Below are 72,089 nucleotides of genomic sequence, written 5' to 3'. Positions count from 1 at the left end.
ACTTTCTTTTTTTCCTGAATTTAGGAAAAAAGCATTTAGGCTCTCACCATTATGTGTGCCATTAGCTGTAGCATTTTTGTAGATGCATTTTATCAGGTTAGAGAAAAAAAAATTTTTTTTTTTTTTTTTTTAAATTCTGAAGCATTTATTGCCCTGATGGCACAGGGTTTTCACTGGGCAGCTTGGCTGCAGCCCAACTCCTCCCGTCTCCCCATGTGCTTTTACACACTTGTGTAAAGGAGACCCTTTTATTGCAAAGAGATTTTCAGTCTCTCAGGGAATAGGACTGGGGTTTTCTGTGGCCTCAGTCTTGGGCACTGGCTTTCAGAGTGGCTTTGTACTTCCCTGTCATTTCGTTGGGCAATGGCACCAGGCCTGGGCAGGGCACCTGCCCCTCCACCTCACAGATGCACTCCCACAGGCAATACTTCTGGGGGCCAAAGTGGGCTGAGTGAGAAAGCTGTTCTTCCTCCTGCTCCGCTTTCTCGAGGGTTTCCTCATTCTTCCCCAGAATCTTTTTGATGTGCTCCATGATCTCCTTATTGCCCTTGGTCTCCTACTTAGCAGAGAGTTTTTATCACAGAGGGATGTGGAATTGTGCCAAATACATTCTCTCTTTTGATTGAAATGTTCATATGATTTTTTTCCTTTATCTTATACATGTGATTTCTATTTTGTTTTTTTAAAGTTTTCACAAATTTTCATTCCTAAGAGGAACCCTACTTTTTCATGATGCATTATTCTTTTTGATATATATTATCATTTGTTTTGTTAATATTTTGTCGAAAATTTTTGTATTTATGTCTTTTGTAGATAATGTTCTGAATTCATCTTTATTCTTATGCTCTTGTCATCCGCTGGTATCAGTATGACATTGACCTTATATTATTATTTCTAACATGTTCCATCCCCTGTGTTTCTGTTTTGTCCTCCTCTGAATTTATTTAAGATTAGGGTCAGTGCTTTATTTTTCAAAAGACAGATTTTTTCAAATTAGATATCCATCAAATGCATATGATTGGATGAGTTTTATTATTCCTTGGTCAATACCATGCGTTAATATATCTTAAATAATTTCTTTCTAACTGATGGGTGAAAGATTAGACAACATATTTAAACATTTGCAAGATTAACACTTTTTATATATGTTTATTGTCTTTTGTGCTTCTATTTTACTCTTTTCAATCCTTTGCTTATTTTTATTGTGCTAATTGTGATTTTTATAATTGTAATATAGAAACTTTGTATTCATATAGCCATATCTCTTTTATCATGTGTCCTACTAATATTCTCCATAAATCTGTATGTAATATTTCACTTAATGCTATGTTTAGGAAAAAATAAATTTCAAATTTATTTATAGTCAAACATGTCACTGTTACTAAAATTATTTTTGTAAAATTTAAGTCCTTTTAAAAAGACTTTTAAAAAATTAATATTGTAATATTTAAATATTTCATTTATTTGTGCATTATAGATTTGCACTATACACATGTATTCATGTTTATATTGAATCTATTTACTTATGCTAAATATAAATATGTATTCATATTTATTTTGATTAATTTTAGAACTAGTGAGACTACTGACACCACTGAATATACTATAGAAATTTATAATTTTCACCTTAATTCCAAATACCTTAACTCTTGGCAAGTTTCTTATTCTTTTGTATTTTTCTGAGACTTGTATTCACTGTCTCTGATCCTAAGAGAAACAAATATTCTACTATTCTTTCATCAGAATAGGGACTGGATTATTGTTATTTTAGTGTCTTATTATTTCTAGGACATGTTCAGAAGACTAAATGCTTAGTAATTATTAGCTAAGCTGCTTGATTTTTCTTAGGGATAAATTTTTATCCCATACAGAGAATCAAAATTTATTTTATTTGGTGCAGGTCTCAATGGCATTTCTGACTAATCTAATAAAACTACATATTTTATGCTGAAGCATGTTCACTTTGTAAACTTAAGCACATTTAGTGAGACTCATTTTATGACATTTAATGAAGAAATCATTTTAAAATTTACCTTTAGAAAACTCATCTTATATAGTCTTGACCATTCTTACTTTCACTTCCCTCATTTCTTGGGAAGAGCATATCATACATAAGTAGATATACACACACAGACACCCCTACTAAGGAGAAAATATGTTGCAATTTTAAAACAAAACTTTGAAGATTATATTTAAAACTTTGAAATTATGGTACTCATTAAGGTCTGCTTTTGTAAAAAGGCAGAAAAGAATTTTTTTTTGCAAAAGGAGTTCAGTATACTGGACATTTTGTGAATTGATTAAAATATATGTGTGTGTGTGTATATTGTTTCTCATTATTTATTTATAACATTACTTGGAAATAAATTAAATTTGGGGAAGTTGTTGCAGGACAAGAATTTAGGGTTAGAAAATCTTTTATTTTTTTTTTTTTCAAGTTGGAGACAGAAGTATATGTTACAGATGTTTATAAAATTGAAGAAAATTGTATAATGTATGACAAAACAGTGTGAGTCTGCTTCATCTTTGCCAAGGACAAGACTTTCCCCAACAGACTAATTACTAGCTCAGGCTGGTTATTTCCTCTTCCAAGGTAATTAATATTGCCTCCGTTCTGTCATGACAATCCACTGCAGCCTACAAAGGAGCTGAGCATCTCTTCTCTGATATCCCTAGGATACACTTCAAAACTTTGGAGGAAATAATTTTTATTTTATCATTTTTCTTTTTGAATTATTATGTTTATATCTTTGAATAATCTCAGCTCATCCTCTTTACAGCTAACATCTCTAAGGGGTTTGAGTGTGTGTGTGAACCAAATTGGAGGATGGTATAAAACAACTCAAATAAGAATTATTTCAAATTTAAAGTTAATTAAATCTCTGCATTGAGAATAATCAAGAACTTCTGTTTCCATTGGATGGAACATTTTATTTGCACACTCTTTCCCAATATTCTGAGATTTTTCATTAGTCACAGAGCTAACATATCTGACAACCAAGTGACTGATATTTTTAAAATGATATTATAAAAGTGTTAAAGGAAACTTGGAAGAATCCCAAAGTCTAAACTTTTCCACAATGAACTGTATATCAAATAATGTTTAATTATCTCAGTTCTTATTATTTTAATTACTCTATTTTCTTTGTCACTGTTCTTAGTGACTACACCCTCTAGTGGAATATAGCTCTTAATAAGTAAACCTAAATCAATAGAAAAGACCAAGTACCACTGACATAAATCTACTAGTGGTGTTCCTGATATGTCTTCCTGGTTAATTAACAGACTCTAATACCAAATTTGTTTATAAGCATTCAAAAACAAAAAGAAAAAATATTAGTGAAATTAATGAAACCTGGTCAGTAAAATGAGTAAGGTATGTTTAATAAAACCGAAAAAATATCAAAGACTAATGAGTATAAGGCAATTATACTTCAATAAAGATGTTTAAAAAAAAAAAAAAACTGAAAAAAAAAAAGACTAATGAGTATATCACGAATTCAAAATCTAATTTATTTACTCATATAGAGTTCAATTGATACGTTGTGATTCTTCTAAATAGATAACATAACTAGCAAACTGTATGGCTGTATAACAACAGCTCAATATGATCAAACTTTAAAGATCGTAAGTAATAAACATATACTGCTTAATGGTACTTTGTATCAGCTTTTAGAATTAATTCTAATTCACATATGCATATTTAGAATAAGTATCATCAGTCAATAATATGTTTTAAAATATTAAAAACTACCAAATTTCAACATCAGAAGTGATACCTAGAAATCTTAAGGGCCAGAAGATAGGTTGTTAGAAATGACCTGGGTCAAGGTGCACATGCCAGGTGATTGTTCAATCGTTGTCAGTGTACTTGAGTACCAGTTGTGTGTATTTTTTTTAATGACTTACAAAAATTACATTCTTCCTGTTATCAACTAATATGGAACATACCTTTTAAAAAATATTTTTACAATAGATATATATTTTCCCTAAAAAACTATCTGCTTAGTCATAAGAGAAGAAAAAGTTTACAAAATAAAAATTGTATTACTTTAAATTTGTGATAACTAACATCATATAACTTCACAGAATAAAAAAAATATAAGAATGTTCACTTATTTTCTGAAATTAAAAAATACAAAAAATATTTCCCATGGCATTGTATGTTAAATGTCATAAATTTAGTTTTACACAAATTTTCTAACAAAAAATTAAAATATAGAGCTATCTCAACTTATAAAAGTACAAATAAAAACCTAACCTCAAATAAAGAAGAGACAGAGTTACAATATTAAAACACTTTAGCTTTCACTCAAAATCAAATGCACTATACCTCAAAGACTTAGAAAATACTGTGTGACTTAGAATTTCTAAGCCAAGAGTTATCTGTTCCTGTCTCAAACTTTCGTGACACTTTATTCTAGCATTCCTTATTCTACCATTGCATATAAGTTAAAAAATTATCCCTAACTTCTTCTTTCAGAATTTTGTTATAAAAGATGATATTATAACTTAAATTTACTCTACATTAAAACTGTTGAAATACTACCACAGGTCCTGAATAATGATTATTCCATCTGCCAACTGTCATTTTTCTTTTGATCTATGTGTTGTTATATACAATTGTGTTATAAATTTCCACACACTTGGAAATTTTCCAGCTATCTTGCTTTTATCTAGTCTCTAATTTTACTGTGGTCAGAAGAGATATACTCTATGTTCTAAATTATTTTAAATTCATGGAAACTTGTTTCCTTGGTTAGAATATGTTTTATCTTGTTGTGTCTTATGTGCATTTGAATGGGCTGTGTATTCCCTTGCTATTGAACAGAATGTTCTAAAAATGTCAATTAGGTTAAATTGATTGATAATTTGTGCTAGTATTCTATATGCTTACTGATTTTCTTATCTAATTGTTTTAATAAAAGCAGAGAGAAGAATGGAGAGATCTTCAACTATAATTGAGCATTTATCTATTGCTTTTTTCAGTTATACCAGATTTTGTTTTGTGTATTTTGAGATTGCAATTGGGAATTGGGTGCATATACATTTAGGACTGTAGTGCCTTCTTGATAACTTGATCTTTTATTACAGTGCAATGTCCCTCTTTATCCCTGCTATTATTCTTTGAGTTCTACTTTGTCTGATATTAACATAATTATTAAGGCTTTCTTTGTATTAGTGTTGCATAGGATATATTTTTTTCCTATTTTAACCTATCTGAATCTGTATATTTAAATTGTATTTCTGTAGACACCATATAGTAGCTTAGGCTTCCTTTTCAATCCAGTCTGACAGTCTGTTTTTTACTTGGGTTATTTGTATCATTTATATTAACTTCAATTTTTGGTGCATTTAAGTTCAGACTCATCATCTTAGTATGTTCTCTTTAAAATATTTTCCTTTTTTCCTGCCTCCTTTTGGATTAACTTTAAAAAAATAATTTGGTATTCCACTATATGTACATAATTGACTTCTTAGCTGTTCTTCATTGTTTGATCTTATTTTTCCTGTGGTGATGCTAGACTTTACAACATGTGTCTTTAATTTATTATAAAATACCTTCAAGTAACATTATACCTCTTTGTATAAATTGGAAAAATATGTGAATCCTTTTTTTTTCCTCCCATAAATTCACCAAAATCACAGGCAACAAAGGCAAGAATAGACAAATGAACTACATCAAACTTAAAGCTCTGAGCATCAAAGAAACAATCAACAGATTGAAAAAGTAACCTATGAAATGGAAGAAAATATTTTCAAATTATATATCTCATAAGGGGCTTTTATTCAAAATAGAGAAAAAACTCCTACAACTCAACAATGATAATAAGAGTAATAGTAATAATAATCCAATTTAAAATGGGCAAAGGACTTTGGCATGTCTCCCAAGAAGACAAACAAATGGAAAACAGGTATGTTAAAAGATGTTCAGCATCACTAACAATCAGTGAAATACAAGTCCAAAGCACAATGAGATATCATCTCACATCTGTTATGATAATGATTATTTAGGAAACAAAAAGGATAGCAAGTATTTGTAAGGATGTGGAGAAATTGGAATCTAAGTACTTCGCTGGTAGGAATGTGGAATGGTGAATCTGCAATGGAAAAGAGTATGGAGGTTCCTCAAAGAATTAAAAATAGAATTATCAAATGATCCAGCAATCCCACTTCTGGATATATATCCAAAAGAATTGAAATTAGGATCTCAGAGATATATTTGCACTCCCATGCTCATTGCAGCATCATGCACAAAAGCCAAGATATGAAAACAACTTTTAAACATCCATCCACATATAAATGGATAAAGAAAATGTGGTGTATACATACAATGGAATATTATTAAGCCTTTAAAAAAAGGAAATCCTGCCCTATGCAACAGTGTGGATGAACCTTGAGGGTATTAGGCTAAGTCAAAGAAGCCAGTTCCTGAAAGATGAATACTGTATGATTCCACTTATACTATCTAAAGTTCTCAAACTCACAGACACAGAAAGTAGGATGGTTGCCAGGGCCTGGGGAGAGAGGGAATGGAAAGTTGTTCAATGATTATGGAATTTCAGTTTTGCAAGATGAAAAGGTTCTAGAGATCTGCTGTATAACAATGTGAATATTGTTAACACTACTAAACTGTATACTTTAAAATTATTAACATGGTACATTTTATATTTTTTGCCACAATAAAAAATAATAATAGCAGAAACTCGGAATATATAGAATCTCTTTGTACTATCTTCTCAAAATTTCTGAGTCTAAATATACTCTAAAATAAATATTTAAAAGTTAAAAAATAAAAATTAAAATCTAGATTTGAAGGTAAGTGCAAAAGAAAATACAGACCTTTTTTTTTAAACAAATGTGGAAAAGCATTTTAAAAATGACTTCTTGTAAATGATTATCTAATCATTCTCTATAAGCATTTCAATAAAGCCATTCATATTTTTTTTAAGAGTTAATTTGGTAGCAGACATGGAAATGGTGTCTAGAGAAGGCAGAGGGGACCTGTATTGTTCAAAATAGGACAACACTGGTGCTCTGCATAGTAAATTAGTATGAGAGCAATGGAAGAGAACTGTGTGGAAGAAATAAGAGAAAGGAGTTGAGATGAGGAAGATGAAGTTAAAGGACCAAGTAGGGGTCATAGTGTGAATGGTTAAGAATGGCATGCTAAGTGTTTGGACTTTATTTTGTAGTATATGGGGCACTGTTAGGGAATATTTGTAGGAGACATTGTGTATAATCCCCAAAGTTCATTTCACCCTCCCCCATTGTGTAGCAATAAATATATCTGGGGAAAAAACCACCAGCTCCAGAAGTGGGTACCAATCAGCCTTCAGCAATCATGGTCATCCCATCTGTTTTACTCTTTTGATACAGAGATGGAAGAGCCCAAGCAAATTTGATTCTGTGAAAGGAAGAAGAGGTTTATCAGTGGCTTCAGGACGGAAAGCATACTTACTATTAAGATAGAACACTTTAGATGAATCAGGACTCTTGGAACCCTGGCTGGTACTGCAGCCATCTAAAACCACAAGGGGAAGAATCCAGACTAAGAAAATAGAGCCAAGAGAGCTACCGTGATGAAGTTGTACATGAATTCCAAACTACCACTGTACTTTCAGTGCTGTGAGCCAGTGGGATTCCTTATTGCCTGATCTAATATGAATCACATTTCTATTTCTTGGAGCTCAAAACACCCTACCTAATAAATGTTTTAGCAAGGAAAAAAAAAACAATAAATGATCATTTTTATAGAGTCAATCATCTTTTAAATACATTTTAAATTAGAAAATGAAGGTTATTATTATATTAGTATTCTATGTTGCATAACAAATTACCACAAACAGAAGTTTAAATAGCCTAAATTTATTATCTCACAGTTCTAAAGGTCGGAATTCTGGGCACAGCTTAACTGAGTTCTCTGCTTTAGAGGGCTCACAAATCCAGGTACATTCAACAACACAGACGACCTTACAAAGCAGTGCTGAGTAAAGGATGCAAAATAGTACCTATTGTACAATTCTATTAATATGAATTTCAAGAATAGTCAAAACTAATTGGTAGTGCTAGAAATTAGAACGTGACTCTTATCTAGTATGAAGATTGATGTGAAGCAGGGAGGCACGAAGGGAATTTTGCAGTGTCTGGATTTTTAAAAATTTAAAGTTGATAAGGTTTTGTTAATAATTTTTGCATGTCTGTTCATGAGAAATATTGGGATGTCACTTTATTTTCCAGTGATGACATTGTGAACTCTGGGTTTTGATGGTGGCATCAAAGGTATGTATGAATGTTTGTGTGAGAATATTTTCTCCTTCTCCAATGTTTGACAGACGTTACCAATAGTCATTAATAGCAAATCTGTTATCTTTAACAAAGAGCTATTTAAATTTTCCATCTGTGCGTGTGTATGGGTGTGTGTGTGTGTGTGTGTGTGTGTGTGTGTGTGTGTGTATGTGCCTTGTTTAAAGAGTAATGAGCAAGCTTTCATAACTTGTATTCATCTAATTCCAAACAGAATTTTACAAACATAATAAAATTTATAGGACTGACCCATACTTGTACTGTTCTATTTTGTTTATAGCAACCTTAGTAGATTAAAAACTGTATTCTAGATATAATACTACTACATCCTGTTTTTTTTTTTTAATTATTATTTAGGGAATGCAAGAGTGAAGTAATTGAGAAAAAATTTTGGAATTTTTCCTTCATTCCCATCCAAATGAATGCTAGGTGGTCACTAATGAATTTTATGAAATTCATGGTACTATTTACATATTTATTTTAAAGAAAAATGGAAAAATATATGACTTTGTCAAAATCATCCATTCTGTCTGGCTATGTAGAAGATGGTTGAACAAATACAGTGTCTTATATGCAGAAATTTACAGTAAACAAATTATTCCAAGAATCTTCTTAGCTAGATAAGATGATAAATATTAGAGTATAGTAATTTGCACAATTTTTTCAGTAATTTACCAAATGGGTGATGTAACAAAACCTACATTTTTACTATTCTATATGTAAATGTGTATAACATTGGGGCATGTCGGTGCCTGGTTTATTTTTGACAAGGACAGAGAATTCTCATTTCTAACTTCAGTGATAAAGCTGGACTTCACATATTAATTACTCAACAGTTTAGACTAACCCATTTTCTTTTAAAATATGTAACAAATATCTTTAAGAAATTTCCTTTGCACTATCTTTCCTGGCGTATTTGCCTTCATCAGCAACATTATAAGACAATGCTTTATTCCATAAAATATTCTAATACTGGAAATTTCAAATGCAGTGATATTTTTGATAAAGGAGTTTTTGGTGCTGCCTACCCCCCTGTAGCATCTCTTAATCCACATTAAAATATTCTGATTAAGAATAGAGTGGAGTCTGGTTTTCAACTATATCCTCTCTCCATTTGCAATATAAGGAGACAGGGAACATTCATAGATCAGTTCCTTGCTGTTAAAGAAAGGGACTGATAAAAATACTTGTTTTATATATAAAATTGCAGTAGAATCAACTAACGCAACCTTGTGCAAAATGTACGCTTGCCATTCATATAGAAAGTCCCTGAACTTGTGCAAAATGCTAGTTCTGAAATAAAAACAGCAAAACAACAAAAATACATTATGAAACATGACTTACTTTTGTGTTTGTTGCTTTATGATCAATTCAATCCTTACAGAAACTCTTTTAATATATCTTACCAAGTATTATTATTACCTTTGTAAAAGGACCTATCAAGCCTCACTTCCTTTTGCTCTTTTATTTTCATTAAAAATTAAGAATCTATCCTGAAAATAAGAATTGTTAGTTATTACTCATTGTTGGCTGAACACTCCAGCAATTTAAGAATCATAGAAAATTCTAAGCAATGATTCTTTGTTATAATAAAAAATAAACATAAATAGGGAAGAATTTGTATTGTCAAAGCGTATATTACTTTTTAGCACATCAACTACTCCATATGTTTGTCACAATTACGGCTTTTTGGCTTGTAATCCACAAACTAAAATTGCTGAAATTGGCCTTGACAGGCCCAGATAATTGGCTCCCAAGGAGCTGTTATGTTCTACCTGGTGAACAGTCCGTGAAGTACACAGCCACTTGTCCAAACAACGCACAGAACTAATTATAAAGCAGCAGGAGATATCACGTGATAATAGGCCATGCACTGTTACAAGTACATAATAATTCCATACCCAAATAGTCAATTACAGTACTCTTGCTACCTTGAAGAAATGGTATTGTGCAGGAATGGTTACTTGGGGACCCTCTCTGAGTAGAAGCCATGCTATTTTTATTGTCTTAAATGACTAATTCTTCTTATTTTCCCTAGGACATTAGAAACCCTGTCTAGTCACCAAAAACAAAACAAAAATTAAATAAATCAAAAAAGAAATAAAGAAAAGTATCTTTCTGCTCTGCAGTCAGAAAAAGAAATATGATTCAAAAGCTATTTATTTAAAAAGTATAGTGTTACTTCTCAATTTTATTCTTTGCAATTTACCATGCTACAATGTTTTATTAAATTCTTTAATTTATAACCAATTTTAGGAAATAGTTAAGTTATGGTTAATTATAAATTTAATATAATAAATATTTATATACTAACTATACCAATACACACATAACAAAGAATATCATTACTATCATCCTTTCAGAATGATCAATTTATATTCATACAGAAGTGCTCTGCTTTAGCTGAGCAAATCATTTGAAAGTAATAAGCTCAAAAAAAATAAATTTTAAGCTCAATTTATTCCAGACTAAGTCTGAGAATTTTCTCTCCTTACTTAATTACCTTCTTTCAACAATTTATTTTATAATCAGGTTCAGTCTTATCCCAGAGTTGTTTGATCTTGGTTTGGGGTCATTAACTCTGATCTGTTCTTGTCTTTAAGTGAAAACATGAAATTTCTTGTAATTAGGCACCCTTCTAAGGTTTTTATTTCTTCCTTTCACTTGTTCTTCTTAAAAAATAAAATTTAATATTTTTCACTTAATTTTAATTTAAGCCACATATATTTCAAAACATAGTTTTTTATCTTTACCCACTAAAATGGAGTATAATTCTTTAATTCTTATCCAGTTTATTAATATTAGAATTTCTCCTTAACTCAGTGCCTGGAATTCTTTGGGGGAATAGAAATGAAGACAAAGTGAGAATTAATATCCATATGAAGGGTCATCTCACAGATTTTGTATATAATTAAATGAAAGATTTATGCCCCAAATGGGACTGAATAAGAACGTTCAGTCCTCTGTTTAGAAAATTCAAAAGGAATTTGAAATCTAAGCAAGCCAGTATATATCAGTTTGTTTTATGAATCATTTTACCTTACAAATGTGATTTCTGCTAAAAATCCCTTACCTATTAATTACTATTTATCTTAAACAATTCAGAATTTGCCCATATAAAATGAACCTATGACATGAGGCTTGAAGTTACACCTCTCCTTGTGGATCAAAAGGGACTTAAAGAAATTTATTTTTTAAAAATTGTTTCGGCGATTGTGATTTGGATTCCTAAAGTCCCCATACCCTAAGCACAGTTATTTTCTATGACTTTTTCATTATCATGAATGTTCTTGAAGCAGAAATACTATTCAACTTGAGGCCACATTGTCACAGACCTTAAGCCATAATTCGAAATTATTCATTACATTAGTTAACGTGTTGAGAAAATTTCACAATAGTCAGGGAGATATATGATTTATTGTTCAATCCCTATTTCTATTGCTTATTTGAACAACAGTTGGAGGTTATCCAAACCCTCTGAATCTGTGTCTTTTCAACTGTACCTAAGGATGGGATGTGCTTTGGACCTGGAAATAATTGGGTCTTATGTATTTAAACCAATAACAAGTTACTAGTCCTTCATGCAAATTTTATTTTGATAGAGGCCTTTTGTGTAATCTAGCTAACTACATCTAATTGCTACATCTTAAAGATGTTTAATTTCTACCACATCTTAAAAGTGAAAAGGCAATCCAAGGAATAAGAGGAAATATTTGCAGAACATATATCTGATAAGGAGCTAATACACAAAATATATAAAAACCTCCTACAGCTCAACCACAGCAACACAAAACCCCAAAACTATGATTATACAATGCGCAAAGGACTTGATTTCTCCAAAGAAGACATATAAATGGCCAACAAGTATATGAAAAGATGCTCAACATCATTAATTATCACAGAAATGCAAGTCAAAATCACATTGAGATATCATCTCACATAAAGACACTAAGTATTGGTGAAGATATAAAGGAGTTGGAACCCTTGTACACTGTTGGTGGGAATGTGAAGTGGTACAACTGTTACGGAAATTACCCCCCCCCCAAAAAAAAAAAGATTGGACTACCATATAACCCAGCAATCTCGCTACTGGGCATATATTCAAAGGAACTGAACTCAGTACCTTGAAGAAATATCTGCACTTCCATGTTCACTGCAGCATTATTCACAAATAGCCAAGATATGGAAACAACTCAAATGTCCATCAAGAGATGAATGGATAAAGAAAATGTGGTATATTTATACAATGGACTATTATTAAACCTTAACAAAGAAGGAAATCCTGACATTTATGACACCATGATGAACCCTGAAGACATGCTAAGTGAAATATGCCAGTCACAAGAAGAACAAATAGTCAAATTCATCCAAATCATAAAGGCAGAGAATGGTGATTGCCAGGGGCTGGGGGGTAGGTGAAAATGGTGAGTTCTTCAAAGGGTATAACATTTTAGTTATGCAAGGTGAATAAGTTCTAGAAATCTGTTGTACAACATAGTTCTATGTTAACAATACTGTATTGTGCACCTAAAATTTTGTTAGAAGGCTAGATCACATTTGATGTGTTCTTACAAAACAGCAAAACAAAAACCAAAACATCCAAAAGGCACAGGAAACTTGTAGAGGTGATGGATATGTGTATAAGCTTGATTGTGGTGATGGTTTCACAGGTATATGCATCTGCCCAAACTCGTCAAACTGCATACATAAAATATGTGCAATTTTTAAAATATCAATTATGCCTCAATAAAACTGTTTAAAAAAGCAGCAAACATGGTTTAGCTCGTGGGCCAGTTGGTTATTCTTTCTTTCTTTCTTTCTTTCTATCTATCTATCTATCTATCATCTATCTACCTAACTATCTTATTTGATTAGAATTTGTTATGAACCCAAAATAAGTGATCAAAGCTTTATGGAAAGGTAAAGATATAAGGAAAATGTTTCTTTATAGAAATAAACCCACTAATTTTTAGTTCTGTTTTTGATTTGTTTCTTTTACTAAAAGTTTTTTTGATAATAATTCTCCATGGATTTGAGATATCTTATTCTTTACATTGCTCAGTTTGAGAGTTATTAGTACAGCTTTTTTTCATTGAAAGATATAGGAAGCATTTGTACTTGATTTATAAATTTATATAAATGTGGGTTACTATCTACTCAGATACTACATGAATGATCTAATATGGATCATTTTTATTTAATGATCACAAAGGTCAGTTTTCATTCAGGAAAATTGTAAAATAATGGAGATATTTCATTCTTGAAATGCTGTAACTTTTTATCCTTAGCCAGGCTTTTTTGAAGTTACTAGTGTAAGATATTTGAATTTGAATACTCTAAAAAGAGCTTTCACAATTTATTTTTACCTTGTAACACTGACTATAATTATGAGTTATACAGTTATGAGTATGCAGTTATATTCTTTAAATTACAACTGCACAAAATACACATGAGGATATTTTGTTTTTATTGTAAAACATTTCATGCAATAAAATAAGAAGAGGTAGTTGAGGATGTGTTTTAACGTGTGGTTAACAATATAATAATGTCATTTTTGGCTATCATAAGCAAAAAAAAAAAACTTAAGGGAAGAGTCAATTAGATAAATTAGAAACCAAGTGTAGAAATTTGTATAAATTGCTATCTCACAGTCCCATAATTTCACTTCTCTACTCACATCACTAACCTCACTCCAACTGATGCACTGATAGCAGATAACTGAACTGCTATTATTAGTTATTTCAGTATTTCAAATTCCTATCCTTTATCGATAACTAAATCTACCTTTATCATTTCTCTTCAGGTACAATAGCAAATATCTGCTTCTCCGATTCAAGGTTAATACTTCCATTCGTGCTACTGCTTTTATCCTCCCCCTAATGCATCCACAATCAGCAGCCACTCCTGAACTGGTTTTTTAACTGAAATAGATATTAACGGTTTAGTTTTTCTCATTAAGGGAAACACCTTATAAAATAATCTTTTTCTGTTTAAATGTCAATGAAAAAAATACCTATGTGTGTGCATTTTTGTTTATGCATGTTTTACATGTGTTTTATCATGTATATATATATATATATACACAGAAATGTATACAAATATATGTGTGTATATATGTGTTTGTGTATATATATATATATATATAGTCAAAAAGTTTGGAAACCACTGCTCTAATCAAGAGGTAGTAATTTTTATATTTCTTTTATGCTGATTTATTTGAAACTCATATGCATAAAATCATATACACAGAGAAAGACATATTCAGAGATAAATAATAATCTCTCAATTTTCTTTAATACTTCTCTGAGATGTCGTATTTTGGAAAATGAAGTTATGTTAATTGATAGAGATCAATCACTTAGGAGCATCTTGATTTATAAATCAATAACATCTTCTTTCTTGGCTCTTTAATTGATATATATTTATATTCCAATCAGGATCATATTAATAATGTAATAGTATAGGTATTTTCAGACTTTGAATATGATCTCACCATAATTGGAATTTTTTGTTAAACAGCCAGGTGCAAAACAGGATATTTTTTGTTCTCTATTATTATTGGGAGTTCAAATTTTTTTGATATAAAATTTTCCCTTCTAAACTATGCAATTGATGATTCTGTAACATGAAATAAGAATATATTTTGGCTTATAATTTTTCTAAAAGTGATTTCTAGAGACATAAAAAAATCAGAGAATATATCTTTAATTATGCCAGCTTTAATTTATGTAAAATATTTAATATGCAAAATTTAAAAGCAACAGTAGTTCATGTTTAAAAATTTAAGAATCCATTTGCCTTGTAAAATACCACAAAATAAATCTGAATGAAACTTGATGCTTACTTTTCTATTAAAATGTATTACCTGCTTTTGATTTATATCATGTTCTCTTCCTGAATATTTGGATATTTATTTGCTCTAAGATTTATAGGATAAAATTGCCATCATGTCATCATTTTCTTAAAAGTCTTATATCTATACTTGCACTTTAAATACTTGTTATAAATATGAATTAGTATTTTATTAAGTAAGATTTATTTCTGAGGTATATTTAAGGATTCCTGAAATAAAATAATGCTTAAACTTTGAAATAATTACCATAGCAATAGCAAAAGGAATGTCATTTTGTTATAAATAGTGGGGACATTAATTTTCTCTGCTTCAGCTTCACCAAATTCAAGATCATACACGTGAAGGCACAGGAAAAATTAAAAGTATATATTTCCTGCCTCATCTGGGATAGTGAGATAGTTATTCTGATTCCTGGTTAATTACTTTTCCAAATAAAGACATCTAAATGACATTTATTAATTTATTAGTAATGCATTGTTGAGGAGCCATTTCTGTACGGTGTAAACCAACTTTGGAAAGAGTTTTTAGAATTGTATAAGTCATGCCATAAATTATCATTAATGACTATAATAAAATGTGTTTGTAAGAGAGGCGCGTAGAATGTGGGCAATATAGGAGAATTACATAAATATTGTTATAAAAAAAGGATACATAGTTATGAAGCAAAATTTGCAGTTAAATTTTATTGCTTTGAATATCTGCATCACAGAAAACATTTTTACAAGTAAATTAATTTTAAGTAAATATTTCCATACATGTAACATACATATTAAAAGTACATAGCATCATTTGTAGAATTCTTGCAAATAAAATGCATTTGTGTAAACACTGGCTAAATAAAGGAATAAAAGGGAAACAATAACCAGAAATCTACCTTCTAATTCTTTCCAGTTACTTTTCTTCTCCCCAAAGGTAACCACCATGTGGATTTCGTGATGAATAATATTCTACTATATAATTATATGATTATTTATTATTTTTAATTTGATGCATATGTAGATTGTTTTCACTTCTTGATGATTAATTTATCCTGCAATAAATCTTTGCATGGCTGCAGAGATATGTCTGCCTATGTACCAATTTCTTTTGAATGTGCACCTTCAAGTGGAATACTTAAGAGTGGGATAGGGTATGCATATGTAAAACTTTAGTAAAAAACGTCAGCATTAGTTCAAAACATTTGCAGCAACTTAGATTCCAATCAACAATATATGAGTGTTCTAGTTCATTTATATCCTTGCCAACACTCGATATTGTGTGTGTTTATATCTCTTACCTATTCTGGTGGATATGCAGTGATATATCACTATAATTTTTAATTTTTTGTGTTTTTCTGATCATTAATTAAGTTGATGAACTTTTCCCAAGAATTAATTGGTCACTTGGATATGTAATTTTGTGAAGTGACTTGTGCCTATTTTAATAATTTATTCATCTTATTTTAAATTACATTTCTAGATTATATGTGTGTGCTTGTATATACACACATGTATGTTTGTATACGTGTATATACATATATGCATGCATGTATCATTGATGCAATATTTTGTTGGTTAATAAATATAGCTAGCGTCTTCTCCCACTCATTTGCTTAGGTTTCCATTCACTTAATACTATGCCTTGATAAACAAAAATCTTCATTTTAATATCATATAGTTTATCCTTCTTTTTTCTTCATGTTGATCACTTTTTGTATCTTTTTAAAGAAATCTTTGCCTATATCAAGGTCATGAAGATTTTTAATTATGTTTTCTTCTAAAACCTTTACTGGTTTAGCATTTGAATTTAGTTCTATTTCCCACCTTGGATTTATTTTTGAGTATAGTATGAGCTAAGGAATAAAAATTCTTCCCATAAGTTTATTTTATTGCCTCATCATCATTTACTGAAACTATCATACTCTTCCCTATGCACTTCATTATCACCCATGTAATAAATATTCCACATGAATGAGGTTGAATGAGGTTATTTTGTTCCAATGGTGATTTACCTGTTTGCCTGTTTATACCACCCTCTTGTTTCTTTTGATATATATAGCATGACATAAAGGAGTACAAATATTTCAACTTAATTCTTCTTTCTCAAATTTGCTTGGCTATTATTGGTTCCTTGTATTTCTGTACATATGTTAAAATCAGCCTTTCATTTTCACAAAAAATGTTGGGATTTTTATTAAGAAAAGATGAAACCTATATATTGCTTCAGGGAGAACTGACAACTTGAAGTAATATGAATATGACATGTTATTAGCTTTATTTATGAGTATTTGATACTTTTGATATAGTTTTTAATGCTGTCATCATGATCATTACATAAAAATATAACTTGTGTTTGTATATTGATCTATAATCTAACCAATGTGCTAAATTGATATATTGGTCCTATAGTTCATCTGTAATCTTTTCAGCTAGGCTGTACATAAAATCAAGATGTATAAAGACTTATAGCTTTATTATCTCCATTCCAATTTTTACATGTTTCATTACTTTTGCTCATTTTCTCACACTGCCTTGGATCTGTAATAAAGTGTTAGGCAGAAGTGAGCGTTACACCCAGTTTCCGAACTAAAAGGGAAGTTCTTTTTATTTCACTGAAAAGTATGGTATTTGTTGTAATTTTTTGTAGACATACTTTACCAAATTAAAGGTGGGTTTTTGTGTTCCTTTTTTTGGGGGGGTGGGGGAAGTTTAATGTGAAATAATAGTGTGTTTTATCAAATGCTTTCAGCATCAAACACCATTTATCTTCCACCCTGTTCATACAGAGAATTAAAATAATGTTTTAAATTTCTGGATGCTAAACCAACTTTCATTCCTAAAATCAACCATAAATTGAGCATAATGCATTATCATTTTAGTACATTGCCTAGATTCAAAATATTAATATTTGTTTAGTACTGCTGCACCTATGCTCACGAAATATTAGCCAGTGATATTCATCTGTGTTCTTAAAAGGTTTTGGCAGAAAGCAAATGATGGCGTCTTAAAACACAGTTGTAATTTTTATTTATTTTATATATTCCATGGAATAACTTATATGTTTTAAATTTTTGTATTCATTCAAAAGACTTGTCTTTGAGTTGTTTCCTTTTTTAAGTAGGATTACAGTCAATTTTGTTTTTTTTTTTAATTTATTTATTTATTTTTATTTTTGGCTGCGTTGGGTCTTCATTGCTGTGCACGGGCTTTTCTCTAGTTGTGGTGAGTGGGGGCTACTCTTCGTCGCGGTGCGCGTGCTTCTCATTGCGGTGGCTTCTCTTGTTGCAGAACACGGGCTCTAGGAGCACAGGCTTCAGTAGTTGTGGCATGTGGGCTCAGTAGTTGTGGCTCACGGGCTCTAGAGCGCAGGCTTAGTAGGTGTGGCACACGGCCTTAGTTGCTCCGCGGCATGTGGGATCTTCCCAGACCAGGGATCAAACCTGTGTCCCCTGTATTGGCAGGTGGATTCTTAACCACTGCGCAACCAGGGAAGCCCTCAATTTTCTTTTTAACTTTTAGTGACGTATTTATAATGATGTTCCCTTTGCTATCTTGATAATGGTAATCTGCACCCGCTTCACATTTTTTTTTTTTTTTCAGATTTGTAAGGGGTTGATCAGGTTTTTTTTAAGACTTCCAAAATTTTACCAATTGGATTATTGATGTTTTTTACTGTCTAATTTCTTTGCCAAATTGTTATTGGATTTATTGAGAGATGTACTGATAAAAGCTCCCTATCTGAATGTGGATTTGTCTAGTTCTCGTTTTACAGGTATCCCGTTCATTTAAAAAGTTCAGTTTACGTTTCTTTGCTTTTACAAAAGACCTTCGTTAGTACCTGTTTTCATTAACCAAAATAAATCTGAAGGGGATTTTTTGCTTTTATGAAAAAAAGGTAATTGCTTCTTTACTTTACACCATTTTGGCTTATGAAAGTTTTTAGAGGATTGCTCTACTTTTGGATATTGGGGGAAACCTGTATTTCTCTCAGTTTTTGTTTCATATATGTTGATATCATATTATCAGGTTCATATAATTCTAAAATTGTTATATCTTTTCATTGAATGACCATTTTATCATTTTGAAGTATCCCTCTTTGGCTCTGTGTTTCTGTAACATAAATTTTTCCTTTTTTTCTTATTTCAGTATTGAAAGTATCTGTTTCATGTAGCATACAGTTGGATTTTGTTTTCATCTAATCTGACAGTATTTTTTAAATTACATTATATGATCCATTCTTTTTCAAGTGTGATTAAAAATGTTTGAGCTTCATATCTACCATGTTACTTTCTAGGGTTTTTTTTTTTTTTCCTTTTTATTTGTTTTGATCTGTTTCTCTGTATTTTGTTTTTTGTTCTCTCAATTACAACTTTCATTTAAATTAATAAAGTATTTTTATTCTCCATTTCCCTTTTTCGTTAATTATACATTCTTTTTACAATTCATTAAATAAAAATGCTAGGGATTATAAAGTTCACCCCAATGTTCATTGCAGTACTATTTACAATAGCCAAGACATGGAAGCAACCTAAATATCCATCAACAGAGGAATGGATAAAGATGATGTGATACATATATACAATGGAATATTACTCAGCCATAAAAAGGAATGAAATTGGGTCATTTGTAGAGACATGGATGGACCTAGACACTGTCATACAGAGTGAAGTAAGTCAGAAAGAGAAAAACAAATATCATATATTAATGCATATATGTGGAATCTAGAAAAATGGTCTAGATGATCTTATTTGCAAAGCAGAAATAGAGACACAGACGTAGAGAACAAATGTATGGATACCAACGGGGAAAGGGGGGATGGGATGAATTGGGAGATTGCGATTGAAATATATGCACTATTGATACTGTATATAAAATGAATGGCTAATGAAAACCTACCATATAGCACAGGGAACTCTGCTCAGTGCTCTGTGGTGACCCAAATGGGAAGGAAATCCAAAAAAGAGCTGATACATGTATACGTATAGCTGATTCACTTTGCTGTACAGTGGAAACTAATACAACACTGTAAGGCAACTATACACCAATAAAAATTTTTTAAAAATGTATCCTAGACTTATTAAAGTCTTATTAAAAGTAACACATTTATGCTTTTCAGGAAAATACAGGAACATTCAAATTAACTTCCATTCTCCTTTCATGGTTTTTGTGTTATTTTCTCATGTATTTAAAACCCCAGAATATTACAGTAAATATTCTTTTAAAGGTACTTGAACATGTACTTTCTCCTGTAATATTTCCTTCATCTTATGTTTCTGTGTTTTCATCTGGGAGAGTTATTCTGCCTGAAGAACTCTTTCTAATATTACCTTTAATCTATGTCTTCCAACAATATATTTGTGATGTTTACCTGGAAATGTCTGTGTTTTATTTTATTTTATTTTATTGGAGTATAGTTGATTTACAATGTTGTGTTAGTTTTAGGTGTACAGCAAAGTGATTCAGTTATACATACATATATATATTCATTCTTTTTCAGATTCTTTTCCCCTGTAGGTTATTACAGAATACTGAGTAGAGTTCCCTGTGCTATAAGTAGGTCTTGTTGGTTATCTAATTTATATATAGTGGTGTTAAGGCAAGTTTGTGTGCCCAATGCACAGTGAGGCCAAACAAACTGAAATGTTGGCGTTTGGAGCAGAGAAAGGTTTATTGTAAGGCCATGCAAGGAGACAACCAACCTTATTTTTCTTCATTTGAAGAAATTCTTTTTCTCTGTTTACTTTGTTTTTTGGCTTTTGACAGTTTTACCATGATGTGTCTTGGTATGTTCATCTTTTTATTTACTTTTCCTAGGTTTATAGTGCCCCTTGAATCTGTGGTGTGATGTTTTCTGTTTTGGAAAATTATTAGCAACTATTTCTTTAAATATTGTGTCTGTGCTATCTTTTTCTGTAACTCAAATTATACTCTCATATATACATGCATATATGACTTTATGTTTTTTTATGTTTTTTTGGATTTTCCATATTTTTTCTCTCTTTATTAAAAAAAAGGGTGGGGTTGGGATTCCATGCTATTTAATAATTATCTATAGTAAATACATGTGGTTTTACAATTATTTGTAATGTCTGATTTTGACTGACCAGTTTGTTCACTGCATTCATTAGGAAACATTATGTAGCTTTTCCTTATGCCAGTATGCAATATGATATAGCCTAGCAGTGGATGTTTTCTGTAACTCCAGAAACTCAAGGAGGATGAAAGATTTGTTTAACATTGTACAGTCTTCACATAGTGCAGTTACTGGTTTGCATTAATGCTTGAGACAAATTTTCTAAAAGAATGAATAACTAATAAAACTTTTCTGTTAGCACCATGTTCATACTGAAGTGGCTTCATTGTGTTTTTCCATTAATGTTATATACAAAGTTGAACCAAATAAAGATTTTTTAAACATAAAATAGTAAATAAGCAATTAAGTTTTTTTTTTTTGAACGGTATTTTAGTATTATGTTTTGAAATACACATGTATATTTTGTTTTCTCTAAAAATAATAGATCATAGATCTATTAGGTAAGAATGTATTCATTTTGAAGAATTCTATTTTAGCAGACAATCTCTTCCTGTAGCAGTTACCCATTATACGTAACAAACCATCCCAAAATGAAATGCCTTAAAAAAACTTCTTTTTTTTTTTTTTTTTTAATGATCCTTATTCCTTGGGTAAAGAATTGGAGCAGGGCTCAGCAGAGAAAACTTTTCTGTGCTCTATATAGAATTGGTTTGGGCAGCTCAGCTGGGATTGTGAGATCTAATATGGCCTTAGTGACATAGCTGTCCCCACAGTAGGCATGGATGAAATTCTGAGCTCTCTTTTCTGGTTTTTTATCCTACAGGGTTCTTTTTCCTTCACGGTATTTCAAACTCCAGAGTCTCTTCAGCAGTATGTCTAAACATTTATACAGTGGCTAGGATTTTAAGAGGGCAAAAATGGAAGTCATAAGGTCTCTTAAATTGTTGCCTTCCAAGTGGTCAAGGCTATTTCTGGTACATTCTTTTGGTATAAACAGGTCCTAAAGTCATATTCAAGATGAAGAGGAGTAGACTTCATTTGTTGATGGAAGAAGTGACAAAGTCACATTGCAAACCAGTTTGCAAAATATGACAGATTCTTGCAGTCATCTTTGGAAACAAACTTTGAACACTGCTTTAAAATTTATATATATTATCATGCTTCTCTGACTTAAAAAAATTCACACATGCACACAATACATATATATGTATGTATGTGTATATACCCATAAGTACATATATATGGATATATTACGTGTGTATATACACACAATTTTCATTATTCTTGGCAGTTATTTTCCATAAAGTTGTTGTAACACTGAATTAGTGAATACTGAAACATTGCTTTACGATAAATACAGGGTTAGGTTCCTAGGATCCTCTGGTCAAAATATTTTCATGAAACAATCAATATACAACCTTGCTTTGTATGTGTTTCTGTTAAAAGGCAATTTATTCACTATATACTGTTGATTAACATTAAACTCACATTTAATACCACTATAACTTATGTGTGAATGAAACTTGTATAACCAGAACTAACCAAATTTATTTTCTCTATAAGGTACATTATAGTCTTCTTATACTTAGGAACACTAGGTACTTCAGCACTACCACTGAGGGCCATTTTAAACAGTGAAATTGTTAACACATACACACACACACACACACACAGACTTGGTAACCATGTTATCATAAGAATTTTCAGATAATGTGTTCAGAATATTATTTAACTAGAATTAATTTATCTATGATGGAGCATACTTATAACAGTACACTGATTCATATGATTTGTGATATTGTGTGATGTGAACTATACGTTAGATAGTTACAAAGAATTTACTAAAAAAACTAAAGCCAGTAGTCCTGATTTCAAGTTTTAGCCTTACGATTGTATCTTACTTGTGATATTTTTGCAATAAAAACCTGCACTGTTATGGTCAATTCCCCTTTATGACATTCCTTCAAAGTAATTATTTGTTCTGTCCTTAAACAAGTTCTGTGTTGTGAACCTTCGTGACTGCTAAGTCCTCCTTGAATAAGCATAAGAGGAAAATTTTTTTTTTGCAATTATATTTAAAACAATGTATCTTATATCAATTTTTGATAGCTAATTATGTTGACTCATAGCTTAATATCAGTCAAAACCCCCAAATATTTCTCTTAGTATATCTATTTTTTAGTACTGGAAAACATTTTAAATTATTTTTAATTGCATATGTAGTAATCATTTTATTAAACTGTTATATAACCAGAGTTTAGTCAAATAGAGCTAAAAATAATATTTAAAAAACAGAAGCCACTTGCCTTATGATCACAATTTTCAAATGGTGTAGGGAAAAATATTTAAACATGTAAAGCCACAAAAAACAAAATATTTCTGATGCACCTTATCTTTGGAAGAAATCTGAGGATGAAACAAAGGTAAAACCCAGAAAACAAACAGACCTAGGATCTATGGGTCAGTGGATACAATATAGAATATAAAAGGAAAAAATCCCCTGGATGTCAGCACACACTTTCAAACACTATGTGTAATCTGCTTTCTTTTGATTCATCAATTTTAGAAATTACCAATTAACTTTATATTATGATAGATGGGAATTTTTTTAAAAAGATCATCATTGAAAATTCTGTCTGGATTTTGATGCATCATTACTGTTTTCTACCTTTTATTAGCTATTGAGCATCTCAATGCTATTGTATTCCTATTCATTTTATGGTACCTGTACTTCCCCTTGGATACTTTTTATTAGAAAGGTGCTTTGACATTTTATGAAGATATATCAGTGCAATAAAGGATTAATATCCAAACTATATAAGGAACTCCTACAACTCAATAGCAAAAAACAACTCAGTTAAAAAATGGGCAAAGAAACTGAATAGACATTTCTCCAAAGATGACTTACATCAACTTCAGGTAAACTTTCCCAAAGATGAACAATCAAAGCATCTTTTATTTGCATTCTGCCCTTTGTATTTCCTCCTCCCGAACAGGTTGAGTCAAGAAACTACTCATTCATGAAACTCTAAGAATTCTCCATATTCTGGGACATAGATATCTCTAAAAGTACATCAAGACTTTACCAGGTGTGTGCAGTAGGAATAATATGATGGAATATATTTTCAGAATCTCCTAGTTTTCTTAAAACTGAAGTACATAAAATGCACTTATGATGGAGGCATCATGCTGGATCTGTTGTTCCAATTCCTCTTTTACAATTACCCTCTACTAGTTTATAATAAAAGAGGATATCTTTTACCCACCCCAATCTTACCCTGTTGCATTTCCCCATGAATAAATAGAATTAAAATAGCTTTTAAATTTCTAGCATTAAAATATATTATGTTAATATTTTAAATATGTCAACAGTTACATTCATGTAACCATTCATGTTACAAAATTTCAGGTACCTTAGTTTTTCAAAATGTTTCAGGGGTAGGTGAGGAAAATATTGGAATACCACGTCTATAGCTTCAATTATCTCAGTGAAGTAGGAAACAAAGTCAGTGGTTGTGGAGCAAGGAGGTGATAAGAAATTTTGAAGGTTTGAAAAGAGAAGTGAAACTGTAGTTGCATAAAAAGGGAATGTGAAAGAATTTAGGAAATAAAGACTGTGGCATCTCTGCTGGTCCTAAGTGAAAACTCGAGGTTGGTTCAGGAAATGAATAAATAGAGAACTGGCTTTATACAGATTTGGGGTTTTACTATTGAAGTGAATAGTAATAGCACTATGTAAGTTGAAAACAAATGTCACATGATGATTCTAAATATAATGATGTTAAAAAGTGACTAGATTAAATCATTCTTATGGAAGTTGTTTGTAAAATATCTATCATGATGTAAAATTAAGATACCAGTATTACTAATTAGGTTTACTTATAATGGGTAATAATAACAATTTCAAATAAAAAATACAAAATATAAAATTCCTTAAATAAATTTGTAAACACTGCATATGGTTATTTGTAAGAAAAAAGTAAGAAATCATAGACTTAATCCTTTATTTCAGTTATTATATACTTTGCTGTGGATTCTATATAATTATAAGGATGAAGAAAATTTCAACATTGTCAGCAGTGGGAAATGTTGAGACAAAGGGTTGTATAGGAATCCTAATAGAAACTCAAGTTGACTGAAGAGAGCAATCTGAAAGACTTGGAAGAATTTGCTTTATTTTTTAATTTATTTTTTATTGGAGTATAGTTGCTTTACAATGTTGTGTTAGTTTCTGTTGTACAGCAAAGTGAATCAGCTATACGTATGCATATATCCCCTCCTTTTTGGATTTCCTTCCCATTTAGGTCAACACAGAGCATTGAGTAGAGTTCCCTGTGCCATACAGCAGGTTCTCATTAGTTATCTATTTTATACATAGTAGTGTATATGTCAATCCCAATCTCCCAATTCATCCCACCCCCCTTTCCCCCCTTGGTGTCCATACATTTGTTCTCTCTGTCTGTGTCTCTATTTCTGCTTTGCAGATAGGTTCATCTGTACCATTTCTAGATTCCACATATATGCATTAATATACAATATTTGTTTTCCTCTTTCTGACTTACTTCACTCTGTGTGACAGTCTCTAGGTCCATCCACATCTCTGCAAATGGCAGAATTTTGTTACTTTTTATGGCTGAGTAATATTCCAATGTTTTAAAACACATAATAAAACAGAAGAAAAGCAAATACAACCCTCCTCACAAAAGAACACAAAAATAAAACTTATGATATTACTTGACAGGATTGACTATATATAAAATTATATTGAGCACTTTTTGAACAATTGTTCATAAGTGAGCAATGTTATCATAAAATATAAAACAATGAAAGAAATTTAGGCAATTTTAAACAGCCTATATTGTACAATAAGGAAAATATAAAGTACTATTTACTGAGTGATAATATTGAAAGAAATAATATTCTTTTCAAACAAAAATGTTGATGTAACTATAGGCTGGGGAAGGGCTAAAAATATAAGAAAGCTATAATCCCCATCTTCTATAACAGGAAGCTAACTGACAATTTATAACATGGTAAGTGAAGATACAACAGTGAATGAGAACAGTTGAAACAATGAAAAGTACTGCCCCTGGAAAAGTGAGATGGTGTTTAGAGAAAAAGAGGCCAAGGAAATTCTGCTATTGATTTTTTTATAAGCTCACAGCACTATGTGACTTTAAAACTTTGTGCATTTGATTTCCATTTCCCCAATGACTAGTGATATTGAGCATCTTTTTTGTGCCTGTTGGCCATCTGTATAACTTCTTTAGAAAAATGCCTATTCAGGTCCTCTGCCCATTTTTTAATTGGGTTTTTTTTTTTGATATTGATTTGCATGGGTTCTTCATATATTTTGGATATTAACCCCTTAGACATATCATTTGAAAATATCTTCTCCCATTCAGTAAGTTGCCTTCCTGTTTTGTCAATGGTTTCCTTCACTGTGCAAAAGCTTTTAAGTTTGATTAGGTCCCGTTTGTTTATTTTTGCTTTTGTTGTCCTTGCCTTGTCCAAAAGTATATTGCTAAGACCTATGCCAAAGAGTGGACTGCCTATTTTCTACTGGGAGTTCTATGGTTTCAGGTCTTACATTTAGGACTTTAATTCATTTTGAGTTTATTTTTGTATATGGTGTGAGAAAATGATCTAATTCCATTCTTTTACTTGTAGCTGTCCAATTTTCCCAACACCACTTATTGAAGAGACTGTCTTTTTCTTATTGTATATTCTTGCCTCATTTGTTGTAGATTAATTGACCACGTGTGCATGGGCTTATTCCTCGGCTCTCTATTTCAATCCATTGATCTATGTGTCTGTTTTTGTGCCAGTAAATAAGTCAGACAGAGAAAAACATATACTGTATGTTTTCAGTTATATGTGGAATCTAGAAAATAAAACAAAAGAATGAATATAACAAAACAGAAACAGACTCACAGATACAGAGAACAAATTAGTGGTTACCAGTGGGAATAGGGGTGGGGGGATGGGTAAAATAGGTACAGGGTACAAACTACTAGGTATAAAATAAGTTACAAGGATGTAATGTACAGCACAGGGATTATAGCCAATATTTTATAATAATTTTGTATGGAATATAATCTCTAAAAATACTGAATCACTATGTTGTACACCTGAAACTAATATAATATTGTAAGTCAATTATACTTAAATAAGAGAAAAAAAACTGCATGTATTTATTACTCAGATATAAAAAAACTTAAAAAATATAACTGAGAAAAAAAGCCCTCAAAATATCAAATAAGTCGAACAGATAAAGTGAAATGAACTTCACATATAAAAGCAGTGAAAACACAAACCTATGCATATGTTCATTTACAGCGAAAATACCCGTGCCTATACAGGAAATCAATTTTGATGGCACTTCTGATGTTTCACAGTCCACATGAAAAGGCTAATAAAGAAGAATGGATTGGATAATAGAAACTATCAGAACATTTGTCTCCCTGAAGTCTTTACAAACTTATAGATATAACACATTCTTATCAGAGGAGATGTAAAAATAAACTTTTTAATTTGTCCTTTGAAAATCATTCTTATAAACATGATTTCATACACTTTCAGAATAATATGGCACTCAGTTTTAAATTGTGATGAAAGGGAATAGAATGTGTTGTACTTCCTCTCCCTCAAGCAATTGAGGCAGATTATGACTCCTCTTTTGGAAGTGATTAAGAAAAGCAGAATGAGTCACAAATGCTGGAAGTCAAACAGAACTGAGATGGTAAATTATTTCAGAGCAGATGTTTAAAGGAAAAGAAACCAACATTTGAGAGGAAAGAATGGGTATTAGAGAACTGGAATAATCTTTGCAGTGACCTTTCTTGTAGTCTACTTTTCACAGACACAACTTGCCAAATCACTGACTGGAAACAGTTGCTTTGAGTGGAGACATTTTAACAATCCTAACTACTGTAATTCTAACGACTGAAAATATTTCTGCAGGCAGGTATTCTGTAATGATAATAACCACAAAATTATCATCAACAACTACTAGTACTATTTATTGACACCTACACCCAGAAATACTTCTCATAAATAAGATTGAAGTATTAAAAAATGATAATATCCCTATTTCGTATATTAAGAAATAGAATTAGAGAGATTATATGAGTCGCCCATGATTTTACAAATCACTTGAATAATTTCTGGAGACAGAAATTTCAGTTCTCTTTTTTCCCAAGATCCAAGCTTTCCACAGCACTATGATGCTTTATATAGTTAGGATAGTTCTGGTTTTGTTTTTTTTTGTTTGTTTATTTTGAGGCAGAATATTGTCAATAAAAAATGTGTAAGTAAAAATCAAATTTTATTAATTATGAATATATGTTTGGGAGTAATGCAATGTCACCTAACTCACCTACCCATTGAAAACAAAACAAAACAACAAATTTATGAGTACCTACTGTGGAAGGCAAAATAATGGGTTCCCCAATATATTCATGTCCTACTTCTCAATACATATGAATTTGTAAAGTTACATGACAATGGAGAGTTAAGGTTGCAGATGAATTAAGGTTGCTAATTAGCTGACCCTGAAATGGGGAGATTATCCTGGATTATCCAGCTGAGCCTAATATGATAACAAGGGTCCTTATAAGAGGAAGAGGGAGGCAAAAGAGAAAGAACCAGAGAGACAGTATTGTGATGAACATTCAGTTCAATGTTGCTGGCTTTGTAGATGAAGGAATGGGGCCGTGAACCAAGCAATGTGGGCAGCCTCTTAAAGCTGGAAAAGTCTAAGAGGTGGATTCTCCCCAGATCCCCTAGAGGAAATGCAGCTCTGTCTGTGGACACCTTGGTTTTACCTTTTCAGACCCATTTTGCACTTCTGACCTCCAGAACTATAAGGTAATACATTTGTGTTATTTTAAGCCACTAACTTTGTCATAGTTTTTTGTTTTGTTTTATTTTGTTTTGTTTTTACAGCAGATATAGAAAATGATTATAACTATGCAGAGGAGTCAAACTTTACCTCTACCCATCTTAGGTTTTCAACTGGTACTCTAGCAAAAAGATTAACAAGAGAAAAACAGTTTATTAACATGTGCAGTACACATCATGCAGAAGAAACATAAACAAAAAGGTAAATGAAAAGTGGACTCATAAGTCCATTTTATATAGCATCTTCAACAAAGAACAATAAATTTGTAGAGAAACAACAGGACAAGGGAAAGCAGGCTTCCAAGGGTGGCCATCTCTGAGAAGGTACAAATATGGGAGGAAATTAATGGAGTAAGGCTTGTTTGCAAATTCCTTGGTGCCATCTCTGGGGCTAATTGGAGTCTGTCTCCAGGAGAAGGTAAATTTATACCCTGCCTTAGGCAAAAAAGGGGAGGGTAGAAAGAGTATTTCTTGCATTTGCTGCTTCTTAATTGCATTCAGCTCAAAGTATTTTTTAATGTCAAAGAGGCATATTTTAGGGTAACATATTCTGGCTGACTTCACTAGTATATCCTGGTAACTTCTCTAGGTGTTAGTAATAGACTATTAAAACAGAAGAGGCTACCTACCCTGTAAGAGTTGAAATTTTAGAAATTACTAAAAGAAAACTAAAGAAACAAGCAAAAACAACAAAACAAAAACAAAATTAAGTTGATAATATCTAGGAAGGGAAAAGCACGACGTTGGGAGAGAAAGAAAAGAAAGACCTAATCAAATAGGTCTGCAGTTTTCAAAGGGCTAGAATCTGTCAGAAAACAACACAGGCACTGCTAACTATAAAATTAGAAGTTAGATACACTCAGAACATTGTAAAAGAACATTTCCAAGACAGAACAGTGAGTTCACAAATTGTGAAGAGCATTTTCAGAAGTTCTCAGAGTATAGAATTATAGCATTTTGACAAGAAAGAGCTTACCAACTGGAAGGGTGTAAATGTTGATTTTGGAAAAGCAGTTGAATGTAGATTACACAGAAACTTGTAGGCCACCGTAAGTAGTTTAGAATTTATAAAAAGCACAGTGAAAACTATCATACAACTTAAAAGAGGTAGTGACATTATCAAATATAAATATTTTTAAGATGATTTCCTGCTAATGGGTAATGCTGGATGGAACACGAATAAAAGCAGTGTTGGAGGAGTATTGTGGTTTTGATTAGTTTAATTGCAGCAATAAGACAGGATTAAATAAAAATGAGATAGGACAAGAAGAATTGCTAACAGTACTAATAGAATAAATGGGGAGGTGAAAAATGGAAAAATTATGAGTGACTATTAGGTTTCTTATTTAATTAACTGGATAAATGCCAATGCAATTTACTAGGATGAGAGAGATTTGCTAAGAAACAGTTTTGGGAAAAATGTATGAAGTTCCATTTTAATAAATTAACTTTAAGAGGACTAAGATAAATCTAGATAAAAATATTAAGTAAATTATTCAATGCTTGGATATACACACACACACCTATAGGTGTATGTATCAATATATATATATATATATAGACATACACACATACATGAAACATACATACATATATGCTTGACCTTTTGTATAAAATTTAATGAGTTAGGCCCCTGCCTTTTATTTGGGATTTTTAAAATGTAAAATACTTTAGCAATGTTACTGATATTAATTATTAATATAATTTGTTGAGTATATTAATAATGGATTCTTAAGGTTATAGTTAATGAGTTATTGTCATGATGTTGGTGAATAAAATGGATCATCTATGGGGAAAATAGATAAAACTCTAAGTGAAGTCTAAGTTAACATTTATTGTTACAGGAATATAAACCAACAGTTCTTAGAACCAAACACAAAACAAAAACCAAACAAATAACATTTTTGATATCATAGGAAAGTTTTTCTTGTTGTTTCTTAAAGAGATTATAAATATATATATATATATTAGATGTCAAGACAGACAAAAAATTGAATTTAAATTAAATTATATGGTAACTGGTATGTAAATATTCATTAATATGCTTCCTTTTCAATCCAAAAAAACACTAATTGTTAAGTGCTTTGAATTCTCAAAAGCATTTGTGTCCTGTCAAGTTTTCTGCTATTGACGTGTGGCATATGTGTTAATCAAATTTCATCAAGGCTAAATTAAAGATATTTACGGCTCATGATGATAATTGTATGTGTGGAAGTACTGACCAGAAGCCAGGGAGATGATCGTGTAGATTTGTATGTAAAAATCACAAGACTAGATGAGATGACTCACAAAGTGTAAAGAGAAAAGAAAGGAAAACTCAGGAATGGATCCTATGGAGCTTCACGTTAAGATACTAGGTAAAGTAGATACTAGGTGGGAGGAAAACCCCAAGAATCTAGAAGTATATCATCTAAGATATGATCATGAGAGTCATCATCTGTCTCAAATAAGAGGTTGAGTATGATGAGGACAGAAATCTATATCAAAACATAAATAGCGGTATCCCAGATTTCATTCCCTGTGATGGAAAGACTGAGAAACTTCCCATGGGTGACAATAGGAAAAGCCAGATTGTTGATTGAATGCAGGGCCTGGGCTTCCCCAGTTTAGAGCAGTAGGTGAAAGCTCTTTTGAGACTGGCTTCCAGTGCAGACAGCAATTAGGTGTTTGCCTGGCCTGAAGAGAGGAAGCAGAGACACCTGTGCAAATGGAAACCAGGAATGATGAGTGACTTTTTAAATAATCATGAATTTATCAGTCTCATTTCTGAATTCTGTAACAATTTTCTCTAGGAGGGAATAATTTATGGCTTAAGATAATATTCTTAACCTAGCAAAATGGAATAAAAATTGCAATAGTTCTTCACTAAATATAGGCTTAAATTATACCCCTATTTAAAAATTCAGTATTCACAATTCCATCCTGGCTTTCACTGAAAACATATTCTCCTATTATCCTTTACATGGATTTTGTAGCTATCAACTAATTACAAAACCATGTGTATTCTTAATCAAGCTTGACATCCTCATTTTCTTTGCTAACTACCTGAACACTAGTCATTTTAATAAACCTTTTAAGTTGCAGTGTAACCTTCATGCAGAAAAAATCACACTAATGATAAATGAGCTCAGTGAATTATCTCAAAGTGAACCTATCATTGTAAACACCACACAGGATCAACAAATATAATATCACCTGCATAACACAAAAGCCTCTTTATGCCCCTTTCCCATCACTATGTCCTGCCTCTTCTCTGACAGACCCAGTATTAAATTCTAATGCATGTTTACAAGTTTTGAGCTTTATATAAATGGAATAATAGAATATGTAATATTTTGTGTCTACCTTCCTTCAACCATTAAGTTGGTGAGTTTCATCTGTGTCATGTCAAGTAGCAGTGTTTTCACTTATTTTTATTGCTGTACAGTTTTTTCATCTTATGATTATACACATTCTACTTAAATTTGTACAATTGCAAATAATGCTGCTATTAATATTTGTGTAATGAAAGTGTACGTATACATTTAAACTAAGATACAAATATCTGAATGACCAGACATTAAAAGATTCGGGAGAAGGTATCCTTGGCTGGAAACCATAAAAATCAAGAAGGTATGAATATAAGGATAGTTGGACATCATCATAAAACAGAGTGCACACCTAATCACAATGGGGAGAGTGATAGGAAATAAAATCATAAAAGAAGACAGGACCCAGATCTTGTAGGTCTCATTATTTATGACAATTGAGTTTGAATTTCAATGAGAGATGTTGAAAGACTTTTAAACCACTTTACTGAAGTATAATTGACATATAAAAATGAAAATTAACTTTAAAAAAGCTGTAGTTATATGATGTGATATGTCCAGGTGAAAGAAGTTCATGATTTGTTTTGCATTGTTACAGTGGAGATGAAGGGTAAATGGAATTGGTTCGTGAGTTATTGTTGATAAATTAGTTGGTAGGGGAAACCTCTGAAGAAGAAAGAGGAATCAGAGATAACTCTGAAGTTTTAAATTGAGCAACTAGGCAGATGTGGCCTCTACTTCCCAAAGACTGGAGGAGGTTCAGAATTGGTGATGGGCCAAGAGGGAAATCAAAACAAATTTTTTGGATCGCTTTGATATGAGGAATAATGCCAAAGGCAGAGAAACTGCTCATAAATATTAGTTTCTCTTGTCTGCCTTTGGACCTTTAAAAGTAAAACTTCCTCATTCCAAACCACTGTAACTCATCTAGGAGACAACTTGTTATTTAAATCAACAGAAGACAATGGATAAGAAAGAAAGTTATATATACTACTCATCAGGGAAATAATAGTACTGTGTTAGACATTTTATAAATATACTGTTTAGTTTTTAAAACAATTCTGGAGTATAGCTAATGATGAGGGATAATGATATGTTATTGTTAAAAAAAGTTTAAGTAATTCTCCATGACATGTTTTCCCCATAGAATGTGATGTCAGGATCATATATAGTTTTTGGAATCTAAATTACTGTATATGAATTTTCCTTGTCTCTCCAAGCTTATTCTCCCAAGGACATGAGGGTACTCTTCCATAAAAATGTTCCAGTCTGATTACTCTGACAAAGAGATGTGACCATAATTGTAAACTAGCCATGGAGAAAGGGGTTTGGTGCCAAGACAATCATGGATATTGTAATAAGGGTGGAGCACAATCTTTGCAGGAAGTACACTATCTATTACGTTCCATTTTATAGCAAGGAAAGGTAGAATCACAATTCAAATATTTTGATTTTTTTCCCCTTAGAAATGAATCAGCTTGTCAGAATGCAAGTTAAAGAGCAGATGTCTAGTCTAGGACATTTTCCAATTTCCATTAAAATAATGAGGCATTTTACAAAAACTTTATATAGAGGTTTTTAAGTGGTCAGCAATAATGTGAAAATTTGCTTGACATACATCCAAAGTGTAATAAAATGGTAACTATGGGACACTCCCCATTTAAGGATATGAGGTTACAGTGTCATAAAGGAGACAATTTTGAGTTGCAATTAAAATGGGATTGCACTGAATATAATTACTCTGCTTTTCTTTTTGCTTTTACTACTTCACATGAGTATAATATTATTATTGACTTAATATGTTTACATATTTTGTTTAGTTTTACATTTTTCCAATCGATCAAGTTTTCATCGTTTATTTAACTGCTCATACATTTGAATAAAATGACACTGTTACCAAATATTACTAGCAATAATTATGAATGTAATGATTTGGAAACCTCATCTTTGTTCTTTGAAATAGCTTTTTAATGTCATTGGATTGATCTAATTTTGTATATGTGTTTAAAATATAATTTAATTAATTATGGAGATAAAATCGATAAATTTCATGTCATAGTATTAAATAAATCAGTTTTCATCTGAATAAAGAACTAGAATTTAACAAACTTGGTTTAAACTTTAAGACTGAGAAGCATTTCCAATGTAGTGTTAATGATTAGACATTTTTATGGTTAAAAAATAGTATAGAATTCCATTAATAGTGTAACTATATTTGTGCGTGGTACACCTGTGTTTTTTTGTGTGTGTCCATAGTTTTAGGGTTTACAGATCACTCTGACCTATTGATGAAGTAAGAGTTTGATCTATTAACTTTAGTTCTATTACTAAGCTTTTCATTCTCATTAATTCTTTTCACTCAATGCCACTCCCACCCCCAACCACTAGACTTTCTAGACTCTGGTTTTCATGGTTTAGCAAAGTAACTTGAGAATAAAAGAAGTGAGTTCTTGACCTTTAGTATTCCACAGTTAAGAATTAGGAAAATTAAGAATCTGGAGGAAGATATAGAGATGGAGATAAAGATAGAGATAGAGATAGATGAGATTGCATTGAATGTAATACACACACACACACACACACACACACACACACACACACACTGAGACAGTTCTTACCCCTTCTTCTTACTAAGAGATTTTAAATAGGAAAAAATATCTTAACGAGACGAAGATGCCAGATAGGCTATCAGAACAGATTGATTCTGGAGTAGGTCTCAAAAGGAGGTCTGCTGTTTCTCTACCTTCAAACTGAGCTCCTGAAGGACAGGCTGGAGGCGGGACAAATAATAGTTTAGCTGTTTAGGAAATCTGCTTAACGAGGCTATGACAGCCTCATTTTCCAAGTAAGATATGAGAAAGCCTCACAAAGAATAAACCTCACAGAGAAGAAACAGTGTCCAGGCTAGTGTACAAACAGTATGAGTTGCATGCAGTGGTTATGTATAATGTATAAGCAGATGGAACGAAGGCAGACACATATAGTTGTGCAAGGAAAAAGGAGCAAAATAATCTTTCCCTTAGGTTAAGATATTATGGCACTGAGAGCCAGGAAGAAGGAGAGGACTTAGAACAAGCAGCATGTGTCCGGGCATGCTGGAATAAAAGAATTGAGGAGACAACGTAGGAATGCAAACATCTGAGCTGATGACTGCATGAAGGACCAAGTAGGAAGAAGGGCAACTCAGTGGATATTAACGTGGATGGACAACAACCAAAGACGAGAGACCAGATGACATTTTCCCCTCACTTTGCTGTGGCATTTCAACAACAATCATGTAGGTGCACCCTCCATGATAAAGTTAAGGGACGGAAACATACACACACACACAAAACAAAAACAATGAAGAAAACCTGGAATATATGACTTTATCCTGAATTGTATAAGTTTAATTTTATTCTATAACAAACCAGATAGAAGTATAGTATGTGATTAAAATTATCTCCCCCCAGCCACCCCACAAATCTGAATTAGTTATCAAGAGAATATGACCCTCTGACTTACATTAAGTATTTAACTGAAGAATAGAGAGGTTAAGTGACTTGCAATACTTACAACCCTAGACATTAACAAATGTGACTTTTAAACTTTTTTTAACCATAAATCTAGGGCAAGGTTCAGTAGTGCAATAAATTCCCTCAGTGATGGAGATAAACAATGACTGAGAATGATCAAGTACAACATGGAGAAAAATTATCTCTCTAAGATTTTGAGATTTCAACTGCTCAAGGAAGGCTCAATGCCTCGGTTTAATTGAATTTGTTTATGCTGGCAGTGAAATATATCTAGTAATTTTTATTCTTTCCCATTCTTCTTAAGTTGTCAGATACTATGAACTGTTAGCTATGTAACGTACAATGGAAATGAATTGCTTACTTCTATTTTAAGTATAGAAACTGAAATATTGCATTAAGGAAAGGTTACCAGATGTCTGGAATGTATATCTGTATTCTGATTTATGAACAATGACTAAGGCAATTTAAAAAGCACGGTAGATCTAGCTTCTCATGATGTTTTTCTATGTAATTGAGAATCACTTCTTTCATTCACTACAAATTTAAGGAGGAATGAGCGTTAAGATCTCATATTTTTTCTGGCTTGACTATATGAACATTAATGTTTTATTTAGACTGTGTGTTTATTAAAGCATGAAGAAAAAAGACTTTCAGTGTCATGAGGTAGTTTTAGTTATTTGTACTTTGAGAAGAGATCTGGGCTATAAAAGCCAAATATGAAGCAATAAAAACAAAATAAAATGTGTAAATATCTATAAGGTAATTAAATTTTGAATCCCCAAGTTACATAACTTTACTCAAGACCAGTAAGTTTTACACAAAGGCTATTTCAAAACCAAAGAGAGAACAGAGCAAAGATTTATTTCTCTTTTGACTACCAGCATGGTCCAACCACATCCAAGGGATTCTTGGATAGAATGTGGAGATTTCATGAATTTGAATGGGAAAAAATTGCATCTTTATTTTTATCGCCCTTTCAATGAAATTTAACATTTATTTCAATTATGAATCTTGATTGTGAACCACATTATAAGAGCAGTATCTATGACGTTTTTAGAAACAGATGTCACAGATATTTACATATCACATTTCACTTGCATATTTCCCTAACGATTGTTTATGCTCATCACTTATTTGAAATTATGGCGTTTTATTAACATGATATTATATCAAGTTATTAAATGGTTAATACAGAAGCACATGAATTTCCATTTAACAGATTTTTAATAACACATGTTAACAGAATTGGTTCCCTTTATAACCCTATCTAGGTTTTTATTCATTTAAAAACATTATTCTGAAAAGAAATCCGTAAGCTTGCAACACACACAAAAAAAGGTTAAAACTCTACTTAGTTAGGCGTGAGATAGGTGAGAGGAGAGAGGACGGGGAAAGGGGGAAAGGGGGAACGGGGAAGAATGGGAGGAGGGAGGAAGATCAGGAGTGGGAGGGGAGAGGGGAAGGGCAGTGGCAACAGTATGGAAAATGGAACTATTTAGTCTTGTGGTCTTACTTTCCCTTACCTCACTTAGTACTGGCAGAAGAAATATCCATGAATAATAGAACAGGTCTGAACTTTCTGCACCTGTAAACAGATAATAGGAAAATTCCTCATTTCTGAACTTCACATGAAAGCCTTCCACGGAGCTGCACCACATGACATTTCTACATTGTCTGAGTGTGTTTCTGACATAGGAAGTGGTAACTGGAAATCTGAAATATTTATTTCAGCTCTCAAATTCTGCGCCCAAGGAGGGAATCCTAATCTGCTCATCAGTATTTATGGATAGTATAGTCATCCATTCTCTGCACTGGAGGCTCTGCCCTGAGAATTGTTTTCATTTGTTCTTTCCTCTTTCTTCCCTCTTCCTCCCTCCCACCCTAGGTTTTCTCTCCCACCTTCTCTTCCTCTTATTTACACTGCTTTCATGCACTTCCTCTCTCTCTCTCTCTCTTTCTCCCCCTCCCTCCTTCCCTCCCTTCCTCCCTACATCCCTCCATTCATCTATCCCTGGTCCCTTCCCAGTCCCCTTCCTTCCTTCTTTCCTTTTTGTCTGGTGTATTATAGTCAATTTATTCTCAACATAATCTGAGATAACTTACTTAACCGGAAAAACATTTTTAAAAGTTAATATCTTTAAAACTTCATACTTCATAAATTTTATGCTTTATGGTTTTCTCAAGAATATCTTTTTATCTGAAAAGAGTCATAAATAGATGTGGATATTGAAAGCAGGGCCTCCAAATGTGAAGTATTTTTCTTGAAAACCATCTCTAGAACAAATATGTTATATGCATACTACCAATGCATTCACATATAAAGGCTTCAATTGTTTACATAGATTCTTTACCCATTTTATGAGTATGGGGCTCACAGTAAAATCTAAGGTTTTTGTTCTAATTATATACATTTGAAGGAAATATAGCAGAACCCATACTTATCTCTCAAGGTAACTATCTGAAATTTGAAGCATTACCAGTATAATTATTTTTATTGTACATATGGTTCACTGATCTGCCACTGTTAAATTCTCAAATCATATGTCAGCAAGGCATTTCCATGCTTATAATAAAAAATACAATAACTATAATAGAAATGTTACCATAAAATGATTGAGGTATTTATTACATTCATGATCCTCCTTAAAAAAAAAAAACTCCAGCTCCCTAATTTTTAAATACAGGCTTTAATAACATACTGTTTAATATATAAAGAACTTTTCACTATTACGTTGATATTTTGAATTTTTATTAAAATTTTGTGAATTTTTCTCCTTTCTCATTATGAAGTTTGAAACATGTCCACATATTTTTCCATGTGTTAATAAAAAGTATTTGATTGCTGCCTGATTTCCCACAGCATCATTTGGGAAATAATTTCAGCCCTTTTAATCAAAATATTTAATACAGTCATTTTATTACATGGGGACTTTTTTCCAAAAGTATAGCTATTTTGTGAACACATTAAGTCTGAAATCATACACATTTCTATGAATGTGCATTCTTAGTCTGAATCAGCAACGTATGTGATTTCTATAAGTAGCATCCATTACATCCCTCCATTATCAAAACATGATGCTCACCAACAGCTGAAGACTCTTCTTGTATGTCTTTTTCTCTTGCTGAAAACATCATTTGTTTCCATTCCTTCCTTCTCTCTCCCTGGTATTTACCATTTACTATGTTTCTCTTTCTGATGTAGTTATTTGCCCTGAGTGATGAGCAAACAAAATGCTTTCTTTGTGACTCTTTCTTCTCTACCAAAAAATAATTTCAAATATTGAACTTGATTATTCTGTGAGTAGACCTTCTTGAATTCCACTCAATGGATATTATGTGGATACCTATTAGGTCCCTGGTTCTGTATTTGACACGTGCTTTTTTTAAAAAAACTTTTTTTTGTTATTTTTATTTTTTACTTTTTAAATTAATTTTATTGAAGTATAGTTGTTTTACAATGTTTTATTGGTTTCTGCTGTACAGCAAAGTGAATCAGTTATACATATATATATATATATATATATATATCTGCACTCTTTTTCAGATTCTTTTCCCATATAGGTCATTACAGAGTATTGAGTAGAGTTCCCTGTGCTATGCAATAGTTTCTTATTGGTTATCTATTTTATATATAGTAGTGTGTATATGTCAATCCCAATCTCCCAGTTTATCCCTCCTTCCCCCCCGCTTTCCCCCTTGGTAACCATAAGTTTGTTTTCTACATCTATGACTCTATTTCTGTTTTGTAAATAAGTTCATTTGTGCCATTTTTTTAGATTCCACATATAAGTGATATCATATGTAAAACTAAATTATCTTCCAAAAGCTTGCACATATGGGGTGTGTTTGGGGGGAAAGCAAACACATAGACACAGAAATATTACCTTATCTAAAAAATACTTTTACTGAGGAACATACATGAAATCCAACATGAGGATATTTCAAACCTCACTGATACCTAAGGAAAAAGACAAAACTAACCTAACAAAAATGAGGAACAAAAGTTCATTGCAAGTAGTGAAAAAAAGTTTAACATTTATTGTGAACAGCAAAATTAAAAATTATTGTAAAAAAACAATTGAATTCATCCTGCATTTAACAAAATATGTTATATTTGTATATGTGTTGATTCTTGCATCAGAGTCTGAATCAAGTGGTTATTATCTGTTTGCATTTTCTTAATATTACAGTGTAAAACCATGTTATCAAGTCTTACATTTAATGTTTGACTTTTTCATCAGAATCATAAAGGGAAGTATTGTTTTCGAAAATAATCAAGAGATACCTCAATTGTCTAAAGAATCTTTTTTATTCTTTCCTTACTTGCATCTACCTGTCATTTTCTCCAACTTCTTTTTCTTTCTTTTACTGTGATTTTTAACATTTCTCCAGGATCATTATCATATACTTGTTGAAATTCTACTTTTTGGCTGTATTTGCAATTTTACTTTGCAATTGATATATGCTGTATACTTTTTACAAATTCCGCAATCATCAAGAAACCGATTCACAAACAGATTGATGTTAAAAGTAAGGAACAGAATCCAGACTTGAAAAAAAGACTTCTTAGAATGGACTAATTTAATAAGTTGTCATTTAATGATACTTGCTTGTCATGATTCATTTTGCTTCTATACACAGTAAGAACTCAAGTAAGGAATGCTTGTATAATTAGGATGCCTATGGCTAGAGAGAAGAAAGTAGTAGAGTGAGGCAAGAGCAGGGCAGGACATTCGAGACAGATGTGACAAAATAAGAAAAGGAACACATAGTGTAACGTGTTTGTAAAGCAAATTATGTAAATGATGTTACATAATGGTTATGTATGTAGTAGCAGAGACGAATGTGCAAGGTACTAGAGATGTAATAAAGGCAAGTCTAACATACTAAAAAGAATGTATTTTATCACAAAGGGATTGAAAAACTACTGGAAAGTTCCCACTTGGGAATGTATTGGTCAGGTTGTGTTTAAGACAGAGACTTTGCCAGCAACAAGATGAATTGACCTAATGGTGGAAAACTGGAGGAAAAGAGACAAGCTAGGAAGTTAAGCAATCATTACGGAGGGGTGTTTTGTTAGTTGGCATTCCATGACACATAAAATTATCCATCAAAAGCGGTCAGGACAAAGACAAAAGGATTAATCTATTATGTAACAAAGAGGCAAAATAAGCAAAACATTAATTGACTATATCTTCAAGGTTTTAAAAAAGGCAAATAATAAATTTCTGACTTGGGATATTAAAAGATCATGAAGACAGAGGATGAAAAATAAATACTGGAATTGAAGGAACAGATTTTGTACAGGCATATGTAGAATCTAAAACGCCTTTGGCAAATACAGATGAGGCTATACTTCAGGAAAATGGGCCACGAGTCTGAAGCACATTTGTGGAAACTGTCTTGGGGATTTGTATGTTTGCTGGTCCTTGTCTGACAGGTATTATTGGAAATGAAATGAAGGAGAGCAATACTAAATGTGATTTTTAAAAGTGTGTTAAAGTGGATATATGTACAAAACAATAAAAAATAAATAATAAAATTGTTAGGGAACTGTTGACTGAAACCATCCAGCTTGGCCAGGCCCACTTGCCTGAGTTGTCTCACAACAGGAGATGTGATAAGGAACATGGTGCTGCCTCCAAAAACTAACTGGAAGAATTTGGGAGGGGCCAAAAGAGAGAGGAGATGACCAACCTCCCAGAGTCCTTCTCTCTGGAATCCATCTTGGCTGAGAGACACGCACGCCAAGAGGAAGGACCCTGAGTCGTACAATAGGCCAAGCGAGATGACTGGCCAGAGACAACTTGGAAACTAACCCCATTACCATGAAACCTGAGACAGCGAGCCACCTGGCAGAGCAGTTCTCCTGGGTTCCCTTAGCCTACTGCTCTCCTGCTCACCCAGGCACCCCTTCCCAATAAAGTCTCTTGCTTTGTCAGCATGTGTGTCTCCTCAGACAATTCCAAGCGTTAGACAAGAGCCCACTCTCGGGCCCTGGAAGGGGTTCCCCTTCATGCAACAAAATGATAAAATAAAAATAAAAAATAAAACTTTAGAGAAAGATAATTAGATTTTATATAGAAATTTCAGATGGAGATCATCTGAAAAGATGGTGATGACCCAAAAATGTTCCCTGCAAAGTATGTCAATCTAAGCTGGATGTAGGGATTGGTTAATACTTAAATGCAAGTATCAGATGAAGCAATGAAAATAAATTTCTTCGGGAAATTGTACAGAAAAGAGAGATGGTAGGATTTTAGAGAGAAAAATGAAAAGGATGACAACCAAAGAATGGTGCTAAATAAGGTTCTGGTAAATGATCTAGAAGAAAGGTGTAAAAAGCAGGACTAGGACCAGTAAAATATGTTTGGAAAGAATCAAAAGGAGTAAAGAATTCAATAAAAAGGCTGTGATGAACAACATAAAACCCTTTCTAGATTTTCCTGTAAGAAAAAGTTGAGAAGGTATCTAATGGAATGACAAATCATGAGAATAATCGTGACTTCATTGTGAAGATGAGGGAAGAGCTCAGAATGAAGTATGTTAAGAGGTGAGGGTAGATAATAAAATGGCACCTTCTATTTCATGGGAAGCTATAGCAGGGTGCAGAGATAGGGGACAGTTTGTTCTTTTTCTTGTCAAAAAGGCCTGAGCATCTTTCTAGATTGGCTTAAACAGTGAAACAGCAATAGATCCAATGTATTGAAAAAGGTCTTAAATGGAATAGATATGGATTGTACTAGGAAAACCAGTGGAGGAGCTGAAATAAGACAGAGTTCTCAGAACTATGCAGGTGCAAGTACGGTTGTGAGTGTGTGTTTATAGAATTTATTTTTAGTGCAAAAATATTGAAACTGTTGCAGGTCCTGCCCAATAACTTTAGTTTTCTTGAAGGAAGCAAGAGATGGTTACACAGGGAAGTGCCTATATCAGCAGAAGAATGGAGATGTACAAACATCATTGAAATATATGAAGGGGCAAAATGATTGAGGATTAGAGCCAATTGCCCTACACAGATAAGAAACCATTTATCTGAAGTCATCCAGCAGTACTGGAGTCCCTAATACTTATTAACTTATTGGCCATAGAACTGAAAAAAGCAGACTGTAAGATTGACTAAACTTTAAAATTTTTTAGGGATATTTTCCCCCTTTTTGTTAACCAAACATATGATATATGCCTAATTTTGGCATATACCAGTTGTAAATAATGAATCCAGTAAAGGACTGCCCTGAGTGGTAAATCAATCCTTGGCTTCATTTTTCTTAGACTCACTTTGCCTTCAGAGCAAGTGCAGGTACTGACACCAGCAGTGAGGACCAGGAAACAGAAGTAAATCCAAGAAAATAGGTCAAATGCATTTGCTATGCTCTCAGTGGGTACTTCTCTATCAGAAAGCATGCTTCAAATGTGCTATCTAAAAACAGTACAATTATATAGAGTACAGGAACCATCCTGAGAGTGAAAATTCCTGCTGTTTTTTCAGGAAACAGAATAGAAACACAGAAGAATCCAGAAGCACTTTTCTGAAAATAGTGTCTTCTGAGGACTTGGCCTTTACAGTGAATATCATTTTCTGAACAGAATAGTGCAAATAACCGGAAGGCCCTCATAGTTGATTCCAGGAGTGCAAAAGGAAGATATGAGATTACAGAATCAATGTTGATAAACACAAAAGCTAAAGACAGAACCATCCAACTCATGCCCCTAACCTCTCTCTCCCTCCCTCCCTCTCACACATACATACACACACACACACACACACAAAAGAGGTGCAGTTGGAGAGAATACCCGATTTTTCATATGAGATCATCTTCCACCTATTTGATCAGGGAAGCAGCTATCCCTCTCCATCAATCAATAGCCTTTGAAATTTTCCTTTCTATGACCATGGAAATAGTTTTCCCAGAAGCTGTGTGGGTGTTTTATTTAGAATTACTGGCAGACGCTTCTCAAGAGTGAATAACCACCTGACTCTAATATATGCACACTGTTGACAGAGATGGCAACAATCATTGAAGCCATCAACACCGTACGATGACAGTTAATACAAATTACATAGTCCCAAACCTATGTGTTCCCTTCTCCACCACAACGTTCATGCCTGGCATCCCTTTTTATTTATGACACTGCTTTTAACACAAGTTTTCTATCTATCATCTCCAGAACAGAACTCTAACACTATGCTCAGCTGCTAAAAATGAGTATGGTTCTGCTGGTTATTTCCAGTCAGCATCTGTTCTGATTGTTTGGTGCCTATAGCATACTGGTATGGTATGTATTTAGTTTAAATTCCCTATTACCAGTATATGTACTTGCAAGTTCTGTATCTGACGATTCAACCAAACTTGGATCAAAAATATATATTTTTTTAAATTCCAGAAACTTCCAAAAAAGAAAACGTGAATTTGCCAAATGCTGGCAAATATTTACATAGCATTTACATTGTATTAGCTAGTATAAGTAATCTAGAGATTATTTAAAATATATAGGAGGATGTGTGTAGGTTACATGCACATACTACACCATTTCATATAAGTGACTTACACCATTTCATATAAGTGACTTGAGCGTCCTCAGATTTTGGTATAAGCAGGGTATTTGGGAACCAATACCCCAACCGATATCCACGGGCAACTGTATTTAACAGTTTCCTTTCACTCAACTGACCATCTTTTCTAGAATGTACTTTAAAACTTCAATTTATGGTCAACAAATGTTCCTCTGAATATTAATCTTTGTTTTTATTAAAAGACTACTATCACCTATGGTTGTTATTTTTCTTATCACTTGACCGTATTATTTTTCTTTCATGCTACCTATAACTTAGGGTATGGAGATGGCATTGGTATCACCCTTGCTTCCAAACACCATTTTCAAAATATTATTTTTCTATCACGTGGTAAAAATGCTGGCTTCTCCAAGTATCGTGTTGTATCTATTGCATTCCCATGGCCTTCATATGAGGACCATTAATTTACCTTCTGTTAACCCCTTATCATCCCTTAACAGCTTAAACTCCTGTATCACATTCCTCTACTGTATTAAAACTCCTCTCATTAACATGTATTATTTAAACATCCATGTGAATGGTCCATCCATCACAATCCTTCCCTTCCACTTTACTTCCACAACCCATATCCAGTCTCAAACTTGAATTTTTCATCATCCAAAGTGAGTCATCTCTTAAATCACAAACTCAAAACAAACTTTTCAATTGCAACCTCTTAACTTGCTTATCCAAGTACCTTCTCTCCGTTGCTTTTTTTAATCAGGTTTTCCATCCTCTAACACACTCACACCTTATCCATTATCAACTTCATTTTTTTCTCTATTTTCTTCAGATCTCACTTTATTGATATACTCTGAATATGCTGGGTTCTCTGAAAAAATATTACACTTTTATCATCTAAGTTTATATCAGCTCTATTTAAAGGCGACCATCTGTTTTATCCATATGCAAGAAGTAAGGTGCTTCTAAAGAAAACAAAATCACATGAATTGGAATAGAACTGATTTAAATTGTTCATTATCAGTCTCAATTAGGCCCCTAACTTTTTGGAAATATTACTATGGTGATAAATCCAGAAAGCATAGAGTAAAATTTTGGATGTCATCTGGTACAAGAATTTTGGTCAAAGTAAGGTCAGATGCTCTAGCGAAGCACTTGACATTCCATATTGGGAGAGTCAAGAGGCTTCATGCACCACTCCAGTGGGAGAAAATCCATAGATCTAAAAACGCTGAGGGTTCTTGCATTGCAGTAGGGAACCTTCTGAGATTGGTTTTCCTTTTCATATTTCCTCTTCACTTTGTCACTTTAATTGACCACGTGTGTAATAAGTAGAAAACACTTTCCTCAAATGTCCACATCCTAATCTCTGGAACCTGAGAATACGTTACCTCATCTGGCAGCAGGGATTGCAGATGAAATTAAGTTATGAACACTGAGGTTGCGAAATTATTTTGGATTATCCAAAGGAGTTAAATCTAGGCAAATGGGTTATTAAATTCGGAGAACATTCTCTGGCTGAGTTCAGAGTCACAGGGAGATGTGACCACGGAAGAATGGCCAGAGGGATGCAATACCATTGAAGATGTAGGAAGAAATGTGGGTGATCTCTAGAATCTAGAAAGGCAAGGGCCCTGGATTCTCCAAAAAGGAACCCAGGTAGGTATGCCAAAACCTTAATTTTAGCCCACTAAGACACTTATCCAACTTTTATAGAACTGTAAGATAATAAATTTGTGGCTTTTTAAGCTACTAAGTAGACAGTAGTTTGTTACAACAGATCTGGAAAACTATTACATATAAAAATGAATTAAACCCCAAATACTGATTTTTAGGTCTGATTATCAATGTTATGTTGGCTCAATCACTACAATATATCTGACTATAGAATTGTTATGAAGATGCAAGTTAGGCAACCCTCATGGGATATGATCAGATATAGTATCTAAATCACTTCCACTTCAACTTTGCAATAAAAACTTTACCGTGATCCTTAAATGATAACATACTTTCATTGCTATGGTTTTGTGAAATGTCTTAATATCTGTTAAAGAAATTTAACTACTTATACATTTTATATTATAATTGACCTACCTATTTCTGAATTTTTATTCTTCCACATATATTTTAGGAAAAGTTTATAAAGTTTCTAAGTACATATACAAATGGAATTTTTATTTAATAGGATTGAATTAGAAAATTAATTGGATAAAACAGAATGGGTATACAGGCATACCTCGGAAATAGTGCAGATTTGGTTCTAGACCACCGCAATAAAGCAAATGTAGAAATAAAGCAAGTCATATGAATTTTTTGGTTTCCCAGTGCATATAAAAGTTATGTTTACACTACACTGTGGCCTGTTACGTATGCAACAGCATTGTGTCCAGAAAACAATGTACACACCTTAATTTAAAAATACAAAACTGACACCAAATGTCAGAGCATAAAAAATGTTTTCTGCTTTATTTCAACCTTCCAAGTCTCTGCTAATTTCTATCATAGCTGACCATATTTTGAACCTAAAGAGGAATTTTTCAAAATAGTATTCCAACTTTGGTAGGCTGGCAGAATACAAAGCCACCACAGTATCTAATGTTTAAAAATTATATTGCACTGGGTTTTTCATGATAAAGTAAAATAGTATTGAATTTTAAATTGATCTTGGAGGTGTTATCCTTTTGAACTCTAATTTTAAAGACATTGATTCTGTACCTGGTTTTATAGATACTCTTCAAATAATGACAAATTATCTCTTTCTTCCTCATGCTAAAACCCTTACTATTTTTGTTTTTCTTTCCTTGCAGCATTGGCCAGCACCTTTAAGTATTACAGTATTAGCCACAACCTTTAAGCATTGGTCAGGACCATGTTAAGTAATCATGATAGTGGTAATCTTTATCTCATTCTTAAACTTAAAAAGAATACACTTTAAAGGTCTTGAGATAGGGTACGGTACTAACCTAGATTATCTGTTAGCCCTAAATGTGATCTCAAGTGTCCTTTGCAAAGCCAGAGGGAGCCAGAAGGAGACTCAAGTACAGAAGAGAAGAAGGTGATTAGATGTTGGAAGCTGAGATTAATGAACTATGGAAACCAAGGGTAATCATCATTTAGATCCATCACACCTGTAACCTGCCTTCACTGATCAAGTGCACCTTATTTTTACAAAAGCTTGCATGTCCTACAAGTGTCACTTAGCCTAAACAATAAAACATCTGCCTGAGTTGTTTTCCAGGAACTCAGAATCAGCTGTGTTGAGTATGAGCTTGAGACAATTAAGACTGGTTAAGATCACCGACCCGGGACTTCCCTGGTGGCACAGTGGTTAACAACCCACCTGCGAATGCAGGGGACACGGGTTCGAACCCTGGTCCAGGAAGATCCCACATGCCATGGAGCAACTAAGCCCATGTGCCACAGCTACTGAGCCCATGTGCCACAACTACCGAAGCCCAGGAGCCCTAGAGCCTTAGAGCCTGTGCTCTGCAGCAAGAGAAGCCACCGCAATGAGAAGGCCATGCACCACAACTAGAGAAAGCCCGCGTGCAGCAACGAACACCAACATGGCCAAAAATAAATTAAAAAAAAGACCACCAACCCTCCAACGGGGCATGTCTGTGGCCACTCAATGACCTCTTGACATCAGAGGGCCAAAAACTCCACCCTCAGAGCATGCTAAAGCTGCTATTTTCTGAGCATGCATCCCATGAAGAATCCTGTAGCTTAGTTTCTTCGGTGCATAACAATGATTATATCACCTTTTTTCTTGTTGCCAATTACCTTTCCCCGTGCTCTCCATGCCTCAGTTTTATTGCATAAATATGGTGAGCCCCTTTTCTTTGGGGAGGCAGATTTGAGACTTGTTCTCCTGTCTTGGCTGCCTTGTGAATAAAATCTTTCTCTGCTGCAAACCTTGATGTCTCAGCATTTGGCCTGCTGTGCATTAGGCAAACAAACTTGGTTCAGTAACACTATAAAGAAGGAGACAGGGACCACAAGTCAGAGAATACAGTCAGCTAAAATGGAATGAATTATTGCTCAGAGCCTCCAGAAGGAATCAACATGTTGACACTTTGATTGTAGTCCAGGGAAACGAATTTTGAACTTCTGGTCCACCAAAATGTAAGAAAATGAATTTGTGTTGTTTAAAGCTACTACATTTGTGGTAATTGTTACAACAGCAATAGGAACTTAATATAGGTACCACTCACTGTAAGGAAACAAAAGACCAAACAAACAAAAAATGGCCAGGCACAGAATTGTACAAAACTGCAGGTATGTTGCGCCAAAGAGTACAGACTGAAGTCAAGTTAGAGAATCCAAATGGAACAATGAAAAATGGAAATCCAGATTTCCAGTATTTCAGACTGGTGCAAGCTACACAGAGAAAGCATTTGCAGTAGATTGAAATGAGTAAGTCAAAAATAACCCCGGAGCTGAGGGACAGAAAGCCACAGGGGCATTTTATACTGAGGATTGTTTTCTCTTAAATCTAGTGCCTTAGTCAGATACATCTGAGAATACTTGTGAAAAGCTAAGTGGAGATAATCATCTCCTGATTCTTCAGGTTTCAGACAATTAAACTGAACATATTTGTATTTCAAATATATTAAACATATAATTAAATCCTTATAACATAATTAAAATATTGAAAAACTAGGTAAAAACAATACTAATCATTATAAAACAATACTAATTTTAACTATTAGAAGTGGAATATTAAACATAATCTATAGTAATGAAAAAAGGAATTGAAAAATATTAAAGCAACATGAATTTTGAGATGAAAGAATTGGAGGCATGAAGATAGATCATTAATCTCCAGCCTTTATCTCTACTCTCTTTAGTAAATATGCATAAATTACTCTTCAGGAAAAACAAAAACCAACCAAACAAACAAAAAACGTTGCAATTAATGAGAACTCTCTCCAAGGAATGCCCTGGCTAAGCATTTAGAAACTGACACTTGGACTTCTACTAGGTCCATGAAATCTGAATGCTAATGACTATGCACATGTTTATGTGTATGTGTGCGTGTATGTTTAACCTGAAGGCTAATTGTCCTCTTCAGCTTCTCAAAGATGAATAAATAAAGCCATTCCAATACCTAGCAGAAACTTCCTACAATTTTTTTTTTTTAATAAAAACCGATTTCAGCTTATGAGATTTTAAGCTATGATTTTAAAATCAGGTTAGATGTTTAGAATCATGTCACTAAATCTGTAAAAGTTTAAACTGATAATTTTCAGGAAGAGAACACATAATGTACACATCTAAAATCAAATATTCACATTTGGAAACAGAATTTTTGGTAAAGTTAGACAATCTTCAGCTGCAGATACAAGCACTTAAATGTTCTAAAGTCTGAGGAAATTGATTATTTTAGCTATCTTACTGAGTGAAAAGTGAAACAATCACAGTCCAACTGATAAAGGAGTAGTCTAAATCAATCTTTAAAATGTTCAGAATACACTTCCAAGGAATAATTTCAAACTCCAAAAAGATGAGGTAAAGAGTGGCCTTTTTGAGGTCTCAATTGAATGACCAAGGTGCTCAGTGAGGTCTCTCCTCTCTGGTTGGGTGGGAACCTCAAAGACTCCCAGCATCTCACAACTTCTTGTCATTTAGCTCTTGTCTCTGTAGGAAGAAATCTCTCCTCAGCTATGTGTAAGAATATGATTTTACCTTTTTTTTTAAAAAAAAAATTGTTCTTTAGCAGATCTGATTCTTTGGCTTATAGTCTTCACGTTTATGTTTGTTTTTGATGCTTGGTGCCAGAGCATTTAAAAGTCACCTGATTTAAGAGTTTCATTTTGCAGGTGATGTCATTTGTTGCTCAGATAGTTTCAGTGACTTCTATAAGGACACTAATCAAAGACCTTAGCCTAAGAGAATCTAACTTCAGAGGGAGAGAAAGAAGAAACTACATGATACTCTCTAAAGTAGTAAATAAACTACTACAATTTACTCTGACAAAACCAGGGCATTTGGATTTTTTTTAAATGAACACTATGTTCTCTTAAAATCTCAATCATTGATACTTTAATTATAATTATTTAATCCACCAGAGTAAATATAATAAAGTAAATTATAAATACTTTGCATCTCAAGCTGTCTTCAACATTTCAATGTTGTTTGCAGACAGTAAAATAATCATGGAACTCTTAAATTAAAATCTGAAGTGTGAAATCTGTCACTCAGTTACACATTGTAAATAGAATTACCAAACTAAATTTTAAGAATTATAGCTAATTATCTTAATCATAATATTTTAATCCTAAGTATAGATATCATCCCTAACCAAAAACATACATTATTAATGTGTGTATGATTTACACCATCATCTCTGTATTTTATTCTAAACCTCTCCAGGGTTAAAAGACCCTGAACCTTAAGGCTATAAATACAACATTCTAGGTAAACTGTAATTGATACAAGTGATTTGAGGTTAACAGCTCGGGTTAGTGAGGCTACTTTTTTTGCCAGATAATGTTCATATCCCTGTGTTCCAGTTGTATCAATACTTAAGTCTTACGTTTGAGCTGGGAGATAAAGATGTCTAAGCCTCTCCCCACACATGCACACATACTGAAATAACTTAATCTTTATCATCTGGGCACATTTTATATTTTCCAGTGTTAGAATTTTAAGTTTCCTATTTGGCTCTAATAATAGTTTGGTACCATTCCATTAGATTTTACATCTTTACATAATTCTGTGGCAACCCTTTTTTTTAATGATTTGATTGAGCACTATTCCCTCTTTATTTTCTATCAGTATAGATCACAACTCCTACTGGTATTAAAATGTCATCTGGATGATTTCTGGTATTTACCAGGGATTTGTCTGGATCTGAAGTTACATATCTGTGTCACTAGAATAAAATATTTTATAAAGCCACTTCTTAAATATAAATTGTTTCTTATTTTGATGGGATTTGTTATCAACCTATTTACATTTCATCTATACTAGTTTCAAGGAGGAAAATGGGTATAATTAGTTGAATTGTGTCTACACAACTATATGTTCATATATTCCATTATTTTGTCTTAAGAATTTCAAGGTTAACAGTTAAAGGAATGAAACTATAGGAATTAAAGAAAAAATTCTGACAAAGGTTACCCTTTCCAAAAGTTCCCAAAATAGTAATTTATATTAGCATACCAAAAATATTGTACTCTAGAGATTTAATAACTAACAATCCTTTATTCCACTTACTAGTCACAAAGAGTAGAGAGATAGTGGGTCAGGTTAATAGAAATGTCTGCTTTGCATTGAGAGGTGAAGGGGAGGTAAAATTTTACCTCCCTCTTCGGGTGTTGGGCTAGAACCAAGAATTAAACTGACATAAAACAGATTAACAAGAGAAAAGCATACCAATTTAAGTTTTACATGACAGCAGAGCTCTCTTAATGAAGGCTGAAAGAAATGGCAAAAATCTAAATATTTTTAAGCAAAGGTTGAACAAACAGAGACAATTGTAGAAATGTAACTAAACTATGTGGAGCCTAAAGGAAGAGATTAATTATTTTAACAAGTTCTCTTGATTTTCTCTCGAGTCTGACTCCCTGTTAAAGAAAGTTTCTTTTCTCCTTTTCTCCATCTTTCACATGGAGTTTTTATCTCCCCTTTTCAGGAAGAAAAGAGGAGATTAGAATGTTCTTCTAGCATCTGCTATTTCTCAAGTGCCTTTAGTCTCAAAATAATCCTTATCCCAAAGTGGCATATTTTTGGGTGGCGTATTCTGCCACCCTTCATAGGCTAATTGGAGAAAGTGGTTCCAAATCTGAGCATCTGAATATACACCTCCATCTTGAAGTTCGGAACAGCCCATCCTAGAAAAATATTGGTGTAAAAGACTAGATACATTTATGCAGGTTTGCTTTCTCACAGTAGTGTGGAGTCGAGGAAAAACAGAAGCGAAGAACTCCTGTGAGTTTGCCATTTTTTCTGAGATTATTCTTTTATCATCCAACTCTCCTTTATTATACCTTATGCAATCAGTGACAACCTATTTTCTGACTTCACTCTAACTTCTTCCTTAGCTTTCCCAAAGCTTCATGTTTCCATCCCAATGGAGACTGAGGCTAGAAACTTGTATGATTGTGGGTAAATTAATTTATTTTTCTGTGCCTCGATTTTTATCTGGAAAGTGAGAAAATTAGTACCTCCCACCTCATAACGTTGGAATAAAAAGTAAATGAAGTAAATTATGTAGAAATTTGAAACATTGAATGAAACAAGGTTAAGTACTCAATACATTAGCATTATTACTATTATCATTTCTTACTCTATTTTAACCTTCCAATTAAAAGGATTGAACTCTCTCTATTTGTTAAATTCCATCTAAATAAAAGCAATAAACATATCATATTTTTATATTAGTAAACATGACTTTTAGATGAAAAGGGGCTTCAGTAAATGCTTAAGTGCTTAAACAATATCAGACCAAGAAAATGACTACCAATGAAACTTCACTGCAAATCTCCACCAATATCCACCTGAAACTGAATTCTATATTTTAAAGAACAGGTACCATTAGAAATAATAAAACTAATTCAACTTCTTACTGGAGATATGAGGGAAAATATATATATATAAACACTCACTAGGAGATATTACACTGCCCAGACTGAATAAGTATCACAGATTTTAGAGCTTACACCTGAAAACAACTTTTCTGGACCTATAGAAAGCATTAATGAGCTTTTACTTACCATCTTAGTTTAAAACATGAAAACGTTTTCAACAATAACCTCAGTCCATGGCATATTACAAAGATTCTGGCAAGGTTATAAGCAAAGCAGAAGGTTACATTTTCTGTGCCAGCTGTTTATTTAGTGGACCATATTGTCCATATGGTCATAATTATCTCAGAACTATTTTTCCAACTACCTGGATTCATGAAAATTATATCTTAAAATAAAATTAAAACAAGAGAAATCTTTTCAAAAAGTGCAATACAAATTTGCAAATCATCTATGTCCTCCTCCCTCTACTGCCCTATGCATTTGCCCTCTCTTTGGGGTCATTTTCATACCAACTACACCCTCTAGGATTCATTTGGTATCCTGTTTCTCTCCAGATGAGCTAGTCTATGTTTTTGTATGGCTTCTTAGCATCTCTTCTGTGATCAAGAATTAGAAATCTTTCTGCATGTAATAAATATGTCAGTTCTATATAAAATTGTAGTAGTTACATTGCATGTATACCATTTTTCAAGCATGTTGCTAATCCTATTTTATATATTTTCTTATGTAATTATCACAACACAAGTGCAAAGATATATTATTTTTAACCATATGAAACTGCCATTTCCTAAATCAAAAATTATTTAATATTGGCAGTTCATGTGTTTCACTTAATATTCTTATGAAAATTTCAAAGATATGGAAGCAGATGCTTACAGCTAAATTACTCAAAGCCACTCTACTAAGCCTTTCAACCTAAATATATATAAAAGTTCATGGTCTCTAGATCATTACGAGCAATGCCCAACTAGTCCCAGTTTAATCGCATGAACTATTTTGTTACCTGGAATATTTAAGTATTTGGTAAACTTTTATAGGGATACTCATTGAAGTATAGTCTTTGTGGTAGACAGAATAATAGCTTCCATAAGATGTCCAAATCCTAATCTCCAGAACTTGTGAATATGTTATCTTACATAGAAAATGGGACTTTGTAGGTGTTATTAAAGTAAGGGTCTTCAATGGGGAAATTACCCTGGATTATCTGGGTGGGCCCAGTGTAATCATAAGGGTGTTTGTTAGAGGGAAGCAAGGGCACAAAAGACAGTGAAAAGGTTATTTAATAATAGAAGCAGAGAGAAAGAGAGATGTTGGAAGATGCTACAGTGCTGGCTTTGAAGATGGAGGATGAAGCTACAAGCCAAGGAAGGCAGGTGGCCTCTAGAAGCTAGAAATGATATGGAGACTGATTCTCTGTTAGATTCTACAGGAGTAATAGCTCTGACCTCCAGAACTGTAAGAGAATACATTTGTGTTGTTTCAAACAGTTTGTGGTAATTTGTTACAGCTGCAGTAAGAAATTTATACAGTCTGCTTATTCTGAATTTATATAATGATTTATAGGCACATTGAGATATTAAATTTCATCACTTGAATTCGACAGCCCACTATATGACACTATGACACAGATTCCTATAAAAAGATATATAATAATAAATTTGAAGGTTAGACTGTGTTCAAGTTAATAACATAAATTACTTTTAGTTCAATTTATCCTCCTTCATAGATTTACAATTAAAGTAATCAAATAAAACTTTCAAACTAAAGCCACCATTTCTAGGCTTCAGTGCAGACCGGCTTGAATAGATATAAACAAGAGAGTATTCAAGCAGTAAATTTATTGCTATAGTTCTTGTCTGTGTACTTTGAAGGCTTGTACTGGAAGGTGTGAAATATCTGGGTCTGATAAAGTGGCTTGTATAAATAGTGGAAATAAATTATGGTGAGAAAGAATTAATCTCCCACAGATTGACATAACCTTAGATGCAAGTGATATTTCTCTTTTATTTATATGCAAATTAGATGTTCCACTTGAGTTTTAAGAATTTCTTAGTTATCTAATTGGCATTTCTTATGTTATCCGGTGATATCTGAATAAGGAAAGAGAAACATACTTTATTTATTCATTCATTTTAATACTGATCAATTTTGCACTCCAATACAGAAATTTGCTTAGGAGCAGTTTTACTGCTTAACAAGCTTTCTCAGTTTCTTCTTCAACAACTCAACGTCCTGACATTTTATCAATCTATTTAACTTAGTCTTCCATTAAATATTCTTCATATTGTCAAATGTATTCCCTCTCTACTGTATCTCTCACTTTAATGCCCTTAAAATATGGTGAAATTATGACACATTGTACATTTTCTCATCAATTTTCATCTTTCTTTTTAGACATTTTCTGAATAAAAACATTTCTTTGGCATGCCATGCTCAAGCTGAACTTAGAAAATCACTAAAGCTCTAACAGGAAATAACAGTAGAAACAGTTTAAATATTCTTGAGAGCAAATAAATGGATTACAAATGCCATGAAGCTAACATAAAACAGAATTCAAAACCTTGTTAGTGATAAGGTATAGGCTTCTGGGAGCAAATTTATTTGAAAATTCATATATAACTGGTTGGGGTCTGGATTCAGCATAAACTAATTGGCTTACAAAAGAAAACTAGAAGAATATCCCCATGGGAATCATGGAATTCATACTGTTGCTTTTGACTTAGCTTTGATCTATAAATAAATATATATATATATATGTATATACATATATATACACACACACACATATTTGAAACAAGATTCTCTCACTCACATCCCCTCCAGCATGTTCAGAAAAGTCAACACTCAAATAATTCCCATGAATCATATCCGTGAAGTGTTGCTTTTTCTTTACAAGCTGAAGATGCTGCTAATGATAAAAGTGTTCTTATGCCAGGTGCATCTTCATATTCATGACACATACTTTTCCTCTGGCTCACTTTATGTATAAGAATACAATGATGTGTCCATGGACTTGAAAACTATGCATATTAATGCATTATATCACTTTTTCTGTGAACTTCACCAGAGTTTATTTTTCCCTGGTGTGATATTTTCACCAGTTGTACTCCTAAATTCTGCTTTTAATACTTATCAAGTTTCCCCAGTTTTCTATTTGTAACGTAAACCCCCCAAAACAATCTGAGAAGTCCACTTAGATTTTATGTTTTTCAGCACTCAGTTCTAAAACAACTTTTTAAAATATATTTACTGTAAGATAAAACACAGAAAAATAAAATCAATTGAAACATATAGCTTAATCAAGTATTATAAGGCAATTATCACTAGGTCAAGGAAAAGAAATTTGGCAGCCACTTCACAGGTTCTCCTACACAAGCCATGCCAATCACAGACCCCTCTATCCTTCTCTAAGTAACCATTATGGGCATAGTGACTTGCTTCTAGTGGGTAGAATAGAGTAAAAGTAATTAGCGTATCCCTTAAAAATATTTACTCTTAATAGTTGCATTTCCCAAATACAAGTTAGGTCATAATTACCTAATTAAGGTATTCTGTACTTCCTCTGTTAATTTTTCTATAACCTCTCATTGCATCTCATTGACTGAAATCCCTCTTTGATTTGAGTTGATCTTAAGTAAAGAACAGGTATATGTTTTTACTTATTATAAACTTCCTTAAGTTATAATAAATTAAATGGAACTAAATATTGTTTTAAGAATTTAGCTGTCAGAATAAGAAAATAATATGAACATTAGTGCCTGATAACTACCTAATTGTATTAAAGGCAGGGGGAAGTTTATTTGACGAGACACATAAATGTTGCCATAAAAACTTTATTAGTACTCTCAATATTAGTGTTACATGATTCAATTCTTTATGTAAGCCTGTAAAAATTTCTTTCTACCTCAGTCCTATATATGTTTTAATGTACATGAAAAACAACAAAATTAATCAAATATTTGAAATATAATTGAAGACTGACATTATTTAAAACAGAAGTAATGCATTCATATTTGCCTCAAGACGATGTTTTTAATTTTTTCCTATGGTTATCTTGGCATGACTCAGAATTTTGAGGTCAAATCTTAATGTAGACCTTGACCTTGATACAGCTTTGGCAGATAAGGCAAGCACAGAAATCATACTTCTTATTTTAACTTCTTATATTTATCATGAAAACAAATCATTTTGTAGACAGAAAACATGCAACATGGAGCATGTTATACATTTCCTTGTTTTAAAAAGGTAGAAAATATAGAGTTGTCAGTTCTATCAATTTATATAAGTATTACTTATCAATGAATTTAACAATGAATAAGTATATTGTATCTTTCAAGTAATTTGGTAAATGGAAAAGACAGGGATGCCTAATAGACAATTAAATGACCTATAACTTGAGTGGTGATCAATAGAATAATCTTAATAAGAAGGAGGATTTATTTTGGTGTTATCCAGGACTTTTCCATAAGTACCATTCAATATTCTTACAATAAATTCCTGTCTTAAAAATAGGCATGCATACTAATACAAGTAGCTGAGAAAATTAATAAATATATTATATGACAGGACTGGAATTAAAAATATTTGTTGCCAGAAGCCAACAATAATACAAATTTTAAAATGTAACATTTACTCTGTATCAGTAGACATGCCTTAAAAATAATAAAATTAATGATAGCTATAACAACTATAAGAAAAAGGAGGAGCAAAGATTATCACAGAAGGAGAAAAAGGAGATGGAAAAGTAAAGTTTGGAGTCCTAAGAGGGAGCTGGGCTATCATGGCTGGCTTTGGAGAGAATTAGTTCTTAAGCGTAAATGTCTCTATGACTAAGCCTCTGATAGGCATGGTTAAAACTGACATTATGATCTCTATTTGAGTGGATGCCTCTGTAGTTCCTCACAGAGTATTTACCAAAGTTGAATCACAAACTAAATTTTTAGTTAGTATGAGGATAAACTAAAATACCTTATGTGATATGTGTGTTCAGACTTGCCCGATGTGATCATGAACAGAGTAGATATATCCATAAACCCTTAGAATTAAGTGATACCCAACATCGCTGGCTGTCAGCCTGGAGGACCTCACGACATACATCTGGATTACATGGAGAGCAAGGGAATAAAAGCCTATAAATTTTGAGGCAAGTGGGATTTTAAAACCCACAATAAGTATAGTTGTATTTTCAGGTGGGTTCTTTCATTTAGCACTAATACTTTCATGTCAGTTACAGAAAGACTGCATTTACTACTGGCCATATCAGCCCTAAAATATAGTAATTGTAGAGGCTGTAGTTGTGTTTCCAATATCTATAATTATAGAACCCTTGGTATTTAGCTGGTTGCAAGACCATCTGGAATAGCTTTATATTTCTTAGTTTTCCTTAAAACTAGATGATTTTTAACTAAATTCTGATTAATGGGATGGAGTGTGATTAGAGTGGTCAGGTAAAATGCAAGAATTTTGGATAGGTTGCCAAGGCGGGGGCGGGGAGGGATGGATTGGGAGTTTGGGATTAGCAGATGCAAACTATTGTATATAGAATGGATAAACAAGGTCCTACTGTATAGCGCAGGGGACTATATTCAATATCCTGTGGTAAACCATAATGGAAAAGAATATGAAAAAGAATGTATATATATATGTATAACAAAATCGCTTTGCTGTACAGTAGGAATTAACACAACATTGTAAATCAACTATACTTCAATAAAATCAATTTTAAAAAAGAATTTTGGATAAATGTTATATATATACTTAATCACGATATTTTAATATGAATGTGCTCCAGTAATGCATGAGATATATTTATACTAACATATTTGTTATTTATATAATTCAGCTGAGCATTCGGAAATTTTATTTACTTAATTTGGCAACCCGAGATTTGAGTAGAGATAATATATATAATCCCATGCTGTTTCCATCAAAGAAATGGAACACCTATTCTCCAATCATTTTTTATCCAGTTTCTAGGAATATGGTCAGCGTAGTTCCATTTTGTAAAATGCAAATTGGTCATGACACTAAAACCAAAGCAGCAACAAGACAGAAGGAAACACGGTACTATATTGCATTTTGGTGCAGATATCTCTTACAAACCCTAACAAGGCTATTACAGGTTAAATCCAAGATATTACAATCGAAAAAATAAACTTCAATTCTGCCTAAGCCACTTTCAAATTTTGTTCTCTATTATGTACTGAAATTATATCCTAGCTAATACACTATACTAACAGAAGTTATCCTGATCATCATTAATTAGTCCTAGATTATTTTCTTTTCCCCCTTTTCCCTTTTTCTTCTCCATTTGATATTTTTTGAGATAAATTGTACTGTTTGTCACAATTGCTAATAGACTAATTATGATTAATTGCTTTCCTTCTATGTTCATTAATTGGCCTTAATAAATTGAAAGCAATTTAAACTGTCTTGCCCTGAAGAACCCTGTCATAATTATGTAAGTACAAAAATGACAGAATAGTAAAGATATTTCAGAAATGAATAATGAAATGGATTTTTAAGGATTAGGATACTTTTAAAAGCAATACTGTATTAGAGAATTTTTAGGTTCACAGAAAAACTGAGAGCGAATGTACAGAGATTTCTCATATAGTTCTTGCCCCTACACATGGATGTCCTCCCTCATTTTCTATATCCCCCACTAGAGTTACATCAATTTGTTACAATTGATGAACCTACACTGTCTCATCATCATCCCCCAAAGTCCATAGTTTTCCTTATGGCTCACATTTGGTATTGTACATTCTATGGATTTGGACAAATGTATAATGGTATATGCCCATCATTATGGTAGCATACAAAATATTTTCACACACCTAAAAATCCTCTGTGGTCTGCCTATTCATTCCTTCCTCCTCCCTAACCCCTGGCAATCGCTAATCTTTTTACAGTCTCCATAGTTTTGCCTTTTCCAGAATGTCATATGGTTAGAATCATTCAGAATGTAGCCTTTTCAGATTGGCTTCTTTCCCTTTGCATTACACATTTAAGGTTCCTCCCTGTTTTTTCATGGCTTGACAGTTCATTTCTTTTTAGTGCTGAATAATATTCCATTATCTTTATATATCACAGTTCATTTATCTGTTCACCCACTGAAGAGCACCTTGGTTGCTTACAAGCTTGGCTAATTATGAACAAAGCTTCTATAAACATCCATGCACAGGTGTTTGCATGTACAGAAGTTTAACTTCTTTGAATAAATGCCAAGGAGCGCAATCACTGACTCAGGTGGTAAAAGTATGTTTAGCTTTTAAGAAACTGCCAAACTGTCTTCCAGAGTGACTGTACTACACCAGCCATGAATGGGAGTTCCTGTTGCTCTGCACCCTCATCAGCATTTGGTGTTGTCAGACTTTGGGATTTTAGCCATTCTCATAGATGGGTAGTGGTATCTGTTTGTTGTTGTTGTTGTTGTTGTTTTAATATTTATTTATCTATTTATTTGGCTGCACTGGGTCTTAGTTGCAGCACACGGGATCTTTTTTTTTTTTTAACTTTTTTGGGGTTTATTTATTTATTTAATTTATTTATTTATGGCTGTGTTGGGTCTTCGTTTCTGTGCGAGGGCTTTCTCTAGTTGCGGCAAGTGGGGGCCACTCTTCATCGCGGTGTGCGGGCCTCTCATTATTGCGGCCTCTCTTGTTGCGGAGCACAGGCTCAGTAATTGTGGCTCACGGGCCTAGTTGCTCCGTGGCATGTGGGATCTTCCCAGACCAGGGCTTGAACCCGTGTCCCCTGCACTGGCAGGCAGATTCTCAACCACTGCGCCACCAGGGAAGCCCCTGTTTGTTGTTTTAATTTGCATTTCCCTGATGACGTGTGATGTTGAGTATCTTTTCATGTGCTTATTTACCATATGTTTATCTTCATTGTTTGTCTGTCAAGGTCTTTGGCCAAATTTTAATCAAATTTTTTTCTTGCTGTTGAGTTTTAAGAATTCTTTGTAGGGCTTCCCTGGTGGCGCAGTGGTTGAGAATCTGCCTGCCAATGCAGGGAACATGGGTTCGAGCCCTGGTCTGGGAAGATCCCACATGCCGTGGAGCAACTAGGCCCATGAGCCACAACTGCTGAGCCTTGAGCGTCTGGAGCCTGTGCTCCGCAACAAGAGAAGCCGCAATGGTGGGAGGCCTGTGCACCACGACGAAGAGTGGCCCCCGCTTGCCGCAACTAGAGAAAGCCCTCGCACAGAAAAAAAAACGAAGACCCAACACAGCCAGAAATAAATAAATAAATAACAATTTATTAAAAAAAAAAAAGAATTCTTTGTATACTTTTTACAACAATTTTTTTATTGGATATGTCTTTAGCAAATATTTTCTCTGTCTGTGGCTTGTCTTCTAATTCTCTTTACATTGCTTTTCACAGAGGGGAATTTTTAATTTTAATAACATCCTGATTAACCATTACTTCTTTCATGAATCATGCCTTTGATGTTGTATCTTAAAATCATCACCATACCGAAGGTCATCTAGGTCTAGGAGTTTTAAAGTATTGCATTTACTTTTAGGTCTGCAATCCATTTTGAGTTAATTTTCGTAAGGAATATAAAGTCTGTGTCTAGATTATTTTTTTTGTTTTGCACGTATATGTCAGTGTGCCAGCAGCATTTGCTGAAGGAACTATCTTTTCTCCATCGTATTGCCTTTGGTCCTTTATCAACAATCATTTAACTATAATTAAGTAGTTCTATTTCTGGACTCTCTATTTTGTTTATTGATCTATTTGTCTGTTCTTTCATTAATGTCACACTGTCTTGATTACTGTACCTTTGTAGTAAGTCTTAAAAGTCTTCATGTTGGGTAATGTCAGTCCTCCAAATTTGTTATTCTCCTCCATATTGTGTTGGTTGGATTAAATTTAAGAATCAGTTTGTAAATATCTAGAAGATAATTTACTGGGATTGATTCATTGCATTAAATCTATAGATTAAATTAGGAAGAACTGATATCTTGATAATTTGGGGACCTCCTATCCATCAACATGGAATATATCTCTATTTTTTATTATTTGATTTTGTTCATCAGAGTTTAAAAGCTTTCCTCAGATATATCTTGTTCATATTTTATTAGGTTTAAATATAAGTATTTCATTTTTCAGGGTGCTAATGTAAATTGTATTGTGTTTAATTTCAAATTCCACTTGTTCATTGCTGGCACATAGAAAGGAGGTTGACTTTTGTATTTCAACCTTGAAAACTATTACCTTGCTATACTCACTTACTAATTCCAGAACTTTTTGTCAATTCTTTCAGATTTTTTAAGTAGATAATCATGTCATCTACAGTTTGATTTCTTCTTTCCAAATCTGTATATCTTTTATTTCCTTTTCTTGTCTTACTCCATTAGCTGGAACTTCCAGTCCGATGCTGAAAAGGGGTGGTTAGAAAGAACATCCTTGCTTTGTACCTCATTTTAGTGGGAAAGCTTCAAATTTCTCACTGTTAGGTATGATGTTAGCTCTATGTTTTTTGTAGATATCCTTTATCAAGTTGAGAAAGTTTCTCTCTATTCCTAGTTTACTGAAAATTTTTCTCATAAATAAGTGTTGGATATTGTCAAACAACTTTCTGCACCTAACGAAATGATTATGTAATTTTTCTTTTTTAACTTGTTGATATGATGATTTCATTAATTAATTTTCAAATGTTGAATCAACCTTATATATCTGGGATACATCTCACATGGCTATGGTGTATAATTTTCTTTACATATACTTGTATTCAATTTGCTAATATTTTGTTGAAAAAATTTTGCATCTATGTTCATGAGAGATGTTGGTTTATATTTACTTTTCTTGTAATACTTTTGTCTGCTTTTGGTATTAGGGTAATGTTGTCCTCATAGAATAAGTTACAAAGTATTCCCTTTGCTTCTATCTTCTGGAAGAGATAATAGAGAATTAGTATTATTTCTTCCTAAAGTGGTTGGTAGAATTTGCCAATGAACCTATTTGGCCTGGTGCTGTTTTGGAAGATTATTAATTACTAGTTCAATTTTTAATAGATATAGGCCTATTCAAATTGTCTCTTTCTTCTTGTATGAGTTTTGGCAAACTGTGTCTTTTAACAAATTGGTCCATTTCATCTAGGTTATCAGATTTGTGGTCAAAGAGCTGTTCATAATACACCTTTATTATCTTTTTAATGTCCATAGGCTCTGTAGTGATTTTCCCTCTTTCATTTGTGATATTAGTAATTTGTGTTTTCTCCTCTTTTTCTTAGTTAGCCTGGCTAGAGTCTTATTGATTTTATTGATGTTCACAGTACCAGCTTTTGGTTTTGTTAATTTTTCTCTATTGATTTCCTGTTTTTAATTTCATTGATTTATGCATTAATTTTAATTATTAATTTTTTTCTGCTTACTTTGGATTAAATTTGCCCTTCTTTTTTCTAGCTGCCTAAGGTGGAAGCTTAAAGGATTGATTTTAGATCTTCTTTCATTTTTAATATATGCTTTCAATGCTATAAATTTTCCTCTAGGTGCTGTTTTTACTGCTTCCTGCAAGTTTTGATAAGCTGTTTTCATTTTCATTTAGTTCAAAACATTTTAAAATTTGTCATGTATGGTTGGTGTTCTCTGAGCTTTCTTGATCTGTGGTTTGGTGTCTGACATTAATTTGGGGAAATTAATTGTTTCAAATATTTCTTCTGGTCCTTTCTCTCTTTCTTCTCCAGTATCCCCATTATGTATTTGTTATACCTTTTGTAGTTGTCCCACAGTTGTTGGATACTGTTTTATTTTTTTAGTCTTTGTTCTCTTTGTTTTTCATGATTGAGGAATCTACAGATCAGATATCTATAGATGAGATTTTTTTTTTCCTCAGATGTATCTAATATGCTGATGAGCCCATGAAAGGCATTTTCATTTCTATTAAAGTGTTGCTTATCTCCAGCATTTCTTTTTGGTTCTTTCTTAGGATTTTCATCTCTTTGCTTACATGCCCATCTGTTCTTGCATGCTATCTACCTTATCCAGTAGAGCCCTTAGCACATTAACTATAGGTGCTTCAAATTCCAGGTTTGATAATTCCAACATCCCTGTCATGTACAGTCCTGATGCTTGCTCCGTCTCTTCAAATTGTGTTTTTTGCCTTTCAGTATGCCTTGTAATTTTTCTTGATACCTGGACATGACATACTGGGCTAAAGGGATTGTTTTATGCAGACATTTAGTACTGTGGTAGAGAGGTGTGTGGGGAAAGAAAACATTCTATAGACCTATGATTAGGTCTCAGTCTATTAGTGAGTTTATGCCTCTGGACTGTGAATTTCACAAGTGTTTCTCAGTTTTATAGTTCTCCTCTAGGTAGGGCAGGATGGTTAAAGTGGACTAGAGTTGGGTGTTTTACTTTAGTTAGGCTCTGATAATATCTCATCAGATTAGCTTTTGTAAACTAGTTTCCCTTGAGGGCAGGGCTTTTTAAGAAGGATAAAGTGATTAGGATACTTTTTATGGACACCGTTATACTCCTGATATTCTAAAACCATATCTTTCAATCAGGAAATTGTTCAATTTCAATTGTTTTGATACGGGTTTTCATGGTGCAATCAAAATGGTTTACTGAAAAACAAACAATCTAACCCATCCATTTAGAATAGCCAGAAGTTCCGCGTAGTCTAATAATTTTTCAAACCTGAGAGGGACATAATAACAGCCAGTAGACTTAGAAAACAACCATTTGTGTTTGAAGAAATAAGAGACATAAGGCTGCAAAGAGAAAAAGTTTACACCATTTGAGAATCATAACATGATTTATCTAAAACCTATCCCTGTCTTATTAATTCCCACCTCTAGACTAGATCTTACAGGTTTCAGAGAGACTCAAGTTAGTCCATGTCTACAGTATCCTAGTCATGCAATAGGGAGATTAGATTTATTTCTCCATATTCCCCTGCTGTTCCTCCACTTATTTCAACCTGACCTTCCTTATTTATTTATTTAGCTAGCTAGCTAGCTAGCTAGCTAGGTTTAGCTAAGATAGAATAATATGTTCAAGTAACAGGACCCATGCCCCAATAGCTCTGAGTCCTTGATTTCTGGAATAATAAAAATTAAGTAAGATCATTTGACTTTTTGAATTTTAGATTTTATTGGCATATAGGATAACCTGTAGAATAGAAGAAAAAGAATGTCTGGTTCAAGTGTAAGGGAACAATACTGAATATAAGAGCAAAAATCTTCTCATTTATCCTTCCAATTAATTCTCCTCCCAATAGAATATGCTGACTTCTAATATGCACGTAATAGAAAAGAAAGGACAGTTAAAAACCATAAAAGTAGTGGCAGAATAATTTAGCTTGTTATGGCCCCTTTTATCTTCTGTGCTAGGAGGCCCTTCAGATTATTCTCTTTTGAAACTGTGATTTTTTGTTGTTGTTGTTTATTCAACATCTATCTATATATATTGGACTATCTGGATTTAAGTATGAATTTTTTTTACTTGCAATATTCCACACATCTAGTGGCCTTAATAGAGGAGGCAAAAAAAATTACAAAATGCTACATATCACTTGAATTAATATGTAATCTTTGGGATGTGTTAACAGGATGATTGTGATCAATAGACATAAATACATACTGGTCAGTTTTTATACTGCTGAGTGCAGATTTGGAGGAATATGAAATATTGTCTAAGTATTAAGAGACATAACCCAGAATCTAATGCCTAAGTGGTGAGAAGACCAAAATATTTTCTCACTTCCAAAATTCCAACCTAACATGATACACTGAGTAAACCAACCTTACTGTATAGACAGATTACCTTTTCTCTTTTTCAACTCAATAATCATTTAATTAAAGAGCTAATAATCAGTGACTATGAGAATATATATATAAATACACGTATTATACACACAAACATGCACATATACATAATTTTCCTTACTTCCTGCAAAACAAATTGCTGGTTTACCTTATATTTTCCCTGTTTCGACTTTGAAATTAACTATTTCACCAAAGTCCCCTTGTTCCTTTTCATGAAAAATGTTTAGAAATTAAGATCTGGGTACTAAGGCTACTCATCACTAGTGGAATATCATTGTTTCTAGGTTCTTTTAGCAGACTGTACTAGAAAAGTGGCAATTTCATACAGTCAACTAAAAGTCATAGGTTCACAGGATAGTTCTAATTCTACTCCAAAACAGCAAGATTCTTCCTTGCCTCCCCTCAGGTACACAAGGGAATTCTGAAACCCAACAATATAATATATTTTTTAAAAAACTGCTTAATTCTGTAATACACACAATAGCTTCAGAATTCCTAAAACCCCCAAACAGTACTATATCTGGATATATCTCATAAAATTAATCTAAGATAAGTGAAGTCGAAATTCTGGGTAAAGGAAGTTTGGGGTTATAAATAGCTGCCCTTTACTCATCCTTCAGTCCATTTTTCAGTCTATTTTACTGCTAATTATTTTATTTTTCCACTTTAAATTATCAAATACTTTTTAATAGCCATAACTAATATTAAAAGTGCATAATTTGCTCTTTGAACATATTGGTCATTTATTATTTGTCTTCTATTCCATATCTACTTCTATACATGCTCCCATTTCACCTCACTTTTAGCTATGACAGTTTTACCAATATTTACTACAAAAGGCCTTACTATTTCCCACTCCTGAGAATATTGCTTCTATTTTTTTTTAATTCTCTTTTTCTTCTCCAGCACTAAATCCCACTCAACCCTCAAACCTGAATTCAATCTTTTACTTTTTTTTTTCATTTCTGAAATCTTCCTTTTTTGAAAACTTTTCCAAAATATTTTGGGACACATACATAACCTTCTATAATACTTTGAGATCATAATTCAAACAAATATACAACAGGGTCCTAATATGACCCTTTAGGAGTTGCTCTTTTGAGATAGTACTTCTAATGTGTTTTTATATTATAACCATTTTTGCACATAGATTTTAATGTTAAAGAACTGAGACTGACTTGATCAATATGTGTAGATTGATATGCTGTAAGAGCCTTCTATCAAAGTTTTTCAATGAACCATAGTTAAGAATACTAAAGCAACGTTTTGGAATTGTTACTTAATCAACAATATTACCCATTATTTTATGGAAAATGTGGTTTGATCCTAAAGACATTTGGATACAGCACTGTCTGTAAGTTAAGGCCACACCAAATTTTCAAAACCAGCACCCTTCAAAAGATTGCCTTTTAGCACATTTTAAAATTCATTGGTAATATGAAATAATAATCTTTACAAAGTCAGCATACTGAGTTTTATGGATTAGCAGTCAGTCCAAATGAGATCAACATTATATTGCAACTGAGAAAATCATATCTGCCTTGGTAAATACTGCTCGCTCAGCAGTTGCAAGTTAGTCACAATAAGGTATGTAGGCAATCCACGAAATAACATAGATTTTTAAAATCAATTTTAAGTCTATGAACCTTGCTGTGTGTTTGAAGTTTCTTAGTAAAATAAACACACACATACACACACACACACACACGTGCATATAAACTTCTCAAAGCCCCTGTAGATATTTTTGAGCTTTGCAAATATTTAATCTTCTTGACATACAAGATACCTGAAGTCCTGGTTTCCCTGTTGTTACTCCAGAAAATAAGGATTCACAGCATGCATATCCACTGAATAAATCACTACACGAGCCCATTATCAGGGTCATCTAAAAAGTGCACTGCTTTCCCACTGTTTAAAAAATTTTGGATCCAGCAGGAAGAACACGTATCCTACGTAAATTCTTTCCTTTTATGGAAAGAGTTAGTGGATTAAAAGGAAAAATAAAGAAGTAAGTTTCACTGGACTGATGATGCAAGTTTCTCAATGTTAGCTATGGTAGGATATCTAACCTTCTTTAAGCATCATTTTTATGTTGTCTTCTGACTCTAAAAACCAGAATTTTCTATATTAATTGAATGAACTATTCCAAATTCTTTAGTATTTTAGTCAAAATTTTTTCATGATTTGGTTCAAGATACTTAGCATAATCCCACTTGTCATCAACATCAATATCAACATACATATTTTTCACAATTTATCAAGTATACAACTTAATATAACTCATATTAAGATACTAGTCAGTGAGTGCACAAAGTCCTTACTTTAAACACTGGATGTGCTCAAAGAGATTTCAATTAGCCTATGCTAATTGGCCAGTGGCCCTAACACTGCAGCAGTATTCCAAGAGATACAACTGTAGTCTTGATACTCATTAAAGTTGCCTCTTATGCCAGATTTAGGGTAAAAATATTCTGTGAAATTTGACAAAACTATTATTATAATTGTTTATTTTATTTTCTTTAAAAACTCCCCCTTCCGTGCACTACCAGGTAGTTACAGTTTGCATTCTTAGCTTTCAAATATTTTTTAGTAACTAGAATCTCTATTCCTTTCTTACAAATATCTCAATATATGTCCCCAGTCATCCTGGCATTCTGTTTTAGATGACAACCTTTTGTCCTATCAACTAGTACACAGTTGTCTGACCATTTAGTGTTCTCCATAGCCTAATCAGGACATTTTTTGATATCTGTGCAATTTAAATATCTGTAAGCACGTTATATGTTGTATAAAAATACAGTCTTTCCTACTTTTCTACATTTTGTACAGAGGTACAATTAACTAAAGAGATTTGAGTTGACTAGTTCACCTGTCATCCAAAACATTTTTAGGGAGAAATTAGGAAGACAGTAATCACTGTAAGATCTTGCTCTGGAATACTGCTCTGTTTAGGGCATATTACTCCCAACTTCTGGGGTTAGATTTTCCTGAGTATTCTATCCAATATCATATAAATTATTAAGTTTGTGTGGTCTGGCTGGTGGGATAAGCACTTTCTCAGCCCTATGTGAGAAACTGGGCATTGTTCTCTAATATTTTTGGATTCTTTAGTTTTCTCAAACACTAGGGTTGATCCGTATTCAGACTGTAGATATGCAGAGTTATCTCTTTATGAAGATCTCTTGTCTCAGTAATCTGTGTTGTAATCTCCAGCCACATTTTTCTCTCTGAACTCTCAGCTCTGTTTTGTCAATTCATGTGATCTCCTGGACTCTTGTCTTGCTTTCCCTTCCCTGCTTTGGCCTGGGAACTTTAAGGCAGCTAGTGAGGAAAGTATCTTGTTTCTTTTTCACTTGTCAGAAAACATTACCCACTGGTGTCTGGGGTCTTGAAAACCATCGTGTATGTTCTTATAGATGATATAGATAGACAGAGATACAGATTATATAGATGATATAGATAAAGATATATAGTCTGTTTTTTTTGGTTGTTTCAGATGGGAGGGTAAATCTGGTCACCTTGGACAAAGATGAGAGCCTCTCACAGTATGTTTCTTTTAAATAAGTCCATTATTCAAGTTTGAGAGACATTGATATGATTGAGAAATATTGATACCAAGTTAAATATTATATTGTTGTACACAATAAGCTCTTCCTTCACATAAGGATGAAGTCTTTATCTTTCAAGGAAAAACTTAATGGCCACAGAACTTGAAATTTACTCGTCCTGTGTATTTATCCAACTGATTTTCTTGCACAAATATGCAACAAAATCACTTGGCCTAATAAAAATGCAGATGCCTATGCACTGCTCTAGACCAACTGAAGCCAGATCTCTGGGTTTGGGCCACTTAAGTATCACAATTATTTTTATTTTTATACTCCTAAATTTTGAAAACCTCTGTTCTATATTATTTATATGTGTTCTCTTCTTAGTAATCCTGTTTCTTTTTTTTTTAATCATGTAGACTGTTTTTAACTGTTGCAGATTACAGCACCATCAGTTGTGAAGAAATGAATATAACATGTACTGAAGACTTAGTTTGCATCAAACACTGTGCAAGGTATAGTTCAGCCATTATTGCATTCAATAGTAATTATTATATATAGTTTTTAAAAAAAATCAAGAATTTACATATCTTTTTGCACAGAATCTTATAGCTCAGGTTTCAAACTCCATGTGTCTGACTCCAAAACTAATGCTTCTCCATGAAGCCTCTCCACTATGTTACCTGGCCATATTCCTTGCTTTTGTTTGCTCTTGTATTCTAAACTATTAGGAAATATCTTTGCTTTGCTCTACCAACATCTTGCCCCCTTGCACTGGCCCCATGTTCTGTTTGTTTGTTTTGTTTTGTTTTGTTTTGGGGTTTTTGTGTGTGTGTGTGTGTATATATGTGCCATCCTTTTCTGCAGTGATGGCCCAGTCTAATCCAGCCTCACTAGGTAGTTAATGGGAAAGAGTTATAAATATTCAGTATAACATGGAAGTATGTATAACACCAGTAAAGTTCTGTAGATAAAATATCAACTGCACCATAAGCTATTTTAATTATTCATCTATATAAGTATTCACAAAAATAAAATAAAAATAAGAAGAAATATGTAACACATATTGATGGCTGACCATCTACTTTTTAATGCCTTTGGAAGTATACTTCTGAGTCAATAATGTAACACTTTTTCAAGAATCTTTTTTAAAAATCAACTAGAATATAAATGGTTTAATCTTTACTAAAAGAGTCAATAAACCATTCATTTTGCTAGCATAAATAAATGACAATCCAAATAATAGCATCAGATTTTCAACTATGCATTTTAGTCAAATATTTATTTGAGAATGGAACAACTATAATCATGGATAGTACTAAAACTTTTTCAGGAATAATAAATATATAAGTATGCATGATCAGTCAGAGATAAAACTTTTATTGAATGTCTTAAATTAACAACATAATAAAATAAGAATAGGTCAGCTTTTTAAAAGTTAAGTAATTACAGCTGGAAAACACTTGAAAGCTATTTCCAAATCTTATATTTTTAACTTGCTGTGTAGGCATTGTTTGTTCAATTGTTGTTTTGTTTTTATAAATAAAATAGTTAATGCATTTGACAAATGTATGAGAAATCCATTTTATGAAGAAAGAAAATAAGTTTATCTTCTCTGGATGACATAAATCTTTATAAACTCTGTGGGTATTCAGCAAAATGAATTCTTATTTAAAAAAAATCTTTTGAAACTTTTTAGAATAACATAAAGTTACCTTTTGTATTTTAATTCATTTTATATTTTAACCATACATTATTGCTATCTAAGAAGCAGAGCTAAAAGGTAATATACGTTTAGGGAAATATATAAGTGGCTATGGTTATATACATGAATATCAGTGACTTATAGCTTTGTAACGTTATAGAGATGTTGGTAAATAGGCAAGAACTGTGGAAAGTTCTGAGGCTTTCTCCTCCCCACGAATTTATAACAAAGATATTTTGTCCACTAGCATGTGTTTTTTGAGGACTAATGAATAATTCTATGTTGAGCATTACAAAGGAAAACAAAAAGTTTAAGGCATTTATTGTCTTAAGCATACATCCCAATGTATCCTTAAGGATCCCTCTAAAATGTCACATCTCTTCTTACTTTACCTGATTCCCTTTCCACACCACCACAGCTCTGCAATAATATTTACTATATTGTATTATATTTCTTTGTTTATGTCTGTCTTCTTTATGTGGTCTCCATAAAGGCAGAGTTTATATCTCTGTCTAGGCTTGTATCCCTAGCAACCAATTCAGAGCCTGACTCAGAGCATGTGCTGAATAAACATTTATTTGTTGTAGGTTTATGATTAAATGATGATTAGATTTTCATTCTCAAAAGCTTAAGATTTAGTTGTAAAGGTAAGTATCACCTGTTTGAAACAATCCAAGGCATTATAGATCAAGTGTTCAATAAGTAGCATATAACATGAAGAGTTGAGTGAGAAGATAGAATGGTTTTATAACATTTACAGATATAATTTGTAAATTATGAAAAAATATGTAATTACATAAAACTGAAGTTTTACCTTCTCTCTTCTAAGATCAGATATTAAATCAGTTAAAAGTTTAGTGATTCACTAGAAAGATGAAAATAAGCCATTAAAAAAAGGCAGGCATGTGCTTCAGTTTTCACAGCTTAGCATAGCACTGTTCTATTTTCAATGTTCCATTTATCTTTTTTTAACGTGGGATTGGCTTCAATTGGCTAAAAATACTGTACCTTTTTTAGTTCAATATTTGAGGTTTTTAAAAAATTGTTCATTTTGAATATTGGGTTAAGTTCTGTCTGATTTTATGTTCTATCATTTGTAACACAGA

Source organism: Balaenoptera borealis, assembly GCF_965194805.1.
Source record: "Balaenoptera borealis genome assembly, chromosome: 18".
NCBI lineage: Eukaryota > Metazoa > Chordata > Mammalia > Artiodactyla > Balaenopteridae > Balaenoptera > Balaenoptera borealis.
The sequence above is the reverse complement of the archived record's forward strand: the minus strand, read 5'-3'. Positions refer to the sequence as shown.